At 43.6% G+C, this 72,089-nt stretch overlaps 2 protein-coding genes across 2 annotated transcripts; both read right to left on the bottom strand.

Moving 5' to 3' along the window:
- Positions 1–38,677: 38,677 nt before the first annotated feature.
- LOC146176409 (uncharacterized) lies at positions 38,678–52,364 on the bottom strand. Its single transcript, XM_084582745.1, has 5 exons — positions 52,206–52,364; positions 48,822–48,878; positions 44,360–44,437; positions 42,907–42,957; positions 38,678–38,809 (listed from the first exon to the last, which is right to left on the bottom strand). The coding sequence occupies exons 1-5, from the start codon at positions 52,360–52,362 to the stop codon at positions 38,748–38,750; spliced, it is 405 nt and encodes a 134-aa protein (XP_084438871.1). The 5' UTR covers positions 52,363–52,364; the 3' UTR covers positions 38,678–38,747.
- Positions 52,365–63,437: 11,073 nt separating this feature from the next.
- On the bottom strand, positions 63,438–66,572 carry LOC146176408 (sulfotransferase 1E1-like). Its single transcript, XM_084580968.1, has 3 exons — positions 66,479–66,572; positions 65,529–66,004; positions 63,438–63,995 (listed from the first exon to the last, which is right to left on the bottom strand). Exons 2-3 carry the CDS (start codon positions 65,982–65,984, stop codon positions 63,519–63,521), a joined length of 933 nt encoding a protein of 310 aa, XP_084437094.1. The 5' UTR covers positions 65,985–66,004; positions 66,479–66,572; the 3' UTR covers positions 63,438–63,518.
- Between the last annotated feature and the right edge of the window lie 5,517 nt (positions 66,573–72,089).

Here is a 72,089-nt window from a genome sequence, read left to right as displayed (position 1 = left end):
AAATATTAACTGCGAGTTGAAAGCGTAAGCTTTACTGAATGACCATTTCCAAGGTATTTCTTTCTGCGCAAGAAAAGTACAGGGTATGTGCAAGGTTCTTCTGCGCCGCGTCACAGCTGCGCCGTAAAACACATTCCTGCGATTGGGAATCGAACCCGCACGAGAATGAACAGACTAATTTCCCTGGCTCTGGGGCAAGAGCACAGTGCTATCGCCGCTTCTTTTTTTATTAAACTATTTTATAGTCGCAGCCGATCAAACCTCGTGTAGAACTGAACACTCTCGCGCATTGTCATGTCCAGGCGCGACAGCACGCAGCCGATCCCGGCTCGTGCTAAACTGCAGCCCACTCTCGCGCTGTGCACAGAAAAACTTCGTCTTCGCGATGTTCCATCTCGACGCTCCTTCATTTAAACAAGGCAATTACGCCATCACCAACGCCATCTGGACGAATGCGGGCGCGGTCCGCCAGCGTAGTGTCGGGCTAACCCACCAGACGGTGTGGCGTGGAGGAAGCCACTCTAGCTACGAAAGAACGCAGTTATGCCAGAAAGACTGCTGAGACACCTGAACAAGTAGAATCCTGACTAGAACTTTGGAGAAAAGCTACCAAGTGCGGAAGCGAGCGAAGATCGAAGCTACTGCGGCTGCGGACGGGTTAATGGTGGTGAAATTTTAGCTCAGAAATAGTAAAATTCTACAATATTTTGGGCAATGGTTCTAGCACATAAAAGAATATAATAATCAATTCTCAACACTTTGACATGAAGTTGTAGTTCTCCATGCGTAGCAAAACCTTGTTCCTAAAATTCCTCCTGCTCACCCACTATAGGCCATATGACCACCATTACGATCTGGTCGAGTGCGTTATTGTAAAAAAAAAGCTGCAAATCAAAACGAATATAAGGAAATATCAGTGAATGCATTTTTGTAATCATGAAATCTTTCAAAACGCACAAAATGCGTTCGTAAAAAATTTATAATAATGAAATGCTTAATAAAATCCGCTTCTCTACTTTCTCAGTGTGCCGTTGCTTTTTAGTGCAAGCACTCAACAAGCTACATGAATCATGCAGACTACGAGTGTTTTCTTATTAAAGAAAAGACGTTTAGGTCACAAAGATCCCAACTATATAAATTGTATACCATGTACACGACATGACAATCAAGAGGCAAACATAATGGTTCGAATGGCAATTATTAGGTTCACTGGGCATGAACATGGTAGGTGAATAATTGCATAAGGACGTCCGTAAATCCAAAAACTACAATACACATTGCAGGAATCACTCACTGCAGAGACAGGCACCATGAATACTACATACCAGCTTCGGGAACCTGTTTTCAGGTGACTTGTTCGGAGCGTCTATGGCGATAGGCGGCGCTGCAAAGCAGGTGAGAAGCCCCTCTGTAGAGCTGACGGAGGAGACGGCTATCACAATGTCCACCCCGTATGTTCTGCGTAGAATACGAATTATTATATTTCTTTGCACACAAACGTAACCCTCTCGAAGTCGTTATATATTTCACTTTCGGCTCACGTCTCATCTCAGACTTCAGAATAACAGAATTAAGAAGAGCAGCATTGCAGTCTCTGGTGTCAAGGTATATTACGCTCACGAAATGTCGCGAATTTCTGCACGAAAACAATTTTTTTTTGCCACGTGCACGTCTCATACAGGGACTTCCACCCCGAGCAAGCGTTGCCGTCATTCCGGCCAGATTTTGCCACCAGTGGTACATTCGGCGTGCATTAGAATCAGACAGCGAATGGAAGCCTGCCTTTGTAGTCAACGAAGACACCTAAACTACATAGGATGGTTGACCGGTGGCTTGGGTGTGTCGCAATCCCCGATACCCCATACGCAAAATGGGTCTTTGGTGTTCAAACGATGAGGGCATCACATATTGATTGCAAGCACATAAATGAAATATATTCTTCAGCGCTTCTTAGGTTTGGGTGTCTGCGTGTAAATGGCGCAAGTCCACAAAGTCATCACGCTTTCGATGAAAATCAGAATGTGTAAAATCACCCCTTCCTAAATATTTATCATCATATGTTTTGGCAGCGCTAATATGCGTTATTTCAAGTGATTTGAGGGACTTATGCGCGCTGAAAAATTAGCATGACTTCGTTTTTCACTACCAGCACTGACTTTAAACGTCGAGAGACCTCGACTAGAAGAAAACTGCAGCTCTTTCATCCAGCGAATCTGCTTCCTTCGGAAAAAACACTTGTTCTATGCGCCTGACAACGCCTCCCAAATTCACCATAGTGACGAGTCCACTTCATACAAATCCACGGCAAAGAAGAAGGAATACCGGAAGCCAAATCAAAATAAAAACGAATATAAAAGGCACTCATTTTGAAAGTGAAAAAGGTTTAAAGGAACAAGATGGTAAAAACATACTGGCCAAAGAGACTTGCCCTACCACACCTTAAAATCTCCGTTCATTGTCTTTCCCCACTGGACATTTGGCACATTTTCTGTACCTGTATTAATGACATCTAATAAAAATAAAGCCTCTTTGAAGAGGTACGTTGATGGAGGTTACTGACTGCCGAAAACGGAAATAATCGAATTGCGAAAGCCCAACTTACTCGGCCATAATCTTGACGACGCTCTTAAGAGTATTGAAAGCATTGGGGAGAGAATAATCGTTCAGCCCCATAGCGATGGCGGTTTTTCGGCTGGGGTCATTGCCCTGAAGGTTCTTCATCATCTGCAACAAATATGCGCTGGCAGGTCAAGCGTGTACGTGAGCAACGGAAACTGCACAAATCGCCATAAGCACAAATGGTGGCTTGCGCCATCCGTTCCGCACCCGTCTCTTGAGAATGCCCAAATCAGTGGGCGCGCCCAGAAAAGGAAGGACGTGCACAAAGAGGTGTTACCTTAATCGCTTGCGAGCCGTCACCAAGAGCACGTTTTAATTTTTTTTCTAAAGACAGACTTCATGCAGAGGATTTAAATTTGACTTCAGTGCTCACAAAGGTAACGTCTGCAGATTTGTTGCTGCAGAATATTACCGCTAGTTTTGTTCCAGGGCTCTTTAGTATACTCGGGGACACCTTTTCTTGGCAATGAAGCCAAAGCTACAGAGCCAAAACGCACCATCTTCCTACGCAGCTGAATATAGTCCCTAGTTACATGAGTAGTTTCTGCAAAAACAAATTGAAATCTTTGCGCTAGTTATTTACGGTATATTTTTTATAACAGAACTGATTTTTCGAAATGAAGCTGTTATGTCTAAAACACTTGTCTTGGCTCCGCCAGGTTTTCTTCTGCGAGGTTTGTCGCGGGTTTTAGACCCTCCCCGACTTTGCAGACAAGATGGCGACTGCCGCCTGTTCGGGTCCTTCCGGTTCTGGTTCGTTCACTCCGCAACGACTTGAAGCGTTTTCACCACACAAGATTCGAGTCAAGTTCAAGAGACGCTGACTGTCGAAGCAAACGAAAGAAATGATCTGCAACGTCTACGCAGGCCGAAAGCCGCGCGGTCGGACTAAATGGCGGAGCGTCACGTTTAAAGGCCCCGCCTCCCTACCTTCGCACCCATTGCCAAGAAAAAGTGTCCCCGAGTATAGTATAGAGCCTATAAGAGGTGGGGGGGGGGGGGGGGTCACTGAGAAGACGCTGCAAAAGGGTAAAGGATCAGCATAGCAGAAAGGCCCGTGCATACAACATATTTCCTGCAAATTAAGTACAAACATATTTTGACGCGTTCCATCCCACTTGCTGAAGACTTGAACTCTTCTGAAGGGATAGTCTCGTTTTGCTATAATAAATTGGCTATTTTTGCCTCGTAAATGTTCTGGTTACTGCTGCTGTTGCCACTGCATTTGAATGGAAAATCCCACTTACCGCGAAGATATCCTTCATTTCTCCGGCCAACTGCCTAAGCCTCGTGGGTATCGTAAGGATATTGAGCACGCCGAAATGGTTGATGTTCTTACTGGAGAGTGCCATCAAGCTTCCAGTGGCACGAGTGAGCTGTTCTAATTTAACATAGCTGAAAAAATAAACACACGAGAACCTCCATTTTTATTACTCACGCATATTAAAGGAAGCATCAGAAAGCCTGGTTGTTAAAACACATTTTCTGCCTAAGCGTATCCGTCCATACCGGATTCCATTAGCAAAACTCTTTTTAAAAGCTGCGGCTATAAATTTTTTGCTATATAGCAGGCGTAATTTATAGTGCACACTCACTAACGAATACCATAAACAGACGGCATACTTAGTACAAGCTGGTGTTCCAAAAGTAGCACGTTAACACTCTCGTTTTCAACCCCCCCCCCCCCCCCCCTGGAGAGGCCGCCGCATTACTAAAAGCGCAGTTAATGAAAAGAACCCGTAGAATTATACGCATTATATATGTGGCGCTTTTTAGCTTAGATGCACCTCATAAAAACAGCCAGCCCAACTAGTAATAAATACATATTAATGAGATTTATTAGCGCCTAGTTCAAGCATTCTCGAGTATATATCATTATGCAAACTTTGATGGCTGGATGCTCAATAGTTTCTGATGCGCCACTCACCGGAAGTCGAATGACACTCCGGGTTGCATGCGCTTGTAGGACGGCGCCACTTCCTGGAACGTTAGCCAGCTCTGCTGCACAACTGCGCCTCGAAGCATGGTTTTGTTGATGACAACATCGCAGTAGAAGAGGTAGTCGCAGAACTTGTCCGGTGGATACATATCCTCCACCACGGCGGAATGAGCCACGGTGCAGACAAGCAGCTTGACTGCAAACGGAGATGCATCACACATCAGGGGATACCTTATGCAACGGACGGAACGCATGCTTGCTTACCGTAACTCGCCTAATATGAAGCCAGGCACCGTATGTGTCCACAGCAAAGATTTAGTGTTTAGCTGCCGTATATTTTGTCGACTATACAATAAGGCATATTCAAAGTGATTGACGTCTTCAGTGAATTACTAGGTAACAGTTGCTGCAGCTATTGGTCGCATATAACCTTTCAATTTCTCAGTTCTACCTTTCCCAATTTGTCCTGTGAGGGCGCTTGAACTTGAGAATGACATGTCGTCGTCATTTTTAGTTTTTGATGAAATGTGAAATGCTATGTATTTTAAAGCGAATGTTCCTGATTGATCGGCTATATGTTGGTTCAAGCAATAGAGAAGGCAGCAGGCTTGCCTGCGGCATCTTTTGTTCATTGATCTGGAAACCACTGGAGACTTAACGGCTCATTGCGTCTATATGCAGGAAGCATGCCATTTGAATTAGGCAACATTAGACGACTGCTTACCCTAATACCATAGGCAGTATGTACAGCGTACGAGTATGAGGCGGGTTTCAGTAGCGCCTAGAGTTTGAAAGCTTTCATTAGTCAAAATCAACCTACTCATGTATTCAAACGATTTTAGCCGTGTGACGACCTCTATGTCATGCCATGCATGTCATGATATAATCACTTCCATCCGTCTCGTGAGGGAAAGTTAACCAGAGGACTGAGTAGTGTTTGAAACTTATCCATGAGTTAATGCGGCTGCGGCGTGCTGAGCCAATTCAGAAATAAGTTTTGCACTGCTTGACTATCAAGCCGAAGACGATTTCCGAATCATTCCGAACCAAGGCAATATTTTCACGCCACTGCAATTTGTCTAATAAGACAGTCATGCTTACCTGGTGGTGGCTTTGTGGTCGTTGTTGTTGTAGTTGTTGTAGTAGTCGTGGTAGTCGTTGTTGTCGTAGTCGTTGTAGTACTCGTAGTAGTAGTAATTGTTGTAGTCGTTGTTGTTGTAGTAGTAGTTGTAGTCGTCGTTGTTGTCGTCGACGTCGTCGTTCGTGTCGTCCTTTGCCGAGTAGTCGACGGCTCTGTAGTCGCCGCTGCGTTCAAGGTGAAACTTTAGAGGGCACAGTGTGCAGGTACGTGGGCCTACGGAACATATTTATTTTGAATCGAAAGCTTCACTGCCCCCCTTCGGGCCAAGGTCTGCGAGGGCTCTCTTTCACCTTCAATGAGCCAGAGTACAGAGTGCAGCTATAAGCAAATACCATGCACCACTCATATAGTGTCGCCCCACCTTTGACATTTCACTGAAAGTGTGGTTATAAGCGAGGACTATACTGAGACTTGTTGAATAAAAGATCTTCGTTCGGAAACGAACTACTACCTCTCCGATCACCAGCGAAGTGCGCAAACCACTACTCCACGCCCGGTTCATGAGAAACAGCCCGTAATTCTCCTTTTTTATAGTAAGGATGATGGTAGTGATGACAAATAATAATGAAGTTAGCGATAATGATGACAGTAGCGATGATAATGACGGGCAGTCAGTGATAATGTTGTTGATGGTAGTAGCGACGACAATGACGGTACATTCAGTTGATAAAGATGATAGCAGCGATAGCATTGACGATTAACAAGAGACGTACCAAGCCTATCGAAGCTTTCGCATTGTCTGGGTTTAGCAGGGTTAAGCCACGCTTCCGAAATATAATGGTCTATTCGGCGATTAAATAGTCCAAGGAGAAATGAAGGATTGTCATTTGATCAAAAGAAACCACGCAAGGTAATGAGTGCTATAAAAGTTTGCCCTAAGAATAGCAATTACTGGAGGTATGGTTCCGCGTGTTGCTGAGAGGCGTCTCTGAACGTAACCTAAATGTAACATACACCCACTGAAGGCAGGAAATGATTACCGTGAAGGTAATCCGACTTTTTCATAAAATGTGGCGCCCTCTGGGAGTGGTTGAAAATTTGTCTGCTACTGGTTGAAAACGTCCTTGGCGCCAGCGAAATGACAGTGTGTGTTGTTGACAGCTGCCGCCTTCTATCCAAACGCCTGTCAGAAATATTACCTACACATGGCCTCCGAGATCAGCTACGGCTGCGCCGATCGCAGAGGCCAAGAACTGCGCATGCGTAGCTGGGGCTGGTGGTTTGTTTTCAACCAGGGGATAGACGCGCATGCGCAGAGCGGCCTTGTAAAAAAAAAAGGCGGATTGCATAGTCTAACCGTTGCCATACCGTCACCTTCTGGATCTGTTCACGGCTGGTTTTGCGGTTATGAATAATAAAATGGGTCACATAATGCAAACTAAAGGGTAACACTCTCCAGGAAAGACATTAGCTAATTATTTTAATGTTGTGATATAAAAAAAATATCTGAAAAAATTGCGTTCTGGCGATTACGACAGGTGTTTTGAGTGCTGAGATGAGTAGCATTATTCCATTGTTCCACAGAAGCTTTTCGTATTTATTGCCAGCCTTTACAGACCTCCAAACAAATACATCAAAATACATTTCAGAAAAATAAAACCCACCTACCCCTACGAGCATGACTTTGACACACTAAACTTTTCTAAGCTCAACCAAGGGCTCTTGGTAACTAGTCCGGGACACATGTTTTTTATTTCAAAAACTCAATAAACCTGTGAATACTTTCATGAAAGTACATGCGTGCCGGCCGAGAATAAATATCACAGTGATACCCGGCCATTCAGGAGCGCCATATACAATGGATGCCCACGAGAATAGCTATAAATCAAAAGGACAACCATCTTCATTATCTGCCGGCAAAAATCAAATTCTACGTGAGGTAAGTGGTAACTCTTTTTTAATACTCATTTATAGAACGTCCCAGAAATAAACTCCTTTCCAACGGTGCAAAAGTACGTGATCTATTGTTCCGAGTTTTTTTACAAATGAGGCGGTCGGATCCCCATGGTAGGAAAAAGCCTATTTTTTCTAAGCTCTTTACTGACAGTGTTCCAGTGCGCAGTCTGAAAAAGAATTTTTTTTTGTACCCGGTGGGACCTGCGTCTTCTTAACCCTTTTCAAAACATTACTGCCTGGGCCTCGAGTGTATAAGGCCCTCTACATGGGCTGAGGAAACAAAGCGTCACGTAAGCCTCTATATAAAGTTTGTCGCTTAATACTGCTTAGGTAATCAATCGAAAACCTGGCAATAAGAGATCTGACAATGAAAACCGCTTCTTTAAAGAAATAATAAGTGCCTCCGGTCATATACACCGTTAGAATAACAAAATTGGGCAAGGCAAACCCAAGCCGGACTTGGCACACGGTATGCAAATAAAGGATCTTTAACGTTACGCAGCAATGTGAGCCTATTTACCATTTCCAGCACAAACAGGTGATTAAAGCCCCTCCCCCTTCTCCCCTTTGTCACGCCTGAAGAAATTCGTCCGGCAGGATTGCTTCCATGTGGAGGCCCAAATAAAGAATGCAAAACGCGATGGAGTTTCTACATGTTTTTCCGCGAGCCGTGTAGCCTTTTCAGGATGTGCCAGAGCTTGCTTAATAAAAAAAGTTACAGACTATTGCTCTGGCAAACAGAGAGAGGTGAGTGGTTTTCGATTTATTTAGTTTTTCCTTTGTTTCTTGGACCTGCGTTGGCCTAGAGTTCCGTATCACGATAGAATTCCAGAGGGACACCTAGGGGTTGTAGCCCTTACTACATTAGCAAAACTTTCTGGGATGGACGGCTATTCCCCGTTCCAAAACTCCTGGCACTTTTCCCAATCAACCAAACTTCCTGTAATCTCACTGAAGTATTTTACCGTATCCACTGTCCTCCAAATGCTCTCTTTATTTATACGCAAAAACCGCCACATCGTCTGCACAAGCTAGCAGCTTTACCTCTGTAGTCTGTAAACGAAAGCCATGAATTGGATCATTTCTTATTATGCCTAAATACAAGGTTTCTACATAAATACAGAACAAAATTAGACTGAGGGGACAACCCTGGCGAGCCGAACGTTGCACACTAATGGAGGCCCCCGCAGGTTTGTTTACTATTAACCTGGTAGTGCAGTCGTGGTAAGTCAGAGCCACTTCCTCTCTAGTAACAAAACCAACTTTAATGTATTCCAAGATACAAAAAAGCTGTTCGTGCGCTTACAACCAAACGATTTTTCCAGGTCGAGCTAAAGAACTGCTATCCGGGCACTTGCTTCATCGCAACATCCAAGAATGCTCTTAGCCTTGTGAATATTTTCAAGAATGATGCGACCCTTAATCCCACCCGTTTGATGAGCACCGGCTATGCCGTTTATTACCGTCTTCAGTCTTACTGTAAGCGCCTTCATGTAAATTTGGTAGTCGAAGTTTGTTAGTGCGATAGGCCTGTAGGATGACGCCTTTCTGAGTTTTTCTATTTTATCTGTTTTCGGCATAATCACAGCCTGATACAGTGCGTATGATGCCGGCAACGCATGCAATTCATAGGCTTCATTGAATACTGCTGTCAAGAGTGACGCTAACTCTGTCTTAATTAAATGCTTTATGAAAAGCTGCGCTCCGGCCATCTGGGCCCGGCGACTTTCCCGTGTTTAAATTATCAACCGCCCCTTCCACTATTGCTCACTAATTGCTGCTATAAAATCGCTTTGCGTTAGTCCCTTCATAGCCTCATAGTCTCTTAAGAGACTATGAAGTTGTATCAGCCACGTTCTCTGATCATTGCTGCATAGGGTTGAAAAAAAAAACCGAACAAACTCTTTACAGTGGGACCTTTGGAAGTTAAATAAGAAACCTTTGATGGACGAAACTTTCACTGTGGGTGCAACGGAGGAATTGAACGAATAACCCGAGACGAGATGCATGAACTGGGAAAACGATGGAAATTTGCCACAGAGGTGACGCCAGTTGCAGGCGAGTCGTTTTGTAAATATTTCCATTATTGGTTGCCAGGTGACGCTCCTCAGAGGACCCTGACGTTGAGAGAACGGAATCACGCATCAACGGCCTACTACTTTTCTATGTGGAAATACCCGTAAAACGAAACAACAGGCACATGCAAGTGAACCAGCTTTCATACCGCCCAGTCAAGAGTTCCGTACCTGCGCTCGCTCAATGTGATCGTAATGGCGCATTGTTGGCGGGAAAGCGCTGATGTGCACGGGTTAACCGTTATGCAACGATCCCGTTGGACGTCTTGTCTTCGTTTATCATCCAGTCACACACAGTTGATGCTCACAGCGGCATCCTTTAAATTTTACGTTCGTCATATTGCTGTTACCCCTAGACTTTAAATGTGCTTCAAAAGCTGCAGAAAGCCCATATCATATTTTTACACATGAGCTTTTCTACACAGCATTACATTATACTCTGGTCCATGCGCTTCGTTCACAATTCCAAAATAGAGACATTTAGTTTAGCGCTACCGCTAACCGCTACCGGCTACAGCTACCGCGTGAGCGTTAGTACGCATGCGCTGATCACCCCGATGGCGACAGATGGCGCCACGTTATTACCAAATTCTGGCGGACTCCGCACGCAGGGACCAATCAGTGCGTGCTGCGCTGACGGGATGCGGTAGCGGTAGACGGCAGCGGTAAGCGGAAGCGTTAAACTAAAGGTCTCTAAGTCGGCACCCACATTATCTGCTGGCTAGCGAAAGTTCCTCGAACACTTTAGAGGAAAGAGGCTAGCAAAATAACGCAGTAACTCACGTGCTGGTCTGAAAGTAAATGGCAGTGGCGGAGGTAGTGGTCTTTGGGTTGCAGTTGCGACGGGCGGACGAGTTGTCATGACGACCGACCCCTGTGGCGGAGTGATTGCGCCTACTGGGGGCGTCGGAAGAAGGACTGGAGGTGGGGGTGCTGTTATGGGTAGCGCAGTCAAAGGAGTTCTGAAGGTAGTCTCCCTCCTCCCTCTTCCGCCTCCGGCCGCATAAATTGGCGGGCGCGTGACACCTCCGGTGCCGTCATCACCGGACGTTAGAGTGTCATCTGCAGTTCAGTTCAGGCGTTCAGTCGTGTCCGACTCTTCGTGACCCTATGGACCATGTCACGCCACGCTTTCCGGTCTCTCACTATCTTCTTAACATCACATAGCTTCATCTGCAATGCCTCGAGAATGCCATCTAACCATCGTGTTCGCTGCCTACCCCTTCTCCGGCGACCCTCAACCTTTCCCAACATCAAATCTTTCTCCAGCGACTCCTCTCTTCTCATCAGATGACCAAAGTAGCTGAGCTTTAACTTTAGAATTTGACCCTCCAATGAGCAGTCAGGGTTTATGGTCGACAATATCGACTGATTTGATCTTCTGGCAGTCCAAGGAACTCTTCTGTCTGCATCCCGCCGGTAAAAGTAGGTATGGCTCATAACCACGATCATCAGTATTTAACACTGGTGTCAGAAGAACAGGCCGCTCCAATTGGCTCTTCGTGAGTATACTAGTGCAAGAACATAATTCTTCTATTTCTTCACTTAATTCTTTTGAGCAAAAAAAAAAATTGCCCTTCACTACCTCTCTTAGGCCAACACGAGTATATCTTAGACTACGAGTGCGCGAATGTTCAAACGTTTCAAATAAAGAATAGAATACCGGCATCAATCAAGCACATCGAATAGAGCAAGTTCAATGCTTTTAAAAAGAAATCGAGCATGTTCTCGACCATTCATATAAATGGCACGAACCTTGAATAAGGTGAACAAGGTTTTTCATAGACGTCTCTTTAATTTAAAATTTGAGGGACAGTTAACTCCGCTTGTATGGGCATAACGGAACCTCCTCAACAGCTCCCGTCGCTGTATTCGCTTGCTGATACTGATGCGCCTACAATAACAACACAAGCAAAAGCCTAAGCAAAGTGGAATCAAAGAAAATATTTTAAATTTCGTGTTCAGACAAGGCCGATCAATTATATGTTTAGAACATCATCATGCGCACGTGCATCAGCCAATGCAAGGAATAGCAACTGCCTGAATAGCGCGGCCAGTAAGATCAAATACGTTTCTACGACTACGAATCCACCACATTTTTTCCGCGATTCTGTATTCAATATTACACTGCTAATCACTAAATCCTAAGTTCTGCCTACTTTATTTATCGGCTTTGTCAAAAGTGTATAGCCCAGCGTGTCTGCTTTTGAGTCGCGCAGTGGTGCTGATTTAGGATTAGGGAAAGTCCTTCCCATTACAGAAAGCAGGATAAAGTATTTTTACCATCAAGAGATATGGAACGCTGTAAGTGCATTGCAATCCACACGAGTTGGCTCAGAGGCAGACCACCTGGGTTCTATACTTTTGATAAAGACTGTACATGCACATGCAGTTTTAGGCTGCATGAGGTGAAAAATCGCTCGGCACAGATATGTCCTTGTTCTTGTGTGTTCTTTGTCCTCGTCTCTTTCTGCGCCACCTATCATGTTAAGTATGTCTGACTAACAGCGACAAACGTTGACGGCTCTTGACAGATATGAAGCCCAGTAGTACCAGCGTCCCCGCCTGTTGAAGGGGTAGCGGGTCTGACACGCAGACCAAGGTTTCCGAGTTCTGTTATGGTCGCACTGTCCCATCTTAGAGATACCCGAATCGGCTACTCCTGCTAACTCGGCCATTCCTTGTGGTCTCGTCCTGCAACTCAAAATGGCGACTAATAAGCGCAGGAGAATTCCACCTACCAACTACTACCATCCAGACATTCTCGACATCTTTAGCCTACAACTCGGCCGCCGGATGTTTTGCTCATTTCTGCTGAATTTAATAGTTTCTTCAAGGATTGATACACACCTACACCGAGCAATATCCCGCAGAATTGAATTTGCGCGAGTCTAAGGGTTCAGATTCGCTAGCTGGTATATTCTTGTGGTGGCGTCTAACGTGTTCCCAGGGGCACGAACTACGGGCTCAATATTTGCACTTCGTTGGCACTTGCAAGTCTTACACAGTGCCGGATATTACCTACACAGTACCGTCATTGGTCCCATGCTTGTGCTTCTTTTGTTTCCCGTCCCTGTATTAATGCACATGCCTTCCTAATCTATTTGAACACCTGTTTTCCCACACCACATGCAAAAAAAGGACGCTATGAGGACATGAATCACGCATTTGAGCCACTAAGCAAATTAACTTTTCTTTAGGGGCCTCAAGACGGTGGATCACTGGTTAAGGTACTCGCCTGCTTTGTCAATGACGCGAGTTCGATCACTGCCATGGCTGCTGCTTTTAGATGGACACGAGACGCAACGCGCGCTAATGATCTGTGATGTGAGTGCACGTTTATGAACCTCCAATGGCGAAACTAAGCTTTGCACGCGGCAGCTCTTGTAGCAAATGCTGCTAGATATATGTCATACTGCCTTTTTACTTGAAAATGCCTTGCTTAAAGCTGTAGTACAACTCCTGAATTTATGATACTCTTTTGAGTGACGATCTCTCAGAACTGCCTCATCTGGTGTCCTGGTATGCCGCCGAGCACGTTTTGCTGTATGGTAGCAGGAGGAAGAGTAGACTTAGCCTTTCATAGATTCATGCCTTCTTATCGGACGCAAATTCGGCGAATGATATTTTCACTGAGCCCAATTTAACTAGTATTTGCTGTCTTTATTTAATGCGTTCGGTTTGGTACTGTTTGCGCACCACATTTCAGGTATCTTGAAGTATCCTTGAAGCGATCCTCACCAATGGTGAACGTTCCAATCAAGACGTAGACGACAAGTGCGAGCAAGAACAGGAGCAGCAGGCAGAAGCACCAGGCTGCCATCGTCGCCTTCCTGTCGTGTTCTTCCTCCCTGTTGGATGTGTTACAAAATTTCAGTTGTAATGAAGAAGTTGGACCCTTCGGACAAGAAAGCCCAGAAGAAAGCGCACAGCGACGGCAGCCACCCTGTGCACCAATTCTCTCCAGGTGCTCACGTATGGCTCTGGGTCCCATCGACACCACCAGGTCTGACCAGCAAGTTTACCGGCAAGTACCACGGACCCTATCTAGTGCTCCTACAGACTTCTCCCGTCAATTACCTAGTTGAACCGCTAGCCGCTTCCACCGACCTTCGCCGCCGTGGGCGTGAGATTGTTCACGTGGACCGCTTGAAACCGTATTACGATCCCGCTATCCTTTCGTCTCCTTGAGTCGCCAGGATGGCTCCTCTGTTCTGCGGGTGCCAGATTTTAAAGAAGAAGTTCCAATTAGGCGGAAAGATCGCCGAGAAAGAGGAAGTGCCTTTTGCGGACTAGCTGTCTACAAGCTGAGCCACCACTGCTACGGTCTTGCTCACTACCAGTGCCCACTACCAGTGCCTGAATCCCCGCTTAACACAGTATACGCATATACCCCCATGCCGGAAAGCTCTTTCTAAACCAATGGGTTGTTGTGGTCTGTAGCGCTGTGGTCCAGTAATGCCATCTTTTTGTCCGACTCTGCCCTTGTACCTATTCGCATCAGCATTTCTCTTTTTGTCTGTCTATCTCTATGATTGTGTGTTTGTCTGTCTATCCATCTTTCTGCAACATGAAAAAGAAACAAAGAACTAGCGTTCAAAAATGAAGGCTTATTGGGCAAAAGTACTCAAAATATGTTCTTTTTGTTTAAATGCACCAGTTCTAACGCGACATCCAACCATGCATCCCACCTGGCCACAAATAAAAGTGCAGCAGAATCGAGGCACGAGTTGAGCCCGCGGATGGTCACCTGATAACGGCAAAGATAAAAACTTAGTAGGTGGTGGATACGCCTGAGTGTGGGACGAAGGCCCCTCGTATCTGTCCCGTACTTCAAAATGAATTACAAAGCGGCTTTGAAGGCGGGTGTTTAGTAACATCTGCACGACCACTCTAGAGACAACGGCCGCCTACGCAGTCGAGCAGGCACGTCTTTGTCGGAATGCGGCACCCATGTCAGAAGCAGAAACCAGAAACCGAAAACTAGCAACCACAGCGGGAACGCATAAACACGCTTGTGTCATCTGTGCTGCATAGGTTTTGGTGCGCTTTAAGAAGAAAAGCCTATTAGGTTTCACCCTGTCTAGCAGAAATATTCCTGTGCCCGGCTCGACCCTCTTTTCCTTATCCTCCTCATCGCCATACGATACCGCAGTGTGTGATGGCTGGAGCTGCACGAATTGTTTTAGAGTTGAAGAGATGAATCTGGCAACATTAGCTCCCTCTTTCTCTGTATTTTCTCGTCGTACTCACCTCGAACGTGTGACATTATATGAAAATCACAAACACAATAAAGATTCAATAAAAGCTTCTGCGGGAAAGATAAGAAATGCTTGCCAATATCACTTATTGCTTTATATGTTTACTAGTCCATCGCTTCATTAAATATTAGACTACACCTACTGCTACAAAAAGAACGGAAGTTAAGAAAATAATCTGTGCTGACAGGCTTAGTTTCTGGAGGGACAATCATGCAAATAGATTCTGCACTAATGGTCGATGCAGACAGGTTCCTAGCCACATCCTGTTCGCCATGTATAGTTATTTAGTTTAGGTACACAACATACTATCAATACAAGGCACTAAGATTAGGTCATGTTTAACAGAGTCTATCAGGAAGGCCGCGGTGGTATACTTTCGAAAGCGGTATAGGGTTCCAGAATTTTATAAAAAAGGCGCAGATCAAAAGACCTAGGGATTCCCAGACGGAAGTCCAGCCGATTACGCAATCCCTGCCAAGACTCTGCGCGTCCTTGCCCCCGTAGACAAGGGGGAGAAGCCACGCTTACCCACGCATGCATCCCACCGCACAGACCCTGTCCTCCTCGCTTCGTGTCCTTGAGAAAGCCGAGCGTGCAGTCCATGACTTCCAGAGTTTGTAGCTTCTCTAGCGAGCCGAAGGAGAGAAACACAGCTTTGGGAGTATTGCGCTGTTAGCACTCTTTCTCCGCGCCTCGATCTTCAATCTAGCTGCAGAGTTCATCGAATCCAGCGTTTCACCTGGACCTGTGAACGTTCTGTGGGACTAGAGATCTGCTCTGCAGTTGTTGACTAACCACCATGGCATCAACCTCTCGGTCAACATTGTCCGAGCCCGACTCATAGCTCTTCAGAACGTAGGGTATCAACTGGCCCTACATTGGATTCCTCCAGGACATACTGGAGTCCGGAGCAACGAGGAAGCAGATGCCCTGGCCAAAGCGACGAACGACAACGGTGCCCTGGTCATCAAGGATGTCACACCTCTGGACTTCTCAAGACCCCTCATAAAAAAGGCGGTGAGGTCGTTCCATTCAGACCTCTGAATTGCCGCCGAAGAACATCTCCAACGGCTTTCCAAAAACTTCTCTGGAGGGACAAATCCCTCCTCTTTGCTTGTGCATAGGCTGTACATGGAATCCTCGCATGCACGCCTGCGGCCGAGCTCCTAGACCAGCCTGCCCCTCTTGCGGCAACACTGGCACACTGGGGTACTTGCTCCTAGTATGTCCAGCCTCTGCTAGCCACCGTCAGAAACTTCTGGCTGGCTACAGGAATCTTGGACTCCCTGCCGAAACGAAAGTGCAATTGCTCTTCCCGGCTCGAAACCAACTTTCTGCCCACCGGCTTCTGCTCAATTTTCTGGAGAAGTCTGGCCTCACTTGTATCCTGTAGGCCTGCATGAGCCTACAATGCCACGTGCTACAGAAGGCGGCGTCAGCCAGCTCCCTCTCCTCACCCATTCCCCTCCCCCTAAATCTCTTTCCTCCACCCCCTGGTCGCCAAGAGTTATGCCCGAAAGGTGGCCAACATAAGACGCGACCGGTATCCCTTCCACAAATTATTCCATAGTCATCACCGCCACCACCACCTTTAAATTTCGGCAGGGGTTATTTGAGAGCGCGCCGCGTGGCGATCGCCGGTACTCGACGAAGCTACGGTAGCGTAGCAGGCAGGTCCTGGCTTAGAAGGAGTCGTAAAGAAAGCTATGAGCTCATGTTTCAGTTTACGTGCCTGCTCGCGGAGCAGTGTATACAGTCGCGAGCAGTGTGTAGTGTGAGTCAGTCTGTTTTGTCAAGTGCAGTCGCCTGTCTCGCTTTTGTAAATACCTTTCTGTGCTTGTCTGTTCTTACTGTTATATAAAGTTATTCCACCCGTTAATGCACGTCTTCGTCTTATGTTGGCCATCTTTGAGGCGTAACTCTTGGCGATCAGGGAGTGGGGGAAAGAGATTTAGGGGGAGGGGAAGGTGTGAGGAGAGGGAGCTGGCTGACACCGCCTTCTGTAGCACGTGGCATTGTAGACCCATGCAGGCCTACAGGATACAAGTGAGGCCAGACTCCTCCAGAAAATTCAGCAGAAGCCGGTGGGCAGAAAGTTGATTTCGAGCCGGGAAGAGCAATTGCACTTTCGTTTCGGCAGGGAGTCCAAGATTCCTGTAGCCAGCCAGAAGTTTCTGACGGTGGCTAGCAGAGGCTGGACATACTAGGAGCCAGTGTGTGCCAGTGGAGTGTGCCGCAAGAGTGTGCCAGTGTTGCCGCAAGAGGGGCAGGCTGGTCTAGGATCTCGGCCGCAGGCGTGCATGCGAGGAGTCCATGTACAGCCTATGCACAATTAAAACATTTTAACTTCGTTGTTGGGCCGCTTTTTACAAAAAAACGTTTTTTGCGTTGTTTGCTTGCCCACTCCCCTCTGTAATGCATCGGCGTTTGAGAATATCTGAAATAAATAAATAAATAAATAAATAAATAAATAAATAAATAAATAAATAAATAAATAAATAAATAAATAAATAAATAAATAAATAAATAAATAAATAAATAAATAAACAAATAAATAAATAAATAAATGTATTCGAAACTTACATGCTTTGGTTTTGTTTATGTTTAATTACATGAAGTTTTTGTCAGCGTGCTGAAAGGCCTTTTTCTGCAGTACAACAGATTTGAGAATGTTGCCTCAGTTGTAGCCATACAAACAACTTATATAAGAAGAAAATAGTCGATAAAAGAAATATAACAGCATTTTTGTCAGGAGCGCCAACCTAAATCATTTAACACACTGAATGTCTTTGCCATAACTTCAGAAACACGTTCAAGATGGGAATTCTCTTGCTTTATGTGGTGACTGAAGGACATATCTATTGTTTTAGCCTGTTTCATTACTTTTGTGGTCGCTCTTTTTCAATACTTGTGTCAACTCTCGCCATTCTTCGTCGCATTAGCTCGCGGTTGTGATGGCATCAATACATTAAAATCGCAGCTTTGACCACTTCTCCTGCGAGGAAGAAGGTACTCTTGATGTATCAGAGTTGTGTTTTAGGGTAACCTTTGTATTAGTGTTGCGGATAGTCTTCTGTACAAATGTAAATAACTTGGCTTTTACTTAGGCGATGGCAACTTCAACCGCTTAGTTCACTCCAATGAAATAGTTGTGGCAGCGTGGTAGCGTAGAATTTGTGAAGTATGTGATTAAGATCACTAATAATTGATTTAGAGAAAACTGTACAAATATGTTAAAAAACATTGCGAGATGCAAGTTTCGCGCTTTAAACAGACATTATGTAGGAAAGGATGTTGCTAAAACATTTCATTGTAGCAGAAATCACGCCGCCCACCGTAAGCACTTTTTTGGTACTTCTCCATGACTAAGAACTTATAAATACTAATTCCCGTTATTGAAATGTGTGGTTTCACCTGAATTTACAAATCCAGTCCTACTTGGGAAGAAAAAAAAAGTTTTTGTATGCTCATTAACGTATTTCGTATCCTACGCTGACCTTGTCTTCGTCCTTGCTGCGTGCCGTCGCTCTCTCTGTTTCTTTCACATGCGTCAGAAACGGCAGCACAGCCTACGGGAAACGCCTGGCCACACCATGAACATTGAAGTTTACTACTGATAGAAAAACGGCAGCGTCGGGTGCCAAGTGAGCTCCCGTTTCCGCCGCTACAATATGGCTATAATTTCCAGGCAACAGCCTACCATCGAGGATTGCATCGCAACCTGGCGGCTTCCGCAAGCATTTGCCGAAGGTCAAAACTACAACAAACAGCTATCCTGCATTGCCTACCAACTTCTTTTTCATTTCATGACAAATCAGTTTCATACCCATTACGTCCAACTAGCACTTGTTTTGGCTCTGTAGAATCCTCCCGAACATAGAAGCCCTTGTCGAGAAGCGGCTGGCTTTAAAATTCGTTCTGAAACGACTCGTAGTGACTACTCATATGCTCATGTCCATTGTAGCTTCCCAACGTAGCCATAGAATCCTAGAGGCACATTCAATACTTACTTGATTGAAGTGGCTGAAATGGAGACAAAAAGACACGAGGTTTCGGGCGTCGTATAGTTTTGTAACTGACTCGCAATTACTTTCCCCTAAAATACGTCGTTTATGTAATACAATGAGGGCATTAGCAGCCTCTACACTGTGCCATCAAGCAAAACAAAAATGATATTTTCAAGTTCCAAAATTTCAGCCTTGGGAGCTTAACACTAAAATGTTTAAACCTATACCCATTCCCGCATGCATCACCAAAATAAGTAAATTAATGAATAAATAAATAATAAGTACAAGCAAATCTATTTAAAGAAGGAAACCAAGATGTCAGTAAAGGCTTATATGCAGTTAAATAAAACACGAGGAAGATGCGCAGTAATGGCAAGATAACCAATGTTATATTTCCTTAAGGGTCCTCGGAAACAACCAGTTCGGTAATGTATCGAAATGAATCGGTATGAACGAAAATGAAAAGGACTGACAAAATAAAGAAATTTGGTAAGATTTTTAAACTATATTAGGACAGTATCGCATTCTTAATTAATCGATCACGAACGAGTCAAGCGCATTTGCAATTCCTTTGTAAAGAAAAGCACTCACTCTTTCCGGAAAGCGCATCCCTCGGATTCCGAGTGGAATTTCGTCCCCCCAAATTTTATTTGTCGTTCGGTTGCATGATGATAATTTAAAGGGCGGTTTATCTTAGAATGCAACTCACAATGAAATCGAAAGGCTCAAGCCCACCGAGAAGATATATAAATATATTTGGGCGGTGGAAATTGTCGCTTGAAAACGTGACAAAGGCGTGAAATATGGGTTTGTTTTTACAGGATTGGGCAGCGATTTTATCTCCAAAAACATGTCAACCTGCAATCCAAATTGCAGCACATCCTAGAATGAAATCACAAATGATTTTCTTGATGTGACTATATAAATAAAATAAAAACATATGGCAAAGATAGGGCCGTCAAGAACAGAAATCGGATTCAGGCAATCCTCATACAAAAGCCACGCTCGAAACCTTTGCGAGACGACTCGGCCGACTGAAGTTCATCGCTTACTCTATGAAATCGTTTTCACAGATAACAAAAAATAGACAATTGCCGAACACCCCATACAAGAAGAAAACGGGCTCATTGCTTATGCAGATTGTAAGCGAATCTATCAAATAAAAGCTCTCCGCATCATGAATCTAGAGCAGGAAGAGAGAGTGATCCAACTGAGATAACCCTTGTATTGCCAATATGACAAGTTATCTCCTCAGACGAATTTGAAAAACAAAACACATTATGAGGAACACTTAAGCCTCACTTGTAGATCTTATCCCGCTTATAACTTAAGGCTTACTTTATAAGTCTATAAACCTTAAGTCCGCCTTTAAGTGCACGACGCGCTAGCTTATATGCTACCAGCCCACATACAAAGCCCTGCTTTAACCAAGCTGTGTGAACGTGCCTGCGTGGCCTAGGGATAACGTGAATGCAAGGTTTCTGGTAGGCTGATTGTGATATCATCCAACGATATTAAAGTAGAGGCACAAGTTGTCAGCTCCTGCCAAACAACGTCAGGTAATCCTACATCCAGTAAGTGCTCGGCCATGTCACCTGTCAGCTACCGCCTGCCAGCGCTATAGTCGTGATTTTTCGCGCAAAATCAACGCCGGTGCCGGTGCCGAATTTTCGATGAACAAAATCTTGAACGCTATCGCGTTATTAGAGACCTTTAGGTTAGCGCTACCGCTTACTGCGGCCGTCTACCGCTACCGCACACAGTAAGCACAGCACGCGCTGATTGGTCCCCGCGTGCGGCGTCCGCCGAAATTTGACGGGAACGTGGCGACATCTGTCGCCATCGGGGTGATCTGCGCATGCGTAATGACGCTCGCGGTAGCGGTAGGCGGTAGCGGTAAGCAGTAGCGCTAAACTAAAAGTCTGTGTCTGTATTATAGAGAGAAATGCTACTCAGTGAGCGCCGTTGGGGTGAAGGCCACGAGGAGACCCGCTTAATTTTCGAGGTGAAGAAAAACAGCGCGAAAACGAAGACAAGACCACACAACACAGCACCTGTGTTGTGCGGTCTCGTCTTCGTTCTTCATCTCTATTATGCACCAACCATGCACCGCCAAAATGCTCTCTTGGCTTTATTTTCCCTAGGATGTAGAAGTAGCTGTGGCTAAGGGGAACAAGCGCGCAAAAAACGCACACGGAAGGAAGAAAATGACGGGACAGGCGCTTTAGCACCTCTGCTGTCATTTTCTTCCTTTCGTGTGTGTCTTTTGTGCAGTTGTTTTCCTTACCAATAGTACCTATCCCGTCATTATCTTCTTCAATGTGTGTCTATAGTGCGTTTATTCTCCTTACCAACAGCTATGCACCATCTCGCCCAAGTTCAAGTTATGTAGAAGTAGGGCTGGGAATTTGGAGAATGGAAAGGGTTGTTGGTAATGAGCTCCGGGCTATGGGAGTTAGGAGGGTATGCGGACAGCATGAGAATCATTTTAATGACTAAGTCTGCTCGAGCCTCTTTTCAAGGTACCGTAGAGGGCGAGTACGTCTTACCAGAATATATGACCCTTGGCCTCCGAGCACATCCCAATCTCCCCTATTTGCTTGCATTGCCTCTGACCGTCTGACAGAGGTCCACAAACAGAGGCCACATTTGGCGTTCCCCGTGCCCCGAGCCACATTTCGCCACCACGACTCCACTATTAGTGCTGGAGGGGCGCATTTCGCCATCCCTAATCCTAAGATGATAGAAAAAAAAAGTGTGCAGGGGCACTGCTAGACAGATGTTTACTGTCGCGACTTTTGTTCTATAATAGTCTGTAAGATGGTTACTTCTACGATGGTAAGCTTTACTACAGGTCTGACGACATTTTGGTTCAGCAGTGAAAAAATGGCCAATCGACTGACGAGGAGCCAATTACTCTAGGCCGCACAAATTGCTGTACAATCTGCAGTACTCAATCTGCTTGCTCTGTTGATAGTACAATACTTACTGTATACTTGACTTTGATCTGTGACTGTGAACAAAGAAAAAAGAGCTGTATCAAATTTCTCCAGCGATGAACTTGCATGATGAGTGTTGTTCAGTTATCCATATGATCGGTTTCACGAGACTTGCAAGGCTATCTTGTCAATGTTTTATATAATATAAATGTTGGTATCTTCCAAGAAAGCAATGAACCTTTTATTTCCCATGACGACAGGAATCATAGGGGAACATCGAATTCATAGTGATTATTGCTCTTTTCTATATCTGTTTTGCCTTTTTTTTTGCGAGGCACAAATCTGCCATTTTTCTGTTAAAGTCATCTTCTTTGTATCTGTGCGCATCAGGTTCGTCAGATACATGTAACGTAAAACATGCCAGTTTCAGGCGTCATTAGTCGTCTTCTCATGATACTTACGAGACGTTCCATCTAAAAGAGCAGAAAAGAGAGAGGAAAGTGAGTGGCCCTGCATTACAGCAACCTGATCAACGCGGTTAACTCCACTGAGTTTAATGTAACGTTCCTTAAGGAAATGAACAAAACCTTTATGTTGATTCATTGTTTCATAACCCATCAAATTTATTGCCATTAACTTCGGCCAAAAAGAAGCTGTCTGATTTGAGAAGCACCTCAACATACATTTTTTAAATCGAAAACAAGACCATATTCAAGATGAGGACGCTGATCCTGCATGGTATGATATAAAGACTGCTTTTCGAACCACGTTAGCAATGTGCCATTTATAGAGCGAAGAAAAAGGACTATGACACGATTTTTAGGTGCTTATGTGACACGAGGCTACAAATAGGTCATTCTCCCTGCCAAGCCGTATGTTCTTGCTGCTTTGTGTCTACCAATAATTAGCTTTTTTGCCGTTTTGTTGCAAGGCCACAAATAGGTCATTCTTCGGACCTAGCCATCTTCCTTGTAGCTATGTGTCCATTTTGAAGTATATCAGTCGTTTTCTCATAATACTTACAGGACGTTCCATCTGAAAGAGTAGAAAAGAAGGCGGGGGAAGTGAGTGGCACTGCATTAAAGCAACCCAGTTAACGTGATTAACCCCACTGAGTTGTATGTAACGTTCTTTAAAGGATATAGACACCAAATTTTGGAGGCATTTTTTTTCTTGTCAATGATGATACGTCATTCCTGTATACTGATCCGCACACAGGTTTCGCCTACGATCACTAAATAATATAAAATTGAATTTTCTTTTCTCAATAGTTTCAGCTTCGATAGCCGAGAGATGAATGTGACGTCACAACCATGTCTTGATTCGCGGCATGAAAAAACAGCGATATAATCGCTCATTTTTCAATTGTATTGATTCCTGTTGTTGAGGCGGGCTGGCGTAGTGAATTAAAATGACACAACAGTGATTGCATCACGGTATTTTTCATCCCTCGCGTGACATAGACTTTACTGTGACGTTACAGCCATCGCTCGGTTGTTGAAACCGAAACCGAAACAGGTCAGAAAAGAAATTCGATTATAGATTATTCGGCAGTCGTCGGCGAATCTGACATGGTGATCCGTATACACTAATGGCCTAGGCATCAATAAAATTGATAAAACACGATCCCAAAAGTTAGGTGTCTATAGTCCTTTAAGGGACTGAACTACGCCTTTATGTTGATGTACAGTTTCACAACGAATCAAATTTATTGCCCGGAACTTCGGCCAAAAAGATGTCAGTTTTGAGAGACACCTCAGGTTACATTTTTTGAACAGAAAACAAGCCCACATTTAAGATGAGGACCCTGATTCTGCACGGTGTGAGCTCGACTGGTTTTCGCACTAAGTAAGCAATCTGCAATTCTCATAACGATAAAAATAATTAGGACACAATATTTAGGTGCCCTTCCTTTTTTTGTCACAAGGCCACAAATCGATTATTCTCCCGACCAAGCCACATTTTCTTGCTTCTTCGTGTCTACATTTTCAAGAGTTAGCTGTTTTGCCGCTTTATTTCAAGGCCACAAATTCGCCATTCTTCGGACCAAGCAATTTTATTTGTAGCTATGTGTCCATTTTGAAGGATGTCAGTTTCAGGTGTCGTCAATTATTTTCTCTTGATACTTACAAGACGTTCCAACTGCAAGAGTAGAAAAGGAGTGAAAATATAGTGACACTGCATTAAAGCAACCTGGTCGACTCGGTTAAACCAACCTGAGGTGTAGCTAAAGTTCCTTAAGGAACTGAACTACGCCTTTCTATTGATTCACAGTTTCCCCACGCATCAAATTTATTGCCGGCAACTTCAGCAAAAAAGAAACTGTCTTACTTGAGAGACACCTCAGCTTACATTTTATAATTCAAAAAGAAACCAACATTGAAGATAGGGACGCTGGTCTTTCATGGAGTGGTCCCAAGATTGGTCTTCGGACTAAGTTAGCAATTTGCCATTTTCATAACAAAAAGAAAGATTATGGCACGATTTTTAGTTGCTTTTCCTTTCTTACACGAGGTTAAAAATCGGCCATTCACTCGACTAAGCATATTTTCTCGCCCCTTCGTGTCTACAGTTTTTGGTAGTCATGTCGATTTAAGGTGTCGTCAGCAGCTTCTTCATATACTTACAATGCGTTTCACCTAGATCTGTGGAATGGAACCCGAAGGGCGCTAAGTCTCCTGCAGGCAAAAAACAAATCTCATAAGCGAATGGTAAATAAGAACGGCAAGTACGGGCATTTGGGACTGCTGCTCTTCCGGAATGCGTTATTAAACCTTGGAGAATATGTTGCCAGTTTATAATCAAAGATCCAATATGATGCGATTAAAACATTAGTGCCGCCAACACGTCCTAAAATTTGTTTTTCTTTTTTGCTTAACCTCGGCTTGCGTGAATAGGCGGTTCTTAATAGGCGGTTCTTATTACTTTGGAGGAGGACATGCATTCAATGGATAAAACGTTTTTGACCGCACAACAAATATAAAAAATAAGGCCTTATTCATCAGCATTGAAAGCATACTTGCCCATAGTGGCACTGGACTGAGGTCCTGCTGACGGAGTTGCTGCCGTATCGGCAAACGTTGACGGAGTGTGAAACGATCACGGTCGCCCGGAACACTGTATAAGAAACAGGCTGACAAAAGTATTACAACGTAAAGTCTTATGTATCCATTTCAGCTTACGCGTGTAGATAAATCCATATTAGGCTGTGGGAGATTTTATCACTATATTTTACGGCAGGTACTCATGCCGATAAGTTCCCAGTTGTAAACATTAGTCTTGAATAAATGCGGGCATGATTACTGAACACAGGAGAGACATCTCGCGGCCTGCTGCAATGGGTATGGCTGTGACATATCCTTCCTCATGTGCCAATGAGCGGCTAGAGTTATCTATAGCACATTAGCATGGGCAATCGTACAATCATGGCCTTTCTTTACTGCTGCCATCTACATCATATTGTAGCTTATTGTAGGTCCAATGTTAACACACAAGATACCAATGGTGAAAACCATAATGCCAAGACATCGCTAACTACAGAATCCGAAAAACACGCGCGCAACGTAACGCCAGCGGCGGATCTGTAACCAAAATAATCGGTAGAATGCATGCTATGTTACTGACTATCTAGCTCAGGAGAGTGGTCAGGATGTCTGCATGTCATTCTAGAAACCGTTTTCACCATTCTTAACAGAGCCACGTAAAGTTGAACTGGTTACCATGCTAGAGCACGCACCATTTACATATTTGCTGGCGGTGTAGCCCGGCATTCTCTAATAAACTATCAGTGTGGGTTATCACTAAAGCAGCTATGCGAGTCTACAGCGTTTTACACCAGCATTGTCTCCCGCGAGGTTGGCGTTGGAGTACCACAATCGACTTAGAAGGGAAAAGTCAGTAAAAAGAGAAACATGAGGCAGCTCGGGCCACGCCAGTTTGTCATAATTTACTGGTGGCTCGTTTGAGACCGTTCTGACTTCCATGCTTGTACCTGCCACCTCAAGCGTCCTTCATATACACGGATGCGTTAGGAGAGTTGTCACAAGCACGGAATAAGCGCACGGTCATGTGTTAGAAATGGCATACCAGAAGTCCCTCGCCCCTCTCCTGCTCGCGATCTGTGTTTATGGTTAATAGTTAATCATGTTTGATATATAAAGGACAGTCCTGGTACTCACCGAAATTATTGCTCGTACAAAATAACCATCTCCCTTATCTTCAATTATGAGTCTTGATTGCGCATAGTTACACTGAAACCTGCATTTCGTTTCTATTTGATTTAAGGTGTTGCGGAGACGACCCGATTCGCGCTTTGCATTGAAGAAAGTATGCAAAACAGTATCAGTGTGTATCAAAGATGATCAATTAAAAAAGCACTTTGACCCGATATATTTCTCTGAACCCTTGAGAATAAGAGAAGTCAAGCGCTTGTGTTCTCCTGTTGCTATCGCTGTAGTAGAGCTAAACGCAGAGCACAGAAGCAGGAGGTCTGCTCACCTGTGATGCAGCTTCTCCCGGTAACAGGGCAGCGTGTCAGGCCAGGTCGACGCAAGTCCCCAGCCTGGACGTCGGACGGGACGATTCTGTTTTGAAGATCCCAGACGTGGGCCTCAGGAGGCGGTCGAGTGAAGGGTGGTTTCGTGAGAAATGTGGTAGCCGATCAGAAGCTAAATCACATTAGATAAGTGAGGCTCTGCAAATAGAAGGGCAGAAGCGACCCGATCACAACGGCTTGTCGACTTTTTCTTCTGCTCGTGCGGCACAGTTCACGAGATCCACGGGGAAATAAGAGAAAAATAACTCAGGTCGACAAAATAGGCCATACCAAAACCAGAGTAATACGCGGACGGAGCCGATAACGCGCTTTGCTATGTTGAAATTTTCACATGGAACCCCCATCCTTCTCTTGCTGCGCGCATGCGCACCGGAACAGAGGCGGGAGATAATCGTACTGGCCCTCTCAACCACCACCACAGCCACTAATAAAAGCGACTCCAAATTCTCTAATCCCAAATTGAAAAAAGTGCAAACATCGTGAGCCCGATATAATAGCATCTTCATTGTAATGAACATGTAAAAGCTGAGGAAGCATAAGTGTATAGAGACGACGTATGAAACACACTTCCTTTTTTGCGCAATTAAGCCGATGTTCTGGGGCCGTATTACAGACGGCTCACACTCACAATCACACTCACACTCACAATCTTCCTATTGGCCAGCGGCAAAACGGTGGGAGTGGCCGTCCTTTACATCATCGACGTCTGCTGTTTACGTCATGAACAAACTTGAAGTGGTGACGTCGACTACGGGCCAATTGTGAGCGGGGGATGTGAGCGACGCGAGCCGCTCACAACTCGTTTGTGAGCGCGCTCACAAAGGAAAAATGGCGGCGGTCTATGCGGCGGCCGGCGTTCTCGTGAGGCGGTAGCGGCGGCGCCCCGACGCGATCATCGGCAAAGGACGGTGTACGAAGACTGTTTGACGTGCCGGGCGAGATGTTTCGACGCATGTTGCTACTCGAGAAGGATATAGGACAGTGACTGTGCGACGCGACGAACTGAGATAGGTGTGTGCGGCCGAGTGCGCTGTCTGTGTGGCGGCAGATAATGTGTGCACTGCGCTTTTTCCGAGCTCCTAGTGGCTTCCAAACCGCTACTGGCAACGAGGCGAACATCGGCCTCGCGCAGCCGACACTTCGAAAGCGTTTGCGGCATGCAGCAAGGCGGCGGCGAAGAAAGGCTTCCTTCGTCACGGCAGCATACCGGGCGTCGTCGGGTTTGTCGACGGCCCATCGGGCGTCTACGAGTAGCCTTGTGATGTCCCTGTTTTCAGATATGAGATGCCGACATGATTTGGGCCATGAACCTCCCTACGTGGTATCTTGGCATGATGCTTTCTTCTGGCGGCCTCCTCGGCTGCACACAGGCATGACACAGGCCGAGGAAGGCCTTCTGCGAGGCGTCGAATTCACGACAGTGAGCCGTGCTGCTCTTTGCAAGATAAGTTACGGTAGGCTCCACATGCCTCACATGTATTGCCGTTCTTGGGCTTTTATAAAAGCTGAAACGTAAGACACGTCGTACATTTTTGAAATGCCTACGTAAGAAACGAATATGGGAATGCGTGTGTTTGACGCCTGTATTGAGTAGGAATGGGGCACCATTTATACCGATATGAAGTGCAAGGCTGTCCTTACAGCAGTGTTGCTGAAACTTTCAATCATTCATTGTCTGCACTCCCGTGAATGTCATCGTCAGCAAGACCTGGCAATGAGCTACTTGATGCGACTCTTCCATTGTGTCAGCAAGGTTCCATTGTGTCAGCAAGGCTGTTAAAGTTTATGAGGCTGTTGAGGTCGACAACGACGAAGAATGTGCTTAACAGCGTGCCATTTTCGGTTATGCTGGTGAAAGGGGCACCTGTTGGAGACATGGCTGCCAGTGTCATGGCATCCCGGTCCGGACTCTCCATAACGGCTATAGAACAAGGCATACACCTCCACAAGGTTAATGGTGGATAACTGCGTAGGCGTGCTGAAGAGCCGCTTCCAGTGCTTGCAAAAATACTAGACGCTCCTCTACCAGCCAGAGCGTGTAACATATGTGCCGTGTTGCATAACTTCTTTGGATGTCTTCCTGGCTGCAGACGAGGAGGTTGCTGCTGGCTTGGACAAGAAAGGGTCACATCTGTGTACCGGCTACTTGGAAGTGGGATCACTATTGCCATGCATACCTCTAGGAAAAAGCCATACAGAATCATGTTAGCCTGTTCCACAGAACCTGCCACCAGAGCTGGCTGGCACAGCTGCCCATGGTGCGGCAACAGCTGCGGCGTCAATGCCAGCACAACAATCGGCTATGATATACCACACGTAGCTGACCAACTCATCGCAGGCAGCCAAGTGCAGCGCCTTCTCGTTTCATGTCTGTGCCAGAAACCTTTGTGATAATGATGAATCTTCTCGAACCTCATCTGTCAAGTCAAATTTGTCTTCGTACCCCCCCCCCACCCCCACCCCCCCCCCATTCACTGTTGCTTGCAACCGTGCATGTTGGTGTTTGTGTGTGTGCCTGTGTTTGAGTACATCATTAAAGTGTTTCACAACGAGGCAGCAATTGTGATGCCTATCGGAATGGGAAAGTCTCACAGAAGTTTTTTAGAAGCACGTGTATCAACCGTGCCCCTTTATTTTCCTGCAGCGTTTCACACGCTTGAATATGCAGCAGCGAAACCAACTGCCTGCAATAGCACAGGCAGTTATTTGCACGTGCTGCACGATTGTGCTACACAGAGAAGACATACACGAATAATTTTTTAGCGCCTGTAAGCTGGCACTGTACTCATCGCAGGTCTGACACACTTCAGAAACAAGAAATGAAAGTATTGTGCATAAAACTGCGACTCAGAGGCATGACACAAAATAATAGTTCCTTAATGATTACAGGCTTGCATAGTAGTTGTCATAGGTTTGGCACATTTCAGAAGCAGGAAACAAAGTATGGCTCTTAACAGTGCAGAAACATGACACAAGTAGTGCTATGTACAATGTTTGCATAAGGTAGTCTCCATTAGTGAACCTTCCAGGACTACAGGCCTGCATATACTGTTAGGACGCATAGAAAGCATTTGCTTAATGCTAAACAGTGTAAAGCTGACAAATTGAATGCATAATATTGCGAGTTTTAATGCTCACAGTGATTGTAGCGTACGCAGAAAAACATCACATATGCATCAAGCAAATGGTGTGTGGGCAGAAGGTATCGCTCAAAAACAAAGCAACTCACTCATGAGAACAAAGAAAAAAAAATACAGAGCACACTACAACGAAAGCTACATCGAAAGCCCTGTCACGGTGGCACTGCAGTGAATGAAGGCTTCGGGTTCAGTCACGGCAGGGGTGGAAGCATTCCCATGATCATGTTCTTTCCTAAACTACCCAGCTACATACAAACAGATGATAATGCAAGGACAGAGCTTCATTTTGGCCTACCCTACATGCTTCACAGTCGTCTTGCATTTCCTAAAGAGAAACAAATAGAACCACGGAGCCTGCATGTTGCACTTTAAGCACTTTTCTCATCGATACTAGTAGGCGCCGACCGAAAACACCTTCGCAAGTTATCTTTGTCCATTTCCGTGTCAAGCGCTCCATGAAATTTTATCGCTGCAGGCCCTGGACTTCGACTGCATTCTATTAGATTTTCAGCATGCTCACGGCACTTGCACGGTACTTCGATTACCGACGACACTAAAAAAAGCAGCACCTTCTCGGGGAATCAGCTGTTTGCTTGCAGGCCGCCATGTGCACGCCATGACGCCGCCGGCGCACCCTCGCGGCAACAAAAGTTACCTAATAGCAAGTATAACTACACAACTAAGAACGCTTCAACTTGAGCTCAATGTTAATCAATACTAAAAATAGTATCTTGCCAAAATAAACCTTTGTTTGTTTTATTTATTGCGTATTAGTTGCGTCGTGTTAGAAAAAGTTAGGAGACGGTCCCTGCTCAGTTTTGTGCCACACTGTGGCATCAACGTTTGCCGAGGATTCGGGACTACTAGGGCGGAGCCACGCTAAAAGTCGCTGGTAATTGGACGATTTCGCATACTCGTCACGATTGACGTCTCAAGGCTGCGTCACAGCTTCGTAATTTTGACGTCACGCTCACAAACTTGTGAGCGGAGTCCGTAATTCGGCCCCTGCTGTCACAGGAATCACCAACCAAGCTGGCCTGGGCTACTTGTGTATCTACCTTTTCTTAGCCGACGTCAAAAAACTACTTGTCTCTAATGAAGGCATGCAAGTGTAGCGAGGCTGCTCACCTTCCTTTGCTTCTAGACTGTGCCAGGTTCCTAATGCATAGGTTAAAGAGTGTGCAAAGGAAAGAAAAAAAAAAGAAGTAAAAAGCCGAGTGGCATCGATGCAGGAGGTGCAGACATTTTTTTAGGCTTGTGGTTCTTCATGCATAGGTTAAAGAGCGTGCAAAGGCAAGAAACAAAAAATGAATAGCCGAGTGGCATCGATGCACGACGTGCGGATAAAGATGCAGGATTCATTTTAAAGTTGCCCCTAAACGACAAAAGATTGGACGAAGGAAAATATCTGGTAGATAATACTTTTTGATAGGTGTGTGGGCTGAATGTTTGCAGGTAACTCCGGATTTTTTAATACTCAGATGAGCTTTTTAAAAATGACATTGAGAGGAATATGAAATCAAGGCCTTCGGCGCCAAGGAAAAAAAAAAAGCAAGCTGCCTTACAAGCTCATGCGCATAATATTTACGTCTAATTACGCACTGCTCGGCTCTTGTCAGACATCAGTTTTCCCCTCGGTAGTGCTTAACGTGCTGCTGCAGTGTGCATTTCTCGAACACTATAGTTCTGAAGGAACAATCTCTGGTCTAGAGCTTTCTCTCTGCTCGGCAGCAGCCCTCATGGAAGGTTCCGCTGATGACAACGCTGTGATGTAAGCTCAGAGCGTATTAGCGAAACATGTGGCACTTTACAAGTGGAATATGCGAAAGGCAAAACCATCGTTCATGAACAAGTCTATGCTACATATTAAATAAGTTGCTCCATCTTGTGGCAATAATGCAATTCACACAAAAGTTGCCGTGCACGGTTACCGCGCCAGGTGCCGCCACAATTCCATCTTTTGGGCTTGAATCTTTTTCAGACTAACAATTTTTTACATTCGCAATGTATTAATGGAAGAAATAAATTAAAAATATTTTAACTACAAGTACTTATTCACCTGACGTTATTACAACAACACACGAGAGTTTCCAAAAATCCCATGATAGTAACTGGTCAACAATCCGCGGTCGATCTCCCGTGGTGGATGGAACCGCGGCGGACAATGGGAGCTGAAAATATAGCAGTTAAACGCATTTCTGCATGAATATTGAAGAAAGAATTGGGAAGTCTGTGAGCTTGTAGTCACACAAGCCTACAGAAAAAAGGATGAAAATCTCAGAACCTCGTTTTAAAAGCAGTTCTATACGCAAAAAAAAAAAAAAAAACATGCTATGAAAGGAAGGAAACAACGTAACTAGGTCAGTACATCTGTAGGGTAATAAATGCCCGGATACATTACATTCTCTTCATACACGCAAGCACTGCTTTTGAAACGGGAATAAAAGTAAACCTCATCTTTTCCCGATATTTGCAAATTGAGCTTCATAGTAAATTAAAAAGGAAGGTTATTTATTTCCTACGTAATTATTTTGTAAGTCCATTATCATTCCCATGTGTAAATTTCGAATTTAAATCCGGAGTAAAGGAGCAATGTGTTCAATGCTCAAATAATGGGCTCTATCTTTTTCACGCCTGGGATGCGTTTGGCGATAAGGTCTGCTGTGGTGTTTGGGATAAGTTCGTAGGGTCGCAAACTATTAAAAGGTAAGTGCTATTTCAATAACATTAATTGTTTTAGCTCAGTGCGATGCTCAATCATTGTTGAAAAGATACAAATACATATAAAGGATATAAACGAAACATTTGCGAAAGCTAAAAGCCTTATTTTCAGTGAAAGTAGGGGTTGTTTCGGCGCTGTGTGATGCCAGAAATATTGTACAAAAGATAAATACATAGACGAGCATACAGTAACCACATGCACAGTTTACATTTCGATGTTAGGTTTCGTGAAGACCACATGTTAGGTTTCATGAAAAGCTTTACATAAAAAAAACAACTCAATATCTAAAGTATACACAAATAGCCCTGATATTACTTGCGCCTGTGACAGGCGCATCAAGTCGTGACTCGGAAAGTCCTTTTCCTGTGACTCTTGTTTTCGGAATCTCTTGTCGATAATTGGAACAATGTAATTTCATCACTTGTGCGTATTAGATGACAGGAAGTCTACAACATGTAAAACAACTGAGTGTACTGCCCCCCCCCTCCCCCCCCCCCCCCCCGCCTCCGCAAACAGGCAGCAAAATGATGTAATGCTTTACCCTGCCATTCGTTTTTCAGCGGTTGTGCTGCGATTCCCGGGAACACAAATTGGCGCAGCGTTGCTATTGAAGACCAAATTGTACCATTCGGTGAGAACGTTCGAGATATCAGGCTGGTCGCTGTTAGCCATTCTATCGCGTGATGTTATGTCATGGCGTGAATCTGAGGCATGCGTCAGCAAAGATTGGTGCGATTCTTAAGCGCAGCGCTCTCATGAGGACAAGAAAGAGACCGAAAATATAGTCTCTCTTTTGATGCTGCATTATATCGAGAACAGTAGCAGTTTTATGCCGCTTAGGGCTACGTGGCCAAGCACCACTGAATAGTTAACGACAGCGCCGCTGCATTCAAGTTCGTCATTCAATACCATGTGCGTTCAAACTTGTAAAATGTCGATGACAATTATCTTGGTATCAAAAATCATTCATGCCTAAAGGGTGGTGCTCTGGCGCTCTAGCAATTCTACCCTAGAAGGCTACAGTGAAAAACGAAGTGGTCTCAAAGTATGGCTCGATCAATAATTAGGGTTACGAGTACGGACAAGGCTCATGGCGAATTGTGTAAAATGGCAACAAACCGAGGGAATACTTAGAAATTATCCGGAATTATTCCCCTCAAAAACGGGCCCCGTGAATATGATGTACCACTCTTGGGAATCTCTTTTCAGGTGACTTGCTCGGGGCGTCTTATATGGCACTCGGAGGTGCCGCAAAGCAGGCTGCCTGATTCTCTATGGAACTGGCCGAAGAGATGGCAGTCACCGTGTCCGTCGTGTATGCACTGCGCACAAAATAATCAGTTGTATTTCTCCTGCTTCACACGCACTTCCAAACTCTCGAAGACATCGGAGCTTCCTTTTACGACTTACATCCAGCTTCACGGTTGTGAACAAGCGATTAAGAAACAGAAGCCTCGCAGCGTCTGGAAGGGAGGTAGATACTCACACGATAGGTCGTAAATACTCGGCATGAAGTAATTTTGTGCTGAGAGATATGCAGGGACTGAATTGCGCACATGACATCATCACCAAGGTCCCCGCATCTTTACTGACCATCCGCGGGCAGTCATGCATTTCCGCCAAACAACAAACGGATGCCATCCTGTAGGGGCCCCAAGCGGGTGGTCAACAGATAAACGCTTGGGTTATTAGAGAGTGCGGTGGGTGGTTTGAATAAATGATACACTCGCCGAGATCCCCAGCGCACAATATGTATTTGAAGTTGTTCGAACGCAAAGGAAAGGATACCTTTGGTTGAAAAATGGTAGTAGAAATGAGCGTGTACTTTAAGCCATCCCTTAGGGGCCCGAAACTGGTGGTCAGCAGATGAACCTTTAACCCTTGAATGGAATTGATTTCACAGTTTTTGAGAGAGCCAGAAAAGATAAGATTGCGTCATTTTGGCCCAACTCCTGTAGGGAGCACTGGACGTCTAAATAAAAAGCCAAATATTGCTTCGCCGTTTCCGAAGAAAAGAACCCTTCAGTAAAATGTTTGTTTCGAGTGCGCCTGAACGAGCCAACTAGGTTCACGGTCCGGAAGCTTCCACATATCACAACATATCACATCATATCCACGCCACACGAAGACAAAACTTGGCATAAAAACAAATTTAAAAACGAATTCACGAGGCAATCATTTTACAAGAGCAATATTCAGACTTAAACTGGACGGTTAACAAATAAAGTGAACCAGACATCTCCTAAGGCATCGCGATAATCACCCGATAGTTTCCTTGGAGCAGCAAGCTTTACGCACATTTCGCATATCTGCAGTTATGATCTCTGCTATACTGAGTAATGTTTGAATTGATAGGTTTAAGACGTATACTGAGTACCGCCCTAATCCGATGAATTAAGATGCCTAAGGCGAACGTACTCGGCTACATTCTAGACGATCTCGTTTAAAATTCTGAATGCTATTGCTAAGAGGTAATCGAATAGACCCATAGCGATGACGGTCTTTTGGTTGGGGTCATTGCCCAGAATAGTAATCATCGTCGGAGTTTTCACAGGAGCCATTAAACTGACGCAATTGACGACCACCTGACTTTTTGTTTCATATATAAGACGGCTTTATCAAATCAAGCAAGTGCATGCGCGTAAGAACATCAAAGTCACCGATCACTTGAGAAACGTTGCATGCCTGATCATGCTACATTACATTTCAGTGGCCCTATCATTTGCGCGTTAAAGGCTTAACATGTTATAATTTTTTTCGACTAAATACGCCAACATTGTCACAAATGTTGATTACTTCAAGAGACAACTTCAAACGTTTCTTACCCATTGTTTTCCATTTTCCTTCGGATTGGCGGTGTCATTGCTTTTTTTTTTTTTTTTGTAAAATTTTATTCCTTTGGACGAGTCAAGGCAGAGCGCGCAATCATCGACCTTGCTTCTCCAAACCTATTTACTTTGGCTCCTTCAATAAAACAAATCTGCGCTTCTTGGAAAGCGAAGTGCAACAGAATCTGTGGTTTAATGTTGCCGCTCATATACACCTTAAATGCCAACACTAACTCTAGTACATTTGGTGACTACAAACTGCTTAATTATCGACATGGATGCCTTAATACTAAACAGTGCATGAAACGATGATATCGAGCGCTCCCAGCTTACTGAGCTGCCGACTGACATTCCTTCTGTCTATTTTACATTGGTCTGCGGCAAATCGCGGCCCGTTTCTCCCATAACCGCTGAAGACAAACAAGAATGCCTGGTCCAGGACAATACTGTGGTGCGCACTGGTTAGGCCTCTCGAGTGCTGGGCCCAAGGATGATGGGTCCGCGAATCCAAGCTTCGGCGGCCGCTTGTCGATGGAGGTGGAAAGAAAGACGCCCGTGTGCTGTGCGACCTTAGTGCGCGTTAAAGAACCACAGGTATTCAAAATTTTCCGAGCTCTCGACTACGGCGTCTCATAGCCAGAGTTACTTGTGTGATCGAACGGGTGCGCGGGAAAGCAGCGGCTGCCGGCATCCTGCACTGAGGAAGCCGCCTGAAGAGGATTCGATCATCTACTAACCTTGGTTGACTTGGTTTGATCCAATATGCTCATTGCTGCCTGAGAAATTCTGCCTCTTGTATAATTGTGTATGGCGAATTTAGAGTTATGGAGTATAGTAGTAGCTTCGGTGTTAACGACGGCAAGGGCGATCGTCGCCTCTTCTGCCGTTTCAGAGGATCTCGTTTTGGTAGTGCCAGAGACTATCAGTGTGCCTTGAGTGTCCACCGCCGCTAGTGCGAACGCTTGTTTCGGTTGATATTCTGTGGAATCTACATATACCACAAGTTCATCTTGGCGGTATATGCTGTGTAGAGCTTTTACCCTAGTTGTCCTCCTCCCTTCGTGGTGAGCAAGATGCATATTCTTAGACAGTGGCTTGACTCTTATTGCCTTAGCGATGCGTTTAGGTATCAGTGTCTTGGTATCCTGTGGTCAAAACTTAATGCCGAGTCCTAAACGATCAAGTATGCTCCTTTCTGCTTTGATGCTGGAAAGCAGGCCTCGTTGCGTTGTTAAATGTGCCTCTTTAAGCTAATCCCAGCTCAAGGCCAATCCCAGGAGTTTTTTGGTGGAAGTACAGTTCGGTAGCCCTAATTCTACCTTATATTATTGTTAAATTATAGCCTCTACTTTGGCTTTTTCAATACTGTCTAATTTTAGGTACGGAAGTGCGTAGACAAGCCTGCTTAATACCAATGCTTGCACTATTTTGCAGAGTTCTTTCTCTTTTACTCCCATTCTTTTGCTTGAAAATTCGTCTAATTAGTCATGTTGACGGTTGTCTTGAGTCTATCCAAATTTTCGTCGCTCTTCCTCTTCGACTGAAGGAAGAGTCCAAGAATTCTTATAGTTTTAACTTCCTTTACAGGGAGCCCTTCACCCAGTTATTATGTGGAGACAGAGATTTGTAATTTTGCCTCGAGGACCTCTTGGTTCGTTCTGATTACGAATAATTCAGATTTGGAGGGCGAGAAGGTTAGCCCTGGTTTGCCTGCCAGGTCTTCTATTATGTCTAGAGCTTATTTCAGGGTATCCTCTACCTGACCATCGCTGCCAGTTGTGGTCCATAAGATAATATCAGCGGCATAGAATGTGTTTTGGAGCCCCGGGAGGGCTGTTAATTTAGTAGGAATTTTTATTGGTAAGAGGTTAAAAAGGACGGGTGACAGGACTAAGTCCTGAGGCGTTCTTTAACCTCCTAGGGAGATAGAGTTTGATTTAATCTCTCCCGTTGCTATCTCTGCCATTCTTTTACTGAGAAGCAACTTTATGTAATTGAAAGTTCTTTCTCTTGGCCTGATGTCCAAGAGGTTATTTATGATAGCATCATGCGTGATATTATTGAAAGCCTTGTTTAAACCAAGCCTATTATGGTTTTAGTTCCTATGCCACGTTCCGTGCTTATTATGCTTGCCTTGAGTTGCAACAAAACACCTTGGGTGGAACGATTATACCTTAAGCCCAGCATTTAGTTTGGGAGTAAGTCATCGTCCTCGGCGTATTCCAGTAGTCGGTTGAGAATTGCACGTTTCATTGATTTTCCTAAGCAGCATGTCTGAGAGATTGGACGTAGATTCTCTACAAATAATGTCTTGCCTGGATTTTGAATGAATGTCATTTTTGCATGTTTCCCTTATTCGGGAATGTTTCCGCCTGTCTAGTATTTCTTCATGAGATCAGTGAGTGCTTTTAGTGACCGTGCGTCCCAATTTCTGAGTGCTTTGTTGGTAACATCGTCAGGCCCGGGTGCGGACGTGGTGAGTAGTTGCCTCATGGCAAACCACAACTCCGCCTCCGTGACCTCTTTGCCCAAGTTCTAGTTTGGTGTCCCCTCAGAGTCTGGCATTGATTTCGCAGTTCCATTAAGAACTTTTCTGTGGTGCCTTGATACTGATGCACTCATCTCATCAGTTGCCTCCGTTGAGTTGATTTATCCTATGTGGGGTCAAGAGGGTGACTTATCAGATACCAAGTCTTCTCGCACCCGAGCGGCTGCCGGAGCATCGCCGTTTTTCATACTTGGCGCCAATATATTGTAAAAGCCAGCGGCAGTTCTTTTTTTTTTCTTTGAATCTTTCTCTGTCTTCAGAATGCGTAACCTGATTGTGCGCTTACGTAATCTGACACGACCTTGCTGTACATGTCACGCGTACATCACAATTTGAACAAAACGGCAAATTGTGGAGAATCGGGCCACTGCTTTGTCATATCTCTCTGCATGAGGTTGCTGTTGGAAACGCGAGCTGCTAAACTTTTTGTGTACTGTTATCACTGTTTGCAGCCGTGCAGGTGATCAGTACTAATGCCACACTACATATTTCGCCTTAGCGAAAACAAATTCGTTGACTATCCTGGTCTAGTTAGTTAATCACAAATGGATCAGCTGGCTTTCTTTCTATTGTCCGAGCATAACTATACATCCTTAGGTGCTATACAAAGGGAGATACTCCTTTTGTGCGCGTTAAGTCTAAACTCAGAGTTGAAAGTCTGCGATGGCAAATAACGCCATCGGAAAAAAAGAAACTTCAGCTTATGATAGCACTGTGCGAAAAAAAATAAAGAAACCCTCCAATAGTAATCTTGATGTTTAAATGACACTGTGTGGACTTGTGTACCAACTAAAATAGATTCGCTGTTAAAACACCTGTATGTGGACGAAATACTGCCTTGCGACTTACGAATTTTACCAGCATTAATACACAAAGCAGCTTCAAAGTATACCAGTTTCATTGATGCGAAGACTTCCCTTCTGTAGATGGTGGTTTTTAAACAATTTTTTTTCTCCCATATATAAAAACACTTAAAATTCAATGAGTTCACTAGAAAGAGAAACATGTTTTTAAGGAAATGCGTTTAATTTATTTCAAGTAGCTCGTCTTGGGCGACAACGATGACGGCTTAGATCCCTACTGATCTTTCTTGCTGTCCTGGGAGTCGTTCTCATTCGTTTCGTCTACATCAAATTTTTCTGCAAAACAAACACACATCTGTTAAAATTACGTTGACACAGTGGAACGAACTTCACCTTTCCTTCTATCACTATGCTAGGCGTATCCTCCATTTAACCATAGTACAAAGGAAACCAGCGAAAACAGACGCAGGAAAAGAGCAAAAAAGGGCACACCACATCACATCGCTTCTTTCCTATTATCCTGCCTCTGTTTTCACAGTTTTACTTCTTATGCAGTATGAACCAACTGGCCCAGACGTTTAATCTCCGTCTAACGAGATCCGTGATGGGCGTTCTTACGTTTATGATTTGTAGAATTTCGTGCTTTCTTGCGACAAGAGGCTCGCACTTTTTATGAAGATACCATTATAGGAATGAAGGGTGTCAATTCTTATCAAGAAAAAAAAAGTGCAAATGGGAATGTAGTACAATAAGTAGTAATTTATATTTCACAGTTACGGTTTGTATACAGAGAAGTAAACGTATTCGCGGTTCATTGACATATTGCTTATTACGTGTTTTCACATTCCAGCTGATGCCAAATTGTTTCGTTGAGTGACTTGACAAGAAAAAGAGGTAAACGCGGGAATTCTAGGCAGTCAATAAACTTACTAGTTTACTTGACCATACTCATTCATTTCACGATCATGTCAATTCTTATACGAGTGCAGTTTAGTGCAAGATGCTATTGCCAACGTATTGATGAGAGTATATTACTTTCCAATGCGGCTCAAAACCTTGCTTGTCCCGTGCTTCACGATATATAACAGGCTGCTATAGAAATGGGGTGTGTTTTCAACAATAAATACTTGAAAACTAAGTCTTATCTGATGCTTTGCAGCTGCACCGATTGTTTGAGTAAAATCTAACATCAGCATAAAAACGAATAGCGAGGCGCTTAATCTTAACTAATAAGGATATGACGCGGAATCGTTAACGTCGCCCGTATGAGGTTCCCTTTTTGGATCCTTTTTGACATACAATGCTTTGCAACGCGCGCAAGCGCTAATGTCGTAATGTGTAGAGCTAGTATCTCTCATTTCCTCATTAGCATAGTCTTAGCCCTTTGAAGGTTTTTGCCGTACATGTACGGTGGCGGTTTTCCGTCCCGCAAGGTTTTTGCCGTACGGGTATGGTTTGAACTCTCCGTTTGAAATTTCGCGCCCTAATGACGATGCATGCTCACTGGGAAGTGCTGCCACCTTCTAGGACTTACAACATTATATGAAAGGCCAACAAACACACATATAAAACCCAGCTTGCGCGTCCTAGGTCCTAGGTGTCTAAGAAGATCCAAGGGGGGTAGGGTTCGATTCTTCTTTCAGCCTCTACAAAGCTCTCGCCAACTTAGTTATGTCATGCAGTCTCAAGGCGTCAAAGTCTGCCGGCCAATCGAACATCTGCCAACTACAATCTTACAAAGGCATGCATGCAACTTTTTCCGAAGAATATGAAAGAGCACTGTACAAAGGTAGAGGAGGAGCCTGAGTTTACAAGCCGAGACAACGTTTCGACATATGGTCTTGTCTACGTCTGTCTGCGGTCAACATTCCGATGAATGATGAAAGCTACAGTGCGGACATGCCATGTTTTCAGCTACATCTTCTGGTACGCAATGCAGAAACTCTGCAGTTGATTCGTGCAAAACTGTAATAGTGTTCTGTGCCTGAAATATTTTGTATTTAAAGTTTCTGCCTTAGATACAGGCATTCTGATAGTGCTAATTTTGAAAGCCCGCATGTATGCAAACACTTCTATTTGATGTTTGGTTAGTCGAATGTTTAGAAAAATCCCCCAAGGTGGAGTAGATTTGTGATAAGGGAGTGATTACTCATTGACACCCACCCAAGCGCAGTCATACGGCCACAAAGGAGAGCTATGTAACTTTCTTAGAAACTTCGTAGTTAAAGAAAAATTGGCTCTGGTTCGGGTCGGTTATGTTGAGTTACAATTAAGAGGGTTAATCTAAATTATGTAGAATACGCCAACCATCCGTCTTGGTTCTCAATGTTTTAGCTGATTGTCCATTCCAGAATTATTCAAGAAACGATATTGGTGTTTTCAGCAGAGTAGGGGTCCTCTTTACTGAAGAGACACTACCATCATTTCTAATGTGCGCATGAGTCTACCGTCTATCACACTACGAGAAGGTGAGATTTATAAGTAAACGGTAGGGGAAAAACTGAGTCGCAGATATTATTTAGTGAAACATTTGCAGCATTCCCTTTGTTGTTTGGTTTCGCAGAAAGGGTCGATATTAGCACAATATTTAACATCCTTCACTGACGGCGCCGGCATGAACCAAGAAGAGAGCTCGGCTGGTTGAATTTCTGTTACGCCTGTGATACTTCTGAACGCGCGCTGTGTTTTCAGGCGAGCATGTTTGGCGTAAGACGGCTACAGCCAGTGGCATAGCGCTCTACCTATGGTAGCGAAATTTTTGGCAAACTTACTGCAGCTGATTCGATGGTCCTGCGTCTGCCATGCAGTTAGGAGTGTGTTCCAATATCATAGACGTCTACTTAGACGGCTAGCCGGACGGCCTCCATCTTGGGATGTTCGAATTCTTACGAAGAAGGGCAAGAATATTGATCCGCTGAAGGCAACATCGATAGGCTACTTTGCCGTCTAAACATGGCGGACATTGCGCGCATCGCGCTGAGCGATTCGTGTTCACGGTGGTCGTAATCTTTCCGAGCGCAGGAGTCTTTCAAATGTGAGTTGATACGTCAATGCTTACGCTAGCTGAAGGCTAATTCAGCGGCCTTATTAGGCGTTAGTTCATAGCACTGCAAATTCTTGAATCGCTCAAGAGGAAAGCCCGTGGTTGAGGGTTGTCGTAAAGAGTTGGATACTGTTGTTCTGTTTGCATGATTGCATTTAAATTTGACGATGATTGTTGCTTGAGTCTTGACGTTATAATACACTCGTCGCACTTTGGGCACCTCGTCGCGAGTCAGGACGGCTGGTGTACGGCCCGAAAGTGTTTCTCTCTTCCTTTAGTTACCGCGGCAAACTCTTCCTTGCCTTTTCAGTTAATCTCGAAAGAACGAACTCACCTGATGATGAGGCCTTGTACATTGAGTTTAGCCTGCCTGCATATTCTTAAATCTAGTTGCTATCTAAGGTTTCATCACCTAGTGAGTGCAGATGACAGGTGTGCCTGCACAAAAGGTTTCTTGTGCAGTTGCTTGATATCCTTTCGTAGGTAATCCTCTCAAATTTACAAAAATGTGTGCGTTTTTCTTGCTTAATGCTGTGTGCGTGAGCTCATCCGAGAAGCACGTACATATCCCATTCAGTATCGAAAAACGTCACTGAAGATCTCTTCCGTCAATCTGTGAGTGCGCCAGTTACGCAAGCAATGTCGGTACTGTTCGCTAGAAGTAGACAGCCCAATAGTCGACTTACGCGGTAAGCATTAAACACGCAATATTATTGCTGAAAAAAATTGCGAACCATTAAAAACGCGGTATTTACTTGTCTTATGGTAAACTTTTAAACAGCAACGCTATAATAGTTATTCAAACGTTTTAGTTCATCGTTTATGCCGCTATGTAGCGGAGGCGTAGACATGTAGACGCGTTTCATTACGCGAACGTGCAGACGTCTACGATGACGTCTACGAAGTGGTCTTGCTAGACGTCTAAGGAATCGGAACGCACCCAAAGTTGCATACCTACATGATCTCATCGCTTAGTTGCAAAATAGATTGTGCGGTAACGGGTGGGTATAGAATGATAGTACGCAGTTATAGCTCTCTATCGAAGAATTACATGATTGCCATTACAAATATAAGTTGCGGTGATGTTTCGCAGTTATATTTCATATTCACTGCGTCCACATCGCAAGAGATTAACATGATAACATTATTATTATGGCCGGATTGCATTTTAGAGAAAGGTCCTAAAAGTGATGACATTATTCTTATACTTTTGCCAGTGTTCGCATTCGTGCTTATATTCGGCACTTAGAAATGAAAATGATGTCCACTAACGAAGGTCAATTTTGGTTTTAGTTCTAGAATGTTTGAAGTTTATGCAGGGTTTTGTCCCAGCTGCCCTTAATCTCGAAAAAGAAGAAAGCAAACGTTATCAAAGCGTGAATTAACTCACCGTCAGGGTTCCAGGTTGGGAAACTTGGATAAGGACCTTTGTACGGTACACCTTTTGGAAAAGAAACAATAATCGAGAATAAACTGCGAACTTTGACAATACTCATGTCTTGCTACTATTTAAATATCTGTTTCTTGGAGAACGCAGGTATGCTATTATATAGCCGGACACATCGCTGTTAATTATTTTAAAGCATCATATAAAGCATTCCCAAAGACCACATAATGTATTTAATGAATATATGTACACCCATCTGAATGAAAATTATTAGTTTTTCGTTTTCTTCATGTTTTTTTTTATTTGCAGTCTATGTCGCCATGTTTTCCCTGTCAAACACAGATCCACATTTTTATTGTATTTTTTTCTTCTCATCTCTGTGCAGTCGCATATTCCCTGAAGTGTTTGTACCCCCGCAAAGTGGTGTTAATCTGCAATCTGCATTGTGTGTTGATATGTATCTTATATATCTATTTTTTTTTTTAATTTGCTGTATTGTTAATCAGGACAATTCCCTTTGTATGCATCTGAACGTATTGCCTGTTGCGAGCTGCACATGGGAGACGAGGCCTTGTCAGGTTACGTGCCTTTTGCCTCGTCTCCCACTTTCACTTGAACGGAAATAAACTGAACTGAAGTGAACTTATTCAATCGATTTCACGCCGACTGATAAACAACAAGCCATGAGCAGGGCACAGTCTGGAAGCCGTCAGCCCTTTCCACCGCTTAATATTTATGTGTAGGTAGAACAAGTGCTCCGTCAATCACTTGACATGGTCTGTCCAGTAAGTGACGAGCGATTACAATGTGGCTTATTCAGTCAGTGTCATCCTTATGCCGCATTTGGCCTGCTAGAAACGATGGTTGTGTCACCTATCATAGGCGACATGCTGCACAGATAATTTCCTCCTGTATCAGGGCATCGACGAGCCAGGGTTGAATTAAAAAAACAACAACAAAAAAACAAAACAGTGTAGACAGGCGCTCTCAGTTTCTAATGCACCAGAAACTGAAAGTACCTGTGGTCACAGAGAATGCTTGTTTCATTATTGAGTTTTATGCCACCTTGGTATTTCTTGAGATTAGTGGTGTAAGCCAACTACAGTTGAAGAGGACAATAAGTAGAGAAACTGTCAACTAGAAATATCGTCCCATAATGTTTTAGTGCATATTCGCTGGAACCCAAATCCCTTGCATATAAGACTGCTGTCAGCAAAGCAAAAGTAGGCAAGCGTTTCGCAATCTCTAGTAACATGTCGACGAATACAAAATAGCGGCAATCCGAACGGTTTTCTTTATTTGTGTAGCAGAACAGTATTTCACTTTGCCATAAACAAAAAAATGAATAAATCATTACAGCGCAATATAGCCATTTTTGAAAATTTTCCGGTATTTCACTACAAGAAATTATGAAGTAAGAATGCAGCGACGTGCATTTGCCTTGGATGAGACTTACCAAGGGGAATGTACGGTCCAAAAGAAACTCCGAGACCAAGATTTGGGAGGTATTGACCGCCGTAATAATCCGGCGGAACTGAAAAAGAAGTCAAAGGAGGAATTCTGCATACAAAATGTTGAAACCACGACTAAGGATGGGAAAAATACGGATAGATACAGAGATTAGAAAACATAGATAACTGACACTTCAAAGAGCGGATAATAAATATTCCTCTCATTTTCCAGAGGTTGTCATGCAAACACAAGGGAAGGATAAGGTGCTTGTTTTGCATCACTCGTGTGCAACGCTCGTCAGTATGTCCGACTGCGCATCTACGGAACCCTCTAGTTGTCAGCTGTCAAGCTGACAGCTAGGTCTGATATGAAAATGTTTGTTCAAAAATCAGTTTTCAAGCATGAAAATATTCCACCGTTAAGAGATCAATTCTTGAAATACGTAAAATTGAACTGACTACAGTGAAAGGGCTGGAATCGGTTTCCTTATAGTTTTTATGATATAACTTGTCAAGTCCAGTTTGTTATAAGAGACATTCTCTGTTTGGAGTAGCAAATATAATCCTACGCACGTTCTGCTTTTCCTCAACGGATTCTGTGGTTGGAGGCTGCAATGTATACTGGAGATATCGCGCTCACAACCCTCAATAATACGTAAAACCTGTCATGAAACCAAACGTTTTTTTTAAAACAGGAGAACTAAACGAGGGAGCGGAATGAGCCAGGAATTTTGAAATGAGCAAGCTACTATTATCGTTCAGGGGTATATTTCAGTGGCGGCAAATTTTAAAAATTTAGAAGATAACATATGAGAAGCAATCACATTTTCTTCTAAAAGAATAGATATCTAATATAAAAAACAATAGTGAGCAAACACATCAGATATTTAATTTGAGATACGAAAAAGCGCAAATTACAGCAATTATTGTTCAAGAAACTGAAAAGAGGGCTTTGAAAAATTGTGGGTATAATAAATCCATGTTAGTAGTATGTAGGCAGCCAAGACTCATCTAACAAAAAACAAGAGAATGTGGGCGGTGTTCATGAAAAACTGCCTCTATCTTTTTATAACTTACAAGAGCGAGGAAGGACAGAGATAAAAAAACAACGAGTGCAACTTCGTCACCGCAAAAAAGAACGTAAGCATATAAAACAAAGTACAAAAATGCAAAATAAAAATTAGGAGAAAAAATCAAGATAAAACTCAATAAACAACAGAAGAAAACTCGGCATACATGGCGCGAACCGGCAATCGTGTTTCCACCTCAACAACACTCTCTCCAGTGGATAAACGTCGAGAAAACAGGTTCGCGCTATCAGCCGAAATAATCCTACAGAAAAATCTGCACCATACCACAACTGACGGGCGTCAGTCGCCCGTAAGTTCGAAAAGACAGGGATGTTAATGCTATTACGAAGACATCGAAAAATCGACAACCGAAATTTTAGTTTCAGTGAGCACATGGGCGACAGGATAATGTTCACAGGAAGAGCGGTGCCATATGGGATTCAAATATAATTATTGTGCTGGAATACCCGGGTTCGATCCCGACCACCGGCGGCTGCGTTTCAATGGAGGCGAAACGAAGTGGCGTACGTGTGCTGCGCGATGTCAGTGCAAGTTAAAGATCCCCCAAGTGGTCGAAATTACTTTCACCCCACACTACGGCTCCTCTCTCTTCCCAGTTTCTCGCCCACCTTCCTCCCTTCCCTTAAGGCGTGGTTCAGGTGTCCACAGAATCAAGTGTCACAGATACTGCGCCTCTCACTTCTTGTGAACCAATTACTACGAATAGTGTTAAAGTTTGACGGATGCAGGGCCTTTCTTTCTCTGTAAACTAATTTGCAGTTACTTGCCCTTTCGGCGCAGCTCAGGTGTCCATAGAGGAAGTCCTTCCCTTTCTTGCAAAGCTATGTATGGTATGGGGATTCACACAAATCGCTTGCCCCCATTACAACGACAGCGCGTAATTATCACGTGAGCTAAGCGCGCTGATAGGGAGGTTGGTGAAGGAGAGAGCAGACTAGCCACCCTCCACTGCCTCCTTGTCTCCTGCAGCGACGCTGCTGCAGCTTTCCCTCTTTCCTCCCAGCGTAACCCGGGGATCTCTCTCCGGTCCGAGTCGAGGAGTGCGTCTGTCGCAACTCTCTTGGGGTCTGTCGGCATTTGAGCGCGCATGTGCGCGGTTCATTATTTCCTTAGGGGAGACCGCTGCTGTCGCAGAGTCGCCTGGTCACCGTACGCACCTACCGCAACGGGCCGTGCGAAGCTATACCAGGTGAGCTGAACACTCCTCTCACTTCCTTGCTTATTAGGTGGTTTATTTCATCCCCGTACGCGAACGGAGCGTTCGCCACGGCTGTTGTATTTGAGTATTCTCTTGGCGTGTACTCGAGTACAATAAACTCTAATCGAGTACGTAACTCGGCGGTTGTCTCTCTGGCCCAAACGCGCTGCAGTGGCGACTTCTCGCACCGCGGGTTGGCGGTCACAGCTGTACGTCGCGGCTAGAAGGCGACTGCAGCGACTAGCCCCCCCCCCCCTTTCCCCCTCTCCCGACGCGCATTCTTGCGAGAATTAACCCCCATAAGGCTATGAATATGTAAAATTATATGATTATAAATAGTGATGATGGTGACTAAAACAGCAATAATACAATAATAATACTAATGTGTATGATGAAGATAAATAATGATAGTGGAAATTTAAAACAATAATTTAAAGCGCAAAAACAATCAAAATCAACAATTAAAAATAAATAATGTAGGATAACGATAATATAATATAGCTACATAACAACCGAAATCACATAAAATTAAAAACAAACGCATCACAAAGTAAAAAAGAAGTAAATATTACAAAAACCTTTTGGCAGCACTAATGCTTTCGCATTCTCACAATGCAGTTTTTGCAGTTACCATTAATTTTTTGCTGCTTGTATATTAATGATAAGTGGCTATGGTAGGATCCAAATTATATAATAAGCATGATTACTATGAACGAATAAATCTTAAAGTGGTCACAGAATATTTTCTTAGGAAATGACCCAACTTGATTATTAGTATCCATGTTCTGACTGCAATTTCTTTTAGTAGCAGGCTAAAGTTCAGGCGCTGATCAAGTATCATGCGAAGCAATGCCATGATATCGGAAGAAAATGGTTGACTGATTTAAAGGAAAGAAAGATGCAGTATCTGTCACACTTTTTCGGCACCTGAACTGTACCGTAAGGCAAAAGAGGAAGCTGGGAATGAAAGCGGAAGGGGAAGCAGGGGTTCTGTAGTGGAGAGTACCGGTGTTTCTTCGACCACCTGGGAACCTTTACCGAGCACTCACACATCGCGAAGCACAGGGACGCCTCTGTTTCGCCTCCATCGAAACGCAGCCTCCAGCTGTCGAGATCGAACCCTGGTACTCCGGCACAGTAGTCGGGCAAGTTGGAACTTGAACTACAACCAGTGAGGGTAGCTATGATCCCACCAAAGGTGAAAGGTCAACTAACGTAGGAAGTAGCTTAATGCGTGCGCAGCTGCGAGGATCGACACACGATCGCGGACGTCAATGTGGAATATATTTAGAGGCGCGCCGCGCGCCTTGGCCGGGCATATCGCTTCACACTATGTTTAACCGAAGCCAAAGTACAAAAGTTTTTGGCACACATAAGCAGCGGTGAAAATTCGCTTCCGTTGGCAATGAAATACAGTATAGTAGCTAGAACCCGTATTATACATTAAGAATTCATTCCAGTAGCCTCTTTTTCAAAACGTCGCATAATGTTTTAATTGACGCTGCGTTCCTGAACCGAATATTTTAAAGTAAGACAGTCACTTCTGTACTAATGTTTAACCGCAGAACCAAAAATATACTGCAGGAGAGACAGCGTTCCTCTCAGTCATGCTCACTTGGTTTCATTGGGCTAAGACATTTCTTTCTGTTCAAATCTTGGTTAAGTTGACTGGAAGTATCCGGTGCATCAGCGCCTCGACAAAATTATTCTGTTTTATGAAAAGGAGACGGGTGCAAGTTGCACGTTTGCTTTAACAAGTAAGAAAAGAGAACTGCGCTTTACACGTTGGTTCTGTTACTATAAGGGTCAAAGTTTGCTAAGTTATTTCACTTGGGGATCATTGGTAAAATGTAATTTGTGCAGTCAGATATGGAGTGAAATGACGCAAAATTTCAAGACAAGATCACATAGAAATAAAAATATTGAGAAAGGCTATAATGCATGATTCGATGCATTTTGCAACCAACTGCATTCGGTTTTATACACTTGTGGTTCGAGCATGCCAAATGCGCTTTCTTTGGAAATAAAACTAATTTAAGATGTAACTTCACCTCGCCTAATCACAGGGCTTATGAAACATTTTTGGTGTCAAAATTGGACGTTTAAGCGTTTAAAAAATTACACAAATTAGAAAAACATTTCAGTGCCGTCGAAATATAAATAAAACAAAACATATACCTTGGTAGTCATCGCTGCCATCAAAGAAGGGCAGTTCCCCTGGAGACGTTTCCGGGGCTGTACAAATCAGCAAGAAAATATTAATTCAAAAATATTACTTTAAAACGCAATATTGCTTCGGTGGCTCCCGAAGGCAAAGTTCGTTTCTGTAGGCTTATTTTGGAAAATTATGTGTGTGCATATTGCTTTCCTAAAACATGGAAGGCGTAGTGGGGGAGAAAGATATTTATAGTCCCGAAGACGGTGATCGTCCCCAGAGAAATAAGGACTTGCAGGAAACTACCGAAATGCCACGCGTTTGATGGTAACAAAGTTTATACGAAACAACAAGATTCCAAGCAATAAAGGCAGACTCCTCGGGTAACCGCGTGTCTACCATACGTCGAATTTCATCTAAATGACGTGATCAACGACGTTTTTATACGGCAGCGCATTTAGCGCCTTTGATTTGCAATAAATATGAACGCGAAGCAGATGCTCACAAAAGTGACTGCTCTCATACTGGACGCTTTGTATGCCATTGTTGTGCTTTTTGTATCGAAGTTGCCTCCCGCTTACACGGTATTTTATTATAACGTGTAGAGCGCTGATTAAACAGAAAAACAAATGGAAAACGAGTACGAACACCACCGAAGCCGAGACGCAGATTTTGCTTATAGCAAAAATGCATTAGAGTTTGGACTATTAGTTGATACACCGCTATAACGACTTTTCTGTGCCCGGTTAAAAGGGGGCTCCTTAGTCTATTGTGTCAGGAGAGGAGGGTGCCTCAGAAAATTCAAGCAAATATGTAAAATAAATAATAATTTTTTTTTCTAGCATTGAGTATTACACGTCAACACGCTTCGTATGTTTTAGTCAATGCTAAACTTCATCTGTTGTCATTTATACGCAACGATGGGCTAGCATCTATTCTGCCGTAGGTCCTTGATAGACGAAAAATATATTCAACAGCCATCAGACACGTTTATAATGCACTATATGAACCAGCTGGAGCTTTTTATTCATGTATATCCTTAGGAAAAGCTGCCGTGCCATAGCATTTAAATTTAATAAAACATTTGCTGTATGGCCTCAAATTTCAAAGTTTCGAAGATGGCATTCAATCAATCAAATCGATCGGGCTTTCCTTCTGCTTTTGTAGTGAAGTCATGTTTTTTATGTTCATTGATGAGTACAGAGATCAGGCTTCACTGCGAGCGCACTTGCGCTTGCCTTCTAGATCCTCACAAGAATTGCAGGTAATGTTCATGTGACAACTGCCACTACATTTTGTGTTTTACCTCTACAGTAACTCTCTTATAGGAGAAGAGAGGAAGATGAAATGTAGAGCTCACGCTATTACATGCACTGGTTCAAAAGAAATCGAGGTACACGGATGCTACACCAGTAAGGGTGCTGCGCAATAGCGTAAATCGCATACTGTCTACCATTCCCTCTTGCAGGTCTTCGTTCACAAAAATGGGCTTTGTGGCTTTGTCAATAACTTTTTCCCTATTATCTCACATATACCTCTTGAAAAGAAGTCGCGCGCTATCACTATATGTGTAATACCACTAGATATAGGTGCAAAGCTCCGCTTCAACCAAACCGTAAACCGTGCCCGCGTAGCCCAGGGAGTAGCCAGTCTTATACGGTATGCAAGGATCCTGGTGGGTCCGAATGCCAGTTCTCCTTCCGATCTCAAAATGTATACGCGAGTTAGGACCTCATGACGTCACACATCTTTTCGGCCAATCCCCAGCCAGGCATGCAACCTGCCAACTACCACCTGCTAACTGGCACCTGCCAGAGTCATGCTCGTATTGTTCGATCACAGCCCCAGCGCCGACGCCGGGTTTTCTTCAGAACAGGGCCTTTAATTCTGTTACATTGCAGTTTTCATAACTGTAGAAGGCTCGCGCTATCGAGGACGAAAGAGCTGTCGACTAGAGAAACGTCCTAAGACAGATCTCGCAGTACACAGCGTGGTAAGTGTCTAGATTGCATCTCCGCTTCTGTTTCTCAATCCTTTGCAAGCAGTGTCATGCCAAGTCAGCTATTCAAAACATTGCTGTTTCGAAAAGCGATAAAATTAAAGGCTCATTCTCTTGAAAGGCCGGTGCCGTTTATTTCGAGAGAGAAACACCATGAGCTCGTCTGTGGCATTTAGTTTCTTGTTACTGCCGTGGTCGGGCTGCGTATGGCAGGAGCACCTAACGCGGGAACCTGCGCTCAGACTGCATGATGAGATGGAAACCGTTCGATCCCGTTTCCGACAGGGAGGCTGTAGGCACGCAGGCACGTTCGTAGGGCATGATTAAAGCTGTATTTTGTACCTGTGTGAGGTGGTCTTTCATGTGTAAGGGTATATTGCGACTCTATAGTAACAAGTATATGGGATGTAATCGAGGCACAAATCAAGGGATTTGTAGTTAAAAAGAGTAGCAAACTTCATATGCGAGAAGGAAGGCCCGCAAAAGACTAGAGTCTTTCACGTTGCCGCGCTGCACAGTTAATGACAGAGCTAAAGCGATCTTGATATTTTTCATGTTGTTTTAACCCCAATAAGGCAAGCAGTAGAGTAAGATCAAGGTTTTTCTCGGCCTTCTACAGCTTACAACATTGTCTATTTGGTGTCCTTTCTCCAACCTTTACCTCAAGCATGTGATTTGGCACCCGCACGCTTCTACTGTGACACATCATATTGCTTTACGCGTGAAGATAAATTCAAAAGCCATGCGGTGTGTGCTACTGACAATGGGCAGCAATAATAATAAGTATGAATTACATTAATACAGGTTACAAGTCAGATTTTAGGCCTGGGCGGCATAAAACCTACCCATTAGTTCGGAAGACGTTTCCAAATTTGTGTTCAGACCACTGAGGCCTTGCTAAAACACAGCTGTTTTGCGGTTACGATAGCTAAATGGTCTGGTTAGGTTCATTTTAGACATATTTGTCAGTGCTTTTTGGCTTGTATATCAGTGCTCGTTTACTGACTATATCTAGCTTTTATTGGAACTGGCGGATCCCCACGCTCGTAACCCTCATGCAATTTCTTGTTATTATACTTTTACGAAGTGCTTTATTGGTACAGAATGCGGCACCTAGACACCTAGAACTTTGATATCGCGCTAGAATTGGTACTTAAGCTCCGTGAGAGGCTATGTATCATCATCTTTGAGAGAGATCGTGTGAGACTATAATGCTAAGCATGAGCTTAGACGCCTCAGCAGCACTGCTTTCACATTAGAATTACCTATGGAGACATAATCATTAGTTCTGACCACTGAAGAGAACTGAACGAGAGAACATATTTTGATCGCTATGGTACGTACGCAACTTATCTTTATGATCAAGATTTCTTTGGAATACAAAGCAAACTTGCGAACCAATGCTTACCGTTTTCTTCAGCGGAGGCTGCGCCACCTAGAGGGCAAACCACAAAAGCAAAGACGAAAAAACGCATCATCGCGTTGTCTTCCCTGTGGAAGCTGAGGAGAACTATATTCAAGGTGCCTGCTTGCAAGCATTTATATATTGAGAGTACAAAGCACATTTATTTTTACTTCGCAGCACAAGTCCTAAAACGTGTGGCATTCAATACGAAAACCTTAACTCAATTATCCTATAACAGACAGTAAGAAAATCGTTCGTTAGACACATCATTCCCTGTGACGCAAACTGAGTGAATATCAAGAAGGAATAATTAATCTGGAAGCACTAATGATATGTGCTTTGCATAAATTGAGACACGATTTAGATCTGAATAGTTGCAGAACAATTATGCGTTAAGCAAAGTCACTACTAATGTTTTTAAAGTAGAAAATTCAAATGTCAGATGATTATATTTTATTGATTTTTTTTTCGCGCATAAAGCGAACAGACTGGACTGTGTATTTTTAAGTTACTAATAGTTTCTAATATACGGGAGATCTTCGCGGTAGACAACGCTTACCCAAAGCACTTTTGTCTCTCTTTGACTGAAGTTATGTGGCCTTTCTTGGAAAGCTAAAGGTGCCGCTAAAATACGTGAAAAGCGAATTAATCACCACTGAATTCACTCAAGGATCGTATTTCTCAAAATATTGCTTTGATATCTAATGATTTCGTTTTTTCCATTCGATCTGGGCTCATTAGCTAGGTGTCTCAGCCGGCCGACACTACTACTGCTTGGATAGAATATTTGCACCTAAAGTTGTACAAATAAATGATAGACAACTGCGCTATGAAAAAAAAGTTTAATCCTTCTAATCTACAGTTTGAAATCACGTGAGGGAGGTAATTTAGGCCCAGCTACTTTCGGGAGTACGGTACCTTTGAATCTCAGCACGACAAGGCTATATAGCACTATGTAAACCTAGTTTTGTCTTTTGCTTGAGCTTGGGGTAAGTTCATTAAGGATCGTGAAAATTTTTCTTTAGAACCTACGCTTATGCCAATAAAAATGCTATAAAGAATACCATGTTCCGCGTTTTTGTTTGGCAATTGTGGTGATATTTCCCCAAGGTTGTGTTATAATGCTCATTTTTAAAGGAAACTCGTACCACAGCACATCCGCTGTCTGAAATCCAATTGGCCTTATTGAGAACTTTTTGAGAACTGTGTGAAATAATGTAGCTGATGTTTAACATCTCACAAAAATTCCCATTGCTGAAGCGCAACAGGAAACCTTATTTTTAAACATCCAGCGCTACAAGTGCTGCACATACCCCTGAGTGGCCATCACAGCATGTCTGAGATGTATCATGGAAAAGGGAGCGCACCGTTTTCTTGAATTCCTTCGTTGAAACTCTTCTGTGCAGTGACTGGTAAATGTTTCACGTCAAAGCAAGTGCATTGGACAGTATTGCGGCCAATTTTAATGTCTATAATGAAAGAAGCTATGATTCCGGTATTTCGAAAGAAACAAGCCTGATGCATCTGAGCCGCTGATAATGAAATAATAAGATCCCAGGGCTGTTTTCACGATGAATTCCTATCCCACAAGAAAAGTTTCATGAATCTGAGAGAAATTAGTCTGACATGATAACTGAGGGGACAAACGAAAAATCACCAAAGAACGCAACTAATTAGGGTACAGTTCAGTTCAGTCGTTCAGTCGTGTCCGACTCTTCGTGACCCTATTGACCATGTCACGCCACGCTTTCCGGTCTCTCACTATCTTCCTGACATCACATAACTTCATCTGCAATGCCTCGAGGATGCCATCTAACCATCGCGTTCGCTGCCTACTCCTTCTCCGGCGACCCTCAACCTTTCCCAACATCAAATCTTTCTCCAGCGACTCCTCTCTTCTCATCAGATGACCAAAGTAGCTGAGCTTTAACTTTAGAATTTGACCCTCCAATGAGCAGTCAGGGTTTATGGTCGACAATATTGACTGATTTGATCTTCTGGCAGTCCAAGGAACTCTCAAGAGTCTTCGCCAGCACCACAATTCAAACGCGTCAATTCTTCGGCGGTCAGCCTTTTTCACAGTCCAACTCTCGCATCCATACATCACAACTGGAAAGACCATAGCACGAGTTATACGGATCTTGGTTGGCAGACTAATGTCTCTGCTCTTTACTAGGCGGTCAAGGCTAACCATTGCTCTCTTTCCCAGAAGCAGGCGTCTCCTAATTTCATGGCTGCAGTCTCCTTCCGAGGTAATCTTGGAGCCCAAGAAGAGAAAATCTGTCACAGCTTCCACTTCTTGTCCCTTGATGCTCCAGGACTTGATAGGGCAACGCGCCATGATCTTTGTCTTTTTAATGCTCAGTTTAAGCCCAAACTTCTCACTCTCTTCTTGTACGCGCATCAGAAGTCTCTTGAGTTCCGCTTCACTTTCTGCCATTAAAGTGGTATCATCCGCATATCTAAGGTTGTTGATACGTTTTCCAGCAATCTTCACTCCAGCTGAAGACTCGTCCAGACCGGCCTTCCTCATGATGCACTCTGCATATAGATTAAATAGGCAGGGCGACAGTATGCAGCCTTGCCTCACTCCTTTCTCAATCGGAAACCAATCAGTAAGACCATGCCCAGTTCTGACTGTGGCCTCTTGCCCTTCATACAGGTTCCTGAGGAGACAGATGAGGTGAATTGGAACTCCCATCTCTTGGAGAGCTTGCCACAATCTGCTGTGATCTACGCAGTCGGTGTGCTCTTTTTCAATTAATGCGAGAGCGTAACAGGTTATGGGGCTGAAACGTGGAGGTTAACCAAGAGAGTTATACTTAAGTTGAGGACAACACAGAGAGCTATGGAACGAAAAATGGCAGGGGTAACATTAAGAGATAGGAAGCGTGCAGAGTGGGTCAGAGAAATAACTCAAGTTACCGACATTCTAGTGGAAATGAAGAAGAAGAAATGGACATGGGCAGGACATGTAGTGCGAAGAGAGGATAACCGATGGTCGCTTAGTGTAACAAACTGGATTCCAAGGGAAGGAAAGCGTAGCAGGGGGCGGCAGAAAGTTAGGTGGGCGGATGAGGTTAAGAAGTTCGCAGGGGTCAAGTGGATGCAGCTAGCACAGAACCGGGTTAAGTGGAGAAATATGGGAGAGGCCTTCGCCCTGCAGTGGGTATAGTCAGGCTGCTGCTGCTGATGATGATGTAACAGGTATCGGTTGACGTAAAAGCAGGCATTGCAGGTGTCTGCATAACAGGGAATTCCGGACTGGTTGAGCGAGTCGCGACGTCCCCCTTACCGATAAATCAACATTAATTATTATTATATTGCCGTGGCATCACTAAATTATCATTAGAAAGATTAGTTCGGCAGAGTGAATATTTGCGCCTCAAATTCGAAATATGGGCTTCAAGAGCAACAATAGGAACGTGTGATTTAAGGCCCGTGAGTCAGACTTTCGACCACTACGCCGCAGTGGCAGGTTATCTTTATGGAATTAAAACGCAGAATATGATAGCAACAAACCTGTGAGTATCGGCGAAGAAGTGCATAGAAGATTCCTAGGTAAGCGTAGCTACTTTGTATCTCCGTCGCTCCATGCAGTTAGGATAAATGTATGTTTCATTCAACTTTATTTTTGTTCTAAAGTGCGCTGTTTTATCAAATAAAAAAGAATAGCTGTGGTTTAGCTTGTGGTTAAACCTGGAGTTACGCGAAAGCAATCTGCGTGGTTACGCTTAGGTTCAGCTTCAAAGTAAAGACATGGCTCTGGCTCATAGTAGTTTACTGTATGGTTTCAGGTTTATTTATGCCATAGAGGAATAACTTAATGTATGAGCACCCTATGCCTTTCGTCATGGAACATTCTCATTCGGGTGTAGAAGACTTCTAGAGGTATGACATTGTCTCTACGTCGAACTCTGGGCACATCGCCCTAACAATGTTCGAACGAATCTTGTGTCCTAGCAACTCGCTGTTGTCGTTTGCCTCTACCAACTACTGAGTTTGTCTTATTCATCATCATCATCATCATCATCATCATCATCATCATCATCATCATCATCATCATCATCATCATCATCATCTTCTTCTTCTTCTTCGTCTTCTTCTTCTTCTTCTTCTTCTTCTTCTTCTTCTTCTTCTTCTTCTTCTTCTTCTTCTTCTTCATATCTTGCTTCTTCTTCCTCCACGGTGCCACGCCGATGGCTTGAAAACCTACTGCAGTGTAGCGTTCGCTTTAATAATTTAAATTCAACCACTCCCTTATCATGGCCGCAAAGCGTCACCATAGCTTGGGCATGTTTTTGAATATTTTAATGCTGTCCTATTAGACACTTGAGGCGAGCTCTTAAGCGGAAAATTACATTTGGCTTAATACTGGTAGCCATCTTATTAAAGCACAAAAGAACATATGAACTGCTAAATAATTACATTTAGCAAATTTTTAAAGAGCGTTAAATATATGAAGAAAGAACTTCATATTCACTCAGATGCCTATCGATGAACGTTATGTGCAGACATTGTACGAGGACAGACTTGTTAAAATCTACATTGCTGATCTCATTTCCTGTGCTTTGAATTAATGTTGCTAAACACCTTAATTACACGCATATATGTCAGCAAGTAACTTATACTTTTACTGCTGTTATTCTTCTAAAGACGAATACAGGGACATTTGCATTCATTCAATCTGTGCCACAGCTAACGGGAAAAGGAAAAGAAAAAAAAATTGCTACGCAGATTTCACATGCCTTTCCTAACATTGTTCTCAGAAAAAATTGTATTACGTCGTTATTTTATTTTCTGCCCATTCGACCACTAGACTAGTAGTTTAGTGGACATCGTTCAGGGCTCGTATACAAATGTACATGCGGTTAACAAAAAACATATATTCGTGCATACAGTACCAAAAGAAGTAGGAACGCAGCTGCAATTTTGTTCTGCTCCTTTTTTAAAGAAGATAACTGAACAAGTGTTCAGTGGAAGCCTCAGTTCGCAAGCCGAGCCAACATTTCGAGGACTTGTCTTCGTCTGGGCCCAGCGAAGACATGTAAAAGAAGGACGTACAAACCAGCCACCGCCTCTTTCGAAGATGAAGTCCAAGCTAAAATTATTAACAATTCCTGTTTGTAATGCACACATTTTGTGATTAAACTATTACCTTGCATCGCTATTGCAAACTAGCAGTCTCTCACCACCACCATACGTTTTGCGCCATTCTGCCATGAATAAATGGTTAATCGGCGGCACCATTAGTCAGCTCTATATTAAATTATCTACGGCCAGTTGAGGGAAAGGGGAGAATATTATTTCCTATTTCGCGTTGACAGGGGCACGCAAATGTGCTCAAACAATTTGCGCGCGGTAAAGAAGTACTGCTCATACCATCTTATAAGTATTACTTACCTTTTCGAAAAAAAAAAAAAAACTCCCAGCGGCAATTTATTATACCAAGTTTCAGAGGTTACTCTCTTCATCAGACTTCCTCTCGTGGCTTCTTACTCATTAGTGCTTTACTCGTTGCAACTTTATCTCCGAACAGCTAAGAAACGAGGAACACAACTGTGTGAATAACCAGTCCTGTAGGCGGCGAACTTATAAGAGATGGGTTATATATTTTTGATCTGACGGACCTTAATTCGAACCATGAAACATATTTGCTGTGAGCCGGTTTTTGTGATATCTTTCTACCATTTGTCAGAGTGGCTGCGTCTGCAAAAGTACTCCTAAAATCTGCATAAGGAAAACCAGTACACGACAAGGCACGTATGTGCCATCGTGTACTAGCTCCGCATTGCAAACTTGTCATCATTAACGCCGGAAGTTCGTTCTTGGCTATCTAACGTCAACAATCGCGATTATTTTGCGATTCTCAAATATCATCATTTAAAGCTGAGCATTAGTAATCGAAGAGCATTGGTTGTTCAAACTACGATATCACGGCGTTTTTAAACACGGCCTAACCTAGTAGTAAATGTTTTACGTCAGTGTTACCGTGAGGATATAAAATAGCGGTTATTTCGTCCCAAGGGTAAATGTATACCCAGACGTTGCAGAAAAGCTATTCATGCTTAAAGTTTGTGGAAGGAAATTGATTCCAGCGTTTTCTCTGTATTATCACCGTGGGCCACGATTAGACAAAATTTATCTACCAATTTAGCTACCCTGGATAAAGACAAAATATATCGTATACAGATGGACACGAAAATGGAGCAGCCCGGAAATCCTCTGCTGTTATCGCCAGGTGTATGTATATTTATTTATTTTACACCAATATTGCAAGCACCCTCACGGGGTCCTAGCAGGTGACCATGCTGAACATTTACATAGAATATACGGTTACGTCACACAATGTATGAAAACTTCACATGGTGCCCAGAACACGTGCTTTATATACGATGAAAATAAATATTTGTAATGCCTGTCTGTGGACAAACTATGGAAAAGCGGTTGTTGAAGATGTTATCAATAAGAAAGCTTGAAACTTGGTACATGTATGTGTGAGTAATAAGTGAGCCACGAAGCTTTAAAATAACGTAATGAATATGATACATCATAGCTGAGATGAGATGTTTGGAAAGCCGGATATGCAAGTGTCATCCATCACCTTTCAATCGTTTTGTAATGAAAACGCCGGTGGCAGCGGTGAGCATTTAGGCTACTGAGAAGACTAATAGGCAACTAGTCTAGAGATAAATAATTCTGAATATTTAGCTGTTGGCTTATTTATCATATATGAAAAATCAAAATATAGGGAAAAATTGAAAATAATGCCCTAAGCTTTCCCTGGCTTTCGATTCATATTTGATTCATTATCATATGTATCATAAAGAGATCCTCATTTCCCTACATTTCCCCCTCAACGGTTTAATTAGTCCAGCGACTTTAGCAGTTTGGGCGCCATGGTTACCACGAGTGGGGTCCCGCACATCTCCCTCCCTCCTTGTTAAGTCACTTTCTCCTGGACAGTCGCGGAATTAGCGGGAACCCTATGTCTGCTGCTATGGACGAAGGTGGCTGTGGTAAAACTCCGCAAGGCTAGGCTACACGCAAAGTAAATACCGCGTGTAGTCATCGCCTACGCCAGCGGCATGTGCCCGCGCTCCACTGCGCCCGAAAACGAAGAGGATTGTTCTCTTCGTGCAGGATGCATCTGACGATCCGCTGCAACATTTTCCTGAGCAGCTGAATCCTTCTGACTGTCAAAAATATGCCCATTGTTATAACTGGGGAAGCTGCCGTGTGTGTCAACATCCATCCTGGTACTCAAAGCCGTACGCTGCCCCTTTATGCTATCACGACTTACACTTAAAGGTGAAGCTTGTACCCGGGTAGCACAGTGCAGCGCCAGTGGCTGCCTGCCACCTGTCAGAGGTTGCAGCCAGAAAATTAGTGAAGTGAAACGATGGTAGTGCAGGGGAGAGGACGAGAGAGTGAGAGATGTTGCAGCACTACGTGTTGCGTGTTTTAGCTCAAGTATGTGATGTGGAGCCAGTGGACTCTCATTGCGGTACGTGGCGGAGCATAACACATGAAAATAGGGCAGCTGTGTTATACTCCAAAGATTGCAGAACTTAAGGTCAGCGGTATGGATTACCAGAAGGCAGGCAATAAGTCGGATGTAATACAGGAACACTTTATGAGCTGAGAGACTGCTGGTGTTCGTTAAATCGAAGGCACTTTGAGCATTGGGTAGCTCTGTACCGTTCTGATTTGATTTATTTTAACCGCATTTGTGAGTACTTTGGGGACAGTATTCTATTGTTTGGCTGCAAATGTTTTATTTCTGTATTGGAACTGACGAGTCCCTACCTGCGTGCACTTCACGCTGCTTCTGTTCATTTAACACTATAAATTTATGTTGCGGAACGGAGGAAAAAACATCTAGGTTATGGATATCGTGCCCAAAAGCTACTTAAACTCAGTGTGGTGGTAGGCGTCATTCTCCTTGCAGTTGAATCAGCAGACTGATTTTATACGCTTGAGCTGTAGACTTAGTAACGCCAATTTCATGTTAGAAATCTTGTAGCTATTGTTTGTTATGATGAGGACTGAAGTAAACCTAGCTTGAAATAGAGGGTATAATTTGGTTACGTGGTATTCATACAACATAACCTTATGATACACAACATTCTTTAAGGAAAAGTAAACTTGCAACTCCTACATAGTTTATCATCAGCGAAAGCAAACAACAAACACAGACTGCAAAGTACATTGTGGCCATCTCTTCTTTCAGGAACCCATGAACAGCTATGCATGTCAAGGGCGGCTAGTGCGGCCATCTATATGTCGAGAGAATCGGGCATTTGTTTCTTCATTTAAGTGGGCCCCATCTATAACTCGAAGCACTTTATATAAAGAAAGAAAACAAACTACATTCCATCAGGCTATAACGGATTCTAAGAAAGTGGTTCATCGAGACATCATTGTCAGGGAAAATTTGAATGAAAAATTAAATTTCAGTTAGTTGCAATTAATGATACGCATATGATACTAAATAGAACAGATGGTTTGGATCAGTAGAGTAACCAAAACATGTTTGCAGTCACGTCACCGTTTGAGTTAAAAAAATAATATACACAATCATCCTGTCGACTCGTCAATTATTTGCGCATAAAATCAAGCAGGCAGGACTATACATTGAGTGGTTATTTATTGCACATTGTTTCAGTATTTGGGGCATCTTTACGCTCAGATACTTACTATTAATGGCGATTTATTCTACTATAAAGTAAGTTTTGTGGCTTTTCTTTCCCGCGGTCAAAGCGCCGCAATGTGCGCTACCCGAAATACCGATACTGCACTCAACCAAGGGCCGTTTTTTTTTAGAGGTTCTTTTCATATATATTCATTCTGTCTTTATAATCAGATCAGAGTCCATAAGGTGCCTCACCCAATAAGGGCTACTGTTATTGGCTAAACTATTTATGGCAAACAAATACTATCAAATTACAGACAAGTACATTCCGAATACGTTACTATGTAACTAGTAACTAGAAATTATTGCAACCAACCTCTATCTTATAATAATCTAAACAATTTTAAATTCATTAGTTATAGAGCCTTAAGAAAAGTAGAATATCTTAGACGAACATTAACTCAATCTAAGAATCAAACTAGCATACTAAAGTATAAATCCCTAATTTGTAAAATTCTTGACTATGCTTCTTTTGTATATAACCCATACCTGCCATATATTAAGCAAATTGAGGCTATTCTATGGACATAAGGTTGCTTCATATAGAATGAATCATCTGTGTTCGTGAGTCACTAGAGCACGCCAGTAGTGCGACCGGAGGCTTCAAGTCGAAGCCGAGTGGCGAGAGTAATTTGTGCTGCCGCAGCAGGCGACGTTATCGACAGAGGCGAAACCGATGTCACAGTTGTGCAGTGGCGACAAAAAGAAATACGGAAAAAGAGATGCCTAGAAATTCTCCTGCTCATATATTTTGTGATCACACTTTTTCTTAGGTGATACAAAAACACGCTAAACCGTCCTTGTCACAAAAGCTATCAAATATAGGGTGCAAGCACGATGATAACTTCGAGCAGCTGAACACTTAGGTACAATGTTCATGTGTGTTTTAATATTTTTTGCCTTCAGGTAGCAATGCATGATGGACACACAACTACAAATTAAATAATTTCGTAGTTCTAATAACAAGCGATATGACCCAAGTCGCTTTTTTTGCCGTTTTCTTTCCTTTTTGTTTTCAGGTTCTACTTTCAGGTTTCAATATATTGAATAACGATTTCAAGGCATTAGTTGGAGCAGATATTCGATATTAATTTGCAGACTTTCGCAGTAGTGCTTCTCTGACTTGCCTTTCGAAAGAGTAACGTATCTAGAATTGTTTTGAATGGAAAGTATTTGGAGATAGGTTTTTAGTAGTAGCGGTAGCTAATCATGTATTGACTGCTCTCGGCACTTGTTACGACCTCTTGTTTTGCCTATTCTACATCTCCAAATGCATAATCGCCCTCTTGTTATTTGTATCTGGTCACATGATATTCAATTACAGTACTTCGCCAGACTAGGATGAAATACGTTCGTAATAGACAATTGTTTATATATTAAAAACAGTCGGAATTTACGTTCATATCGCATTGGTTCGTTAAAAACCGAATATGCTTCTTTTGCAGGACGTACTAGGGCCCCCCCAAAAAAGCGGAGCACACGAAAGAACAACATTTTGATTCGCGCTGCGTTATTCAAGAGGACAGGCATGCGTGTAGCTTGAGTGCGTGGGGTGCACCCGGATGTTCAGCTTGACACTCTTGTTGTTCGCGCTATCAGCAGCCCGGTCGAAGGCACTACCTTTTTTGATAGGCATACTCCGTTTTATTTAAGGGCACTAGACGATGTTTTGTAGTTTACTTTGCCTGTGATGCCCCATACTAGTGCCCAGTAGTATAAGCGGAAGGAAATAATCTCATAGTAGAGACTTTGCCTTAACCAAGCTTGCAAAATAAACCTTAACCTGCCGAGCAGATCAAAAGTTGTTCAAACTGTCTTTTTTAAAGCTGCTTATATCTAGAAAACTTCCTGGGTTAGGAGGCCTGCTGCAATTGTCCCATGAATACTTTGATAACGTATGCACTTAGCTGACGCTAGAGAAAAAAAATTCCGTTTATCCTGCCACATAGGTTACTTATTGCGAAGTTCACGCAACGCATTATGATAAGATTTTCGTTTATATAGCTGGGATGAGATACTAATAGCACGTGGAAGAAAGTTTGCACTGTACGTTAGAAATCCACGGCGTGCCAGCGCAGCTGTTAACTGCAGTTCTGTGGATCTAAGTTCCATGCAGGTAGCAATGCAGTGGTGATACTTAGCAGTAGCGATTTAACCTATCAAATACCAGTTATACTTCAAAACTGCACACCATAACTATGTCGAACATTATACAGGTTCGACAGGCTCTTAGACATCTAGGTCTGATTTCAGTTACCCCCCCCCCCCTCTCCCCTCTCCCAATAGCACTATCACTTCACTTCATAATTCCGCAATACCAAGCGTTTATAAGCAATCTGAAAGAGCTCTCTACCTGTTGGCCCACTGAAGCCGAATGCAAAACTTCTATAAAGGCCTACATCAATCATTTTAGAGGAAGCTAGCTTTAAAAGGCGCCGCCTTCCGCAGTTTGAATGTCTCCGGATCAGACGGTTGAGAAGGCATCAAATTTCGTCGATCAATAGTTAGATATGTGGAAAAAAAGATTGAAAAAAGTTTTATTCTCGTTAGGCTTCAGAGAAAAATGTTCTTGCCATGGATCTATGCTCTTTTACTGGCCCAGAGAATATGTCACGTGCTCATCACGGAAGGTCGCAGTTGGTCCAAAGGCTCATGACGTTGCTGCCTCGAGTCTTTTCAGCGATCCAATCTTTGGCCATCTTGATAAGCTGAGGCGTGAAGTAGTTCTTCCAATCACCCACGACTCCTTTGCGGACGAAGCGTGACCCTTCATGCATTTCTGGGAACATTGGTGGAGGAGTCAGCTGCTGGCCGGTTGTGCCCTGGGCCATTTGCTGGATTTGCCCCACTCTTTGAAAAGGGGTCACTCTCACAATATTGCGCATGCTCTCGAAGCTGCAGGCATCGAGAATTTTTCTAAAAAGATTTTCGTCTTGTCGTAAAGCTTCTCCGTGTTCTTTGCCGAGAAAGTCGGCAATCTTAAGCACCTGCTCTTCGAAGTTCTTCTTGAGCTCTTCGTAGGTTAAGAACAGGACGTTTGAATCATTTCGGTACTCGTACCAAGGCACAACGTGGTCCAGGTAGTCCCCGTAAAGGAGCTGCAAATAAGAACAAACAAGGAAGCAATGAAAAAAAAAAAAAAAAAAACAGAAGCTGCAACTTAGCGGTACGCAATTACCCCGGATGTCGCATCGAAAGCAACAGAATAAGATATTTTTCAATAAGGCAAATCTATCGGAAACATAGAAAATATGGTAGGCTGAGAATCTGATTGCGTTTCGGTGTAACTTTTCAGCCGCCGCGTAAGGCTGTTAAACAATGTTCGAAACAAGATGTGGGAATTAAATTGTGCGCAAAACAGCACTGTCACAATATTCTGCCATGGAGTACAAGACCCAGTGAGATCAATCAGCCCCTCAAAGAAAGCAAAGGCACATTCTTCGATAGCTGATAAAAGACTCATTTGAAATGTAAGGACTGAAAGTATGAAAGAACGCAACAGTGTAAGCACTGAGGGTGCAACTGCCTTCAGTCAACGGCTTTTCCCTGTTTCTAAGCCACGTTTCAACGGCTTTTCCCTATTTCTAAGCCACTTTCTTCCCGCATCATTCAATTCTATCAAGGCCAGGAATTTAAACGCTGAAAGAAATAAAACATCATGTTATAAAGTTTTATATGGGACGTACGTTTCAAAATAAAAAAAAAGTACGAAATATGAATTTATTAGAAAAAGCGTGTTTAAAAAATAACAATCTGTTGTTAATTTGTGGCAAAGTTAGAAGAAAAGATACTTCGCGAAAATATGATTCTGCGTGAAGCCAGTCAAGAATAGCTTTAAACTTTCCGGTTAGGTTGCACTGCACCATAAAGCTCAAGACTTTTGCAGATGATTTTGATGCTGTAGTTGCCTTTTCATAAATTGGAGTTTTTATTTCAGATACCTCGCATTTCCTGCTTTATTTCACAAAGCTGAGAAGAAGATGATGAATATATACATAGCTGAGGCTATGTATATATTGTACTTTAATCTTCCGATACGCAGTGTACACTAAGTGTAAAACATCGTTCCTAAAGCATGTTTAGCGTTAAACGCAGTGGGACCTGATCGCATGAGAGGGCGTTTCTCTAGCTGAGTAATTTCAGCATTATATCACTTCGAAAATAATGCTCGCACTCTATCACTGTGCAGTTTCTACAGACTTCCCGAACTGTAGAGATATATTTTATGCTAAGAGAGTTGGCTTTAAAAAAAAAATGACAACAATAGTTGCCCGTAATGTTTACCTCCACCCATACATAATAATTTGTCATCATATTTAAGGGCTACCTCTAAAACAATGTATTATTCCAAGCTACAGGGAAGTTAAAATTTTCCATCACCCTGACTTGAATAGCCGTAGAAAGAGGCTAAGCATGTGGGGTTTCAAGAAAGGGTCAGTGTTTCAAATTGTTTAGTGGTGACGGGACCATGCCACTTCCTTGAATGCACGCCTGGTTCAGGTGGTTCGATTTTAAATTAGTGATGTCCCACGCTCGTGGCATTTGAAGGAACACACACATTGGAGGCTAGGTGGAATTTGTACGCATATGTTCGAATCTATAGCGTGAGCGTTTGTAAATATAGTGCTTACCTTACCTGAAGTGAATAGCGTGAGGAACCTCTCAAAGGATACGTCAGTTATCTCCTTAGGAGTTAACCCCTTTAGGAAGTGATAATACGAGACAGCAACATCATACGGATTCCTGGCGACGTAAATGTACTTCGCGTGGGCAACAGGTCGAAGGCCAGCTGGGGGTAGGTGGCTGACGGCGGGGCCATTTCTCGCTGCTGCTTCTTTGGATGTCCCTCCGGTCCATTCCAGGAACTGTGTCATGGAATCGAAGCCCCCGTCGTCCGAGGGTGGCTGTGCACGCGTTAGAATGTTGCAGACAATGTGCTGCGTCCAAGTCGTTCCGCATTTGGGGAAGCTCACGAGGAAAATCTCCCCTGGTCTTGGCTTGTATTTTATAGCCAGACGTATCTTATCTGCCTCGAAAAAATTGTGCATCCACACGCCATCCACGTCGCGATAATTCGCAATGTCCATTATTGTTACAATGCTGTTGCCTGAAATTAAAAAAAAGCATATAAAATAAAAGGCAACATTATTGAAGAAGTCAGGCTCGCAGATCAAATAACGGCAAACGGCCTTCTGTGTTTTTACCAGCTGCTTACAACGCCTGAAGCTAGAGTTCCAGAACGCATGAGATATAAGACAAGTTTTCAAATATTTTTGCAAATGAATAAATAAAAAGTAAATGCGGATAGCAGCTGAGAAAAGTGATAGATTTCAATTTTATTAAACAAGAATTAAGCAGTGAGCAGAATCCAATTTAGGAACTCGGTTACAATGACATTACTCTCTAAATTATTGTAAGCATTCTCTAACACCTTTATTAGACTCTGGAATAATAATTGTGGGCCTGTACATCTGAGAACAGAATTATCGCTTAAATAGAGTACATCAGATTAACCAAAACATTATTTGCAGAAGAAAATCAGCAAACGTAAAAATTAAAACGAGAAAGTAAGAATGCTCACCTTCGGACAGATAATTCTAGCTATGAGATATTTGATTTGGTGGTGTAGAATGAAGCACTTTCTATCGAGTGAGCAGAGTCGAGGTGAAAATCAGTGTTGCCTTAATACTGTTCGTGGAACTGGCGGTCGCTGCCTTTTTCAATGGCAGCTCAGCGGTCGCACGTGTTCATGCAGTGCGCCGGAAGTCGCCGCAGTACAACACCTGCTGTCAGGAACGTGCACCGTACTGCAATATGCCGCCAGAAAGAAAGTGCTCCCCATTTCTAACATGTTATTTTAATGCGAAAGCAATACTACTCGCACTTTCAAGGCGTCAGCGTAGTCCCGGGGTAACCACGTTTGACCTTTGACCTTTAGACGACCCCCGTAGATAACCCCAAGCTGGCAGGAGCTGCCAACTTGGGTCTCTCGTTTCACATGGGACAGTTATGTAAGAATCAGCCTACTAGGACCCTGGCATTCACGTTACCCCTATGGGCCACTAAGGCATGTTCATATCGGTTGGTTAAAGCGAGACTTTATATGTGGGCTGAGGAAGAAGAAAAAGAGAAGAACGCTCGGTCACCCGCAGCTAATGCTTTCCCTCCACATAATGGTTCAGCAGCGTTGCCCGAGTTGGCAGCTCGGGCCAAACTTAATGTCAGGAAGCCCTTCGTCCAGTTAGTGCTCGGCCATGTCAGCAGCCAGCTACCGCCTCCCACTTCTTGTTCTTTTCCTCCTTCTCCTCCTCCTCTTGTCTTTTCTTTTTCTTCTCACTGGTTCAAGGTCAGTGTAACGAGGCCAAGCTGCGACCACGACGGAAGTGCGATCACTGCTAAGAAGCGAAGTGGCTACCATAGTGTAACTCTTGCCACAAAACCTATTTCTTGAGACAAGTGCGTCCCTAACTCCCTGCTGGTGAAAATTGCCGGTCTAAATCCAAAATCCACATCTGGTTCATCCGGCTGCAATTGATGAGTTCTTATAGTAATGCCGTCGCGCTTTCTTGAAAAACGAGTGCTTCGAGATACGTGGAAACTCATATGTAATTTACAAGTTGTATAACGCGGTATTTTATGCCATTTTCTATCTGAGCTGAGCCCATGAGCAAGCCAGTGCGTGTTGCAATTTGCTGCAAAGGAAACCGATTGCAACTGGTTTCCGTGCAGAAGCAATCCTGTGCATGCGTTTGCAGCCATACCCTCTGGCCGGTTATTGAAATCTAATACCTCTTATAGATAGGTTTCCATGTGTGGTGTGGGCGATGAGTAATCCGCCTTTTTCACAAGGCCGTTCTGCGCATGCGCGCCCTCCCTTGGTTGAAAACACACCATCAGTCTCAGCTGCGCAGTTTATAGCCTCCGCGATCGGCGCCGCGGGAGGGAATATCAGGGGCCCTGTGCAGTTCATATTGGTGTGAGGTGTATGCGACAGATGGCGGTACCTGTCAAGTACAGACGGCGGCATTTCGCAGGCGGCTGCGTCTCTCAACGACGTTTTCAACCAGTAGCAGACGAATTTTCAACCACTCCCAGGGAGCGCCACATTTTGTGAAAAAGGCGGATTGTAGCGTCGTACTCTATTTTAGCATGGCGTATATTAGTTCACGTGGATTACACACTGAATGCTACTTTAGCGACAGCTCGCAGTGAGAAAAGGAAGGCGAAGCCAAACCAGGTTTTGCAGAGCGATCAGGAGCCGCCTTGGGAGGCACGACGTGCCCCATACGAAACAGAGCATGCAACAAAAAGTATGCCACTAGAATGTGCGAGGTCAAGGCTACTGTAAATCAAATAGTAATTGCTCTGCAGCGGAAGTTTCCTATAGGGCAGTAACTGAGAGCATCCGCTTTGATCTGAACGGACGTGACGCACCTGTGTTGCACTCTGAATTCAAGCGGACAATGCGACTCCGCGATTAGTACAATATCGTAAGTGAAGGAAAATTGATCAAAGCTGTGCAATAATGGGAACTTGTGCAAGGCCCTTCATAATTTTTTCTTGTGATTTTACCTCTTTACAGCAGGCGCTTCTTTTATAATTGCGGCGGAAAGGATAAAACATGAAAGGTGATAAAGAAAATTGGATCGCATGCACTGAGTCGCGATGTCTCACGAACTCGTGCATGTATGTATAGTGTGTGCTTAGAGATAAATCGCGCTTTGACGCTTTATCAGTCTGATGAACAAAAGCCGAAACAGGGAAGCAATTTATGTTATTTAAATCAGGATGATTGCTATAAGCACGGATCTGAACATGCGTGGATCATAACGAGCTAAAACGATCTGTTATCTAGCTATCTATTAATTGCGAAAATGCACTTCACGTTTCTCAATATCGACGCCATAGCGTTAAAGGCCGCGTTCACCGGAGACATACAGAGTTGGCGTTGTGGGCCAAACATCACGAGCATGGCACTGGCAGTGTAATAGCAAGCAGCTGACATGGAGGCTCAATTTGTGGACGTAAGGTTGCCTGACGTTACGTGTGGCAGGAGCTGCCAACTCGGGCCTTTCCTTCCATATGGGAGGGTGATATAGATTCAGCCTCCCAAGTGAGAGACGTAATCCCTAGGCCCCACAGACACGCTGTTTGCAGCACTGAGAAAGGCAGAGGCACCCCGGTCCAATCAGGATCAAGTGAACTACAATAGGCAATTGTGCTCTTACCAGCCTCTCGCCCTCCAAATTGGCGGGGGTAACAGTAAGAGCCCAATTCTCTATTATAGCGCGCAGGGGCGAAAAGCAATTAGGAGAACAATTGCAAAGGCTCCTCCGCCTTTCGCAGTGCTGCAGATATCTTGTGAGACGAACTATAAGTGACCGCACAATTTCTTCCAATAATGCTTTCTTGGATGCTGTGGCTCCGTTCACTTCCAGACGACTGTGTTTAACGTCAGAAGGGTTACATCAAGTGAATTACAGTGGGAGAAATTCTTTGTCAATCGCATTCACACTGGCGGCAGATGAAATATCTCTGACCCGTTTGTCTTCTATTTCATCGGTAATAAGTTTGTGGCTGTCAAAGTAAGGAGGGCAGGACGATCCTTTTCTATGCATCGATGACGCCTACAGTTGCAGAAAAAGTGATGTGCCACGTCGATGTTGCCGAATTTATAATGACTAAGACCTATGTTAAAAATCCTACGATATATATAGCCCTACGATATGGCAGCGCCTTTTTTCAATAACTCTGATATAAATAGCTATTTGATGTTATCTCCATGCTATCTTTATCTTCTGCACAGCTTAAAAGGTGTTCATTTCGCGTCTGGAATTACTTATACTGAGACTTATACTCAGACTAAATATTACATCAAGATTCTGACAACGCGTATATTTTATCAGTTCTTTTACAAGGCTTTTTGTCTATATCAGTGTATGGGTAAGAGAAATAGAAAGAACATAGAAATAATCAAGAAATTGAACCAATCTAGCAGCTTATTCAGCCTTAAAGGTGTTTTTCCGGTTGTAGCTCCTAAACAGGAGGCGCGTTTAAATGCAACGTACATTAGCACCTTTACATCGAACCATAGATGACCTATAGATAGGCTTGATTTTATATTCACTAGAAAGCTATAGTTAAACTTTTTAGGCGCTTATTTTTTCGTGATATTCTAGCAGAGCACCAGTAATTGGATTAATAAGTAGATAAGATGATCTCCGTTGTCCCAGGCCTAATGGAATTGAGAGAAGTACTTGAAACCGCCCCCTTATATATCAAACAGGAAAGGCAACATCTTCAAGGTTAAAGAGTATTCATTTAAGACTGACGCTTTTAGGCATTCATTTCCTCCGCGAACATTCTCCAGTGGAATGTGTTATCGCATGGAATTGTTTCACTCTCATCAAACGAAGCATTTTACCGTGCCCTGAGTGCCTGATTTTGCTACGTCTGTATGTGTGTTTTTTGGCGTATCATGTTCATTGTACTTCCAAGTGTTTTAATGTTTACCCCCCTGCTGTAATACCAAGAAGGCGATGCACGTATTCAATAAACAAAATAAAATAAAAAAAGAAGTGCCAGGTCAGTGAACGTTAGAACATATCCCACCCCATGCGAATCAGCCTCTAAAAATTAATGAAAATAATGGCAAAAGTCGTACGCCGGTTTAATAGGCAGTGAGAATGGAAGGCGACATCCCACAAGTGTGATGCTATGTAGAAGCATTGAGCATAATTTCTCCGTTTGCTAAGCTTTTTGCTGCTTCTTGCAATGTTCCCTTAAATATGTCTATGTGCAGTACTATAGCAATACTTTCGCAGTGAACGCTGTGGTAGAATCAATTAATCTAGGGAATTGTTAAGTGCTCCAAAAGCATGCTTAGCTTGCACTTCCTCACCGTGAATCAAAATAACTCAGCTTGATGCTCCATGGAGGCTGTATGCGTAAAACGCTGGGACGAACGACCAGATACAAGGGGAAGCGGGAATTAAGCCCATATTTAGTACTGACATTAAGAGTCAAGGATTTTCGTTTACTTAGGCTTTCTGTCATTATATTATAAGGATAAGTGTCTTTTAAGTTAGGATGAATACAGCGATTAGAATGTACGAAATTAGTAGGTAAAGCTTGTGAAGTGTTTTTTGCGCTTGCATTTAAAATCATGGCGTAATCCCGATTAAATGTTATGTCTTCTCCTCAATGCTCCGGAGTAGTTCAGATAAACTTGTAATGACGTCATTGTTGCCGAGTGTTTAGAATTTCTCTCTCTTCGCCCACATGCTCTCGTGCGGCGTCAGATTCTTCTAAACAACTTTTCGAAAGCAATACACTCGGTGGCGTTGGCTTTCTTCTTTCAAGCAACCGTTTATTTGCTTGTAACGTAGCGCGCCGCCATACTTGGCGCCAATGTTGCGGCTCATGACCGGTGTGGAGCACTGTGGAGAAGACTGAACGCCAACGTTATTTTATTCGGCGATTAGATCGCCGATTCAAAGGCTGGGGCAAAATATTAGTTGGTGCTTTGACTTTGATTAACCCTGGAATGAAGCGAAAGCTTGATTGACATGGCTATGCTCATTGCCAAACTTGCATTAAACACATTATGTGTTTCTTTAAACTTAAAGACCGTTCTTCATCGGTCTCTGGCACACCGCCTCTTCAGGGCCTCATTCCGACGTGCCTTCTTTGCGTTCCAACACGCTACTATAGTGCGGTGTTCGTCTTCCTCCATCTTGGCCAGTGATGCAATCTAGACAGGAGCGCGGGGGCTCCTATTAGGGCCCGTATCGCCCCTCTAGCGCCCTCTACTTCCACGTCACATATTGCCCAGCAGGTCACGTGACCTTAGTTTTGACCTTGACAGTGGTCACGGGTCACTTGCTGGCCTACGGGACTGTGTCTCAGAGTCACATGGCAACCACCATGTCACGTTACCTTGACCTGAAAGTAGTCATGTGAAACTTGACGTACTACGTGATTGCACCAAAGTCACATGGCGACCGCCAGGCTTAACACAGAAGGTATGCCTCTACACCTTCCTCAAGGTGAAAAGCGTGCATACCCGACGGCTCGACCCTACCTGGCGTAGTTAAGCTTTCGCTTCAAAAAGACTTCGCATTCATTGTCTCCAAGTTTCGTACATTCATTCTATTCAATGTTGTCGAAATCTAAAACCTCTCCAGATGCTC

The sequence above is a fragment of the Amblyomma maculatum genome, chromosome 10, assembly GCF_055883805.1.
Source record: "Amblyomma maculatum isolate TAMU_Amacu chromosome 10, ASM5588380v1, whole genome shotgun sequence".
In the NCBI taxonomy this organism is placed as follows: Eukaryota; Metazoa; Arthropoda; class Arachnida; order Ixodida; family Ixodidae; genus Amblyomma; species Amblyomma maculatum.
Note: the sequence above shows the minus strand (reverse complement) of the source record. Positions and strands in the feature narration are given on the sequence as shown.

Excerpts from the sequence above, each read along its gene's own strand:
- LOC146176409 (XM_084582745.1), bottom strand. The coding sequence starts at position 52,362 with ATGTGCTTTGTACTCTCAATATATAAATGCTTGCAAGCAGGCACCTTG. Across the intron at positions 48,879-52,205 it reads AGCCTCCGCTGAAGAAAACG|CCCCGGAAACGTCTCCAGGG; the intron begins GTAAGCATTGGT and ends TGATTTGTACAG. Across the intron at positions 38,810-42,906 it reads CCCAACCTGGAACCCTGACG|AAAAATTTGATGTAGACGAA; the intron begins GTGAGTTAATTC and ends TTTGTTTTGCAG.
- LOC146176408 (XM_084580968.1), bottom strand. The coding sequence starts at position 65,984 with ATGGACATTGCGAATTATCGCGACGTGGATGGCGTGTGGATGCACAAT. Across the intron at positions 63,996-65,528 it reads CGCTATTCACTTCAGGTAAG|CTCCTTTACGGGGACTACCT; the intron begins GTAAGCACTATA and ends TCTTATTTGCAG.